Source organism: Lithobates pipiens, unplaced genomic scaffold (genome assembly GCF_037356315.1).
Source record: "Lithobates pipiens isolate NorthernLeopardFrog02 unplaced genomic scaffold, aLitPip1_a1.2 Scaffold_27, whole genome shotgun sequence".
Classification (NCBI taxonomy): domain Eukaryota; kingdom Metazoa; phylum Chordata; class Amphibia; order Anura; family Ranidae; genus Lithobates; species Lithobates pipiens.
This window is the reverse complement of record NW_027507788.1, coordinates 230,939,768-231,011,856: the sequence shown is the minus strand read 5'-3', so window position 1 is coordinate 231,011,856 and position 72,089 is coordinate 230,939,768. Positions and strand designations below refer to the sequence as shown.

The 72,089-nt window shown below is 50.9% G+C and overlaps 2 protein-coding genes across 2 annotated transcripts; both read right to left on the bottom strand.

Annotated features, from left to right (window-relative positions):
- Positions 1-8,053: 8,053 nt before the first annotated feature.
- On the bottom strand, positions 8,054-26,418 carry LOC143934621 (arylacetamide deacetylase-like 4). Its single transcript, XM_077458376.1, has 4 exons — positions 26,166-26,418; positions 18,489-18,711; positions 13,003-13,066; positions 8,054-11,669 (listed from the first exon to the last, which is right to left on the bottom strand). The coding sequence occupies exons 1-4, from the start codon at positions 26,328-26,330 to the stop codon at positions 10,886-10,888; spliced, it is 1,236 nt and encodes a 411-aa protein (XP_077314502.1). The 5' UTR covers positions 26,331-26,418; the 3' UTR covers positions 8,054-10,885.
- An 18,632-nt stretch (positions 26,419-45,050) lies between these two features.
- Positions 45,051-61,531, bottom strand: LOC143934619 (arylacetamide deacetylase-like 4). The gene is made up of 4 exons (XM_077458373.1): positions 61,250-61,531; positions 55,148-55,370; positions 47,972-48,035; positions 45,051-46,296 (listed from the first exon to the last, which is right to left on the bottom strand). Exons 1-4 carry the CDS (start codon positions 61,412-61,414, stop codon positions 45,513-45,515), a joined length of 1,236 nt encoding a protein of 411 aa, XP_077314499.1. The 5' UTR covers positions 61,415-61,531; the 3' UTR covers positions 45,051-45,512.
- Between the last annotated feature and the right edge of the window lie 10,558 nt (positions 61,532-72,089).

Genomic DNA, 72,089 nt, shown 5'->3' with positions numbered 1-72,089 from the left:
CAAGGTATGCAGAATACCATCTCTGAACACACAACACATCCAACCTTGGAGCAGATGGGCTACAGCAGGAGAAGACCACACCGGGTGCCACTCCTGTCAGCTGAGAACAGGAAACTGAGGCTACAATTGGCACAGAATCACCGAAACCGGACAATAGAAGATTGGAAAAACGTTGCCGGGTCTGATGAGTCTGGGTTCAGCTCCAACATTCAGATGGTGGGGACAGAATTTGGTGCATGGATCCATCCTGCCTTGTATCACCGGTTCAGGCTGGTGGTGGGGGTGTAATGGTGAGGGGGATGGGATATCACCGGTTCAGGCTGGTGGTGGGGGTGTAATGGTGTGGGGGTGGGGTATCACCGGTTCAGGCTGGTGGTGGGGGTGTAATGGTGCGGGGGATGGGATATCACCGGTTCAGGCTGGTGGTGGGGGTGTAATGGTGTGGGGGTGGGGTATCACCGGTTCAGGCTGGTGGTGGGGGTGTAATGGTGTGGGGGATGGGGTATCACCGGTTCAGGCTGGTGGTGGGGGGTGTAATGGTGTGGGGGATGGGATATCACCGGTTCAGGCTGGTGGTGGGGGTGTAATGGTGTGGGGGATGGGATATCACCGGTTCAGGCTGGTGGTGGGGGTGTAATGGTGTGGGGGATGGGATATCACCGGTTCAGGCTGGTGGTGGGGGTGTAATGGTGTGGGGGATGGGATATCACCGGTTCAGGCTGGTGGTGGGGGTGTAATGGTGTGGGGGATGGGATATCACCGGTTCAGGCTGGTGGTGGGGGTGTAATGGTGTGGGGGATGGGGTATCACCGGTTCAGGCTGGTGGTGGGGGGTGTAATGGTGTGAGGGGGTGGGGTATCACCGGTTCAGGCTGGTGGTGGGGGTGTAATGGTGTGGGGGATGGGGTATCACCGGTTCAGGCTGGTGGTGGGGGGTGTAATGGTGTGAGGGGGTGGGGTATCACCGGTTCAGGCTGGTGGTGGGGGGTGTAATGGTGTGAGGGGGTGGGGTATCACCGGTTCAGGCTGGTGGTGGGGGTGTAATGGTGTGGGGGATGGGGTATCACCGGTTCAGGCTGGTGGTGGGGGGTGTAATGGTGTGAGGGGGTGGGGTATCACCGGTTCAGGCTGGTGGTGGGGGTGTAATGGTGTGGGGGAAAGGATATCTCCGGTTCAGGCTGGTGGTGGGGGTGTAATGGTGTAGGGGAGGGGGTATCACCAGTTCAGGCTGGTGGTGGAGGTGTAATGGTGGAGGGGATGGGGTATCACCGGTTCAGGGTGGTGGTGGGGGGTGTAATGGTGTGGGGGATGGGGTATCACCGGTTCAGGCTGGTGGTGGGGGTGTAATGGTGTGGGGGGATGGGGTATCACCGGTGTAATGGTGTGGGGGTGTAATGGTGTGGGGGGATGGGGTATCACCGGTTCAGGCTGGTGGTGGGGGTGTAATGGTGTGAGGGGGTGGGGTATCACCGGTTCAGGCTGGTGGTGGGGGTGTAATGGTGTGAGGGGGTGGGGTATCACCGGTTCAGGCTGGTGGTGGGGGGTTTAATGGTGTGTGTGGTGGGGTATCAAGATCCCATCAACAGCATCTGCATCATATGGTAGAAGGTTATCTAGGGGCAAAAACAGACATGGAGAACTTTCCAGTAGACGATCCACTGGATTTCTGGGTCCATTGGCCAGAACTTGCCCTGCTGGTCTGCCCTGCCTCCAGTGTGCTTTCCGAATGGGCATTCAATGCTGCTGGAGGTTTTGTGACAGATTAAGGAGCGCGTCTGTCCACAGACTCCGTTGACCGGGTGACATTTGTCAAAATGAATCAGGATTAGCAGCAGCTATCAAGCCCCTGATGCTAATTAACCACTTGCTGGCCAGCCGCCACAGTTGAACCGTGGCAGGGCGGCTCTATTGCGTGAATCGCCATAACGGTACTGCGTTTTGTAATACATACAGCAGCGCCAGAGCCGATGCACGTGGCCGGTAGCCGTGATGTCTGCCAGCCACCCGTGATCGCTCCACAGAGAGGCAGAATGGGGATCTGCCACTGTAAACAGAAAGATCCCCATTCTGACAGGGGAGTAGAGAGAGATCATCTGTTCATAGTGATCGGGAACAGTGATCTCTCTCTACTCCCAGTCAGTCCCCTTCCCCCACAGTTAGAAACACCACCCAGGGAACACTTAACCCTTTTATTGCCCCTTAGTGTACATAGGTATATAGGCATAGTATACAGTAATCAGTACATTTTCATAGCACTGATCGTTGTATAAATGTCACTGGTCCCAAAAAAGTGTCAAAAGTGTTTGATCTGTCCGCCGCAATGTCGCAGTCATTACTGGTAAAAATAATAACTCCTACATCACCTCCCCCTGCAGGAACTGCTCCGGCACCAACTCCACCTCCCCCTGCAGAAACTGCTCTCCTACTCCACCTCCCCGTGCAGGAACTGCTCTCCTACTCCACCTCCCCCTGCAGAAACTGCTCTCCTACTCCACCTCCCCGTGCAGGAACTGCTCTCCTACTCCACCTCCCCCTGCAGGAACTGCTCTCCTACTCCACCTCCCCCTGCAGAAACTGCTCTCCTACTCCACCTCCCCCTGCAGGAACTGCTCTCCTACTCCACCTCCCCCTGCAGAAACTGCTCTCCTACTCCACCTCCCCCTGCAGGAACTGCTCTCCTACTCCACCTCCCCGTGCAGGAACTGCTCTCCTACTCCACCTCCCCCTACAGGAACTGCTCTCCTACTCCACCTCCCCGTGCAGGAACTGCTCTCCTACTCCACCTCCCCCTGCAGGAACTGCTCTCCTACTCCACCTCCCCCTGCAGGAACTGCTCTCCTACTCCACCTCCCCTGAGCTATGCTCAGATCTGCCTTATAACAAGTGGACATAACCTGGACACAAGACTGAAGACTCCATCCCACCCAGTGCTCTTTGCAGTCTTCAAGTTTCCAGCCCGATCTAGACTTACCAAATCCTGAGAAAACCTAAAGCATTGTTTTCTCTGCCTACAAAACTTCCCTGGAGCTTTTCAAACTATCTCTGTGAGAGTTCTGTGTCCATTTTAAACCCATTTTTCTCGGACATGGACTCTCACTACCACAATACACAGACACACTATGTGTGAGACAACACACAATAAATACATATATATATATACAACATTCCAGTGTGGCTGTACAGTGTGTCTAAATAGCACAGATCATAGTGGGGTTCTCAGTCACCCTGTGCCCCTAATGGACACAGGGTGATTTACACATAAGTCTCCAGAGCTCTCCAAGGTAAGCCGAGTTCCACAAACCCCCCACCCAAAGTGACTCCCATCACAGGACCTGATTGCCAAAAATCAAAAGTGCCCATTTTAAAGGCTTATATGCAAGTAATTGGGCATACAATGGTTATAGGGGTCCGGGTCCTGGCCTGGGGGACATGGATCAATAAAAATAAAGTTTGTAAAAAACGTTATTTTTAAATGAGCAGTGATTTTGTGATTTTTAAAGTGAAAGCATAAAATTAAAAAATTCCTTCCAATATAGTAGCGGGGGTGGGGGGGTTCCCCTTGGTCTACCTATAAAGTGGCAGATTTGTACCATGTCTAGAATCTGCTGCAGCAATAATTGCATTTATAAAGCCAAAAAAAGGCATTTTCCCTGCAAGCTGCCTTTATTTTGCCCAGCAACAGCTGGGGAGCCGCCAGTGTATATGATGAGGCCACAATGTAGTGCACTGGGAACAAGAATAGAGATTTTTGGGTACATTCTGGTCTTTAGGTGTTGGTGGCGCCTTCCCTCCGTAACCCTATAGAGTAATAAAATGCAATGATATGCACCTGTCAAACAGGAGCATAAAAATTACTCTTTGGGTGTCGGGGTGCCTTCCCAATGTAACCCTATAGAGGTGATCTTGAAGGCAAAAACAATTGCAATGGTATGCATCTGTCAAACAGGTGCAGAAAAATTGGTCTTTGGGTGATAACTGTGCCCATGAAACCTACACCAAAAACATTCTTCCAGATGAAATGAGTGAACACCCTCAAAGCTAGGCAGCCTCAAACTCAGGGGCTTTATAGCTGGTAATTCAGGACTGATTCATTTTTATAAAAGTGAAACGATCCACGGAGTCTGTGGACAGACGCGTTCTATGATCAGTAAGGAAACCTCCTGCAGCACTGAATGCCCGTTCTGAAAGCACGCTGGATGCAGGGCAGCCCAACAACTCAATAGCATACTGGGCAAGTTCTGGCCAATGGTCTATTCTCATGACCCAGTAAGTCAGTGGATCGTCAGCTGGAAAGCTCTCCATCTCTCTTTTGGCCCCCGAGGTAATCATCCACCATGTGATGCAGACGCTGCCGATGGGATGTGGAAGCTGACAACCCTGGACAGTGAGGACTATAAAAAATCCAAAATGCTTCACTTAGGTGGCCACCTTCTCTAACGCTCCTCTCCTGACCAACAGATGACTCAAAATTACGTTTTCCACAACACTTTAACCTACTGGAGTCAGGAAAAACGATCAATAAAATCCTCTTTAATGTGTCCTCAAGAGATTTTATCTTCTGCACTCCCTGTGGGGACGGGATGAGTTCTGAGACCTGCCCCTTATAACGGTGGTCAAGGAGGGTTGCCAACCAGTAATCATCCTTCTCCATTATGCCACGTATTCTTGGGTCCTTTCGCAGGCTTTGAAGCATGAGTTTGCCCAATGCGTCTCAAATTTTCCAAGGCTCGAGAAGCAGACTCCTCGGGGTCACTCAGGATGACAGCATCTGGAACTTCCTCCTCCCAGCCACGTACTGCTCTCAAGGGTCCTAGGGTTGGAAAGCCATCACTTACAGATTGACACACATCTTCTTTTTTGAAGCCTATGAAAGTGCCAGAAACCTCCTCCTCATCCTCCTCCCCTCTCTCCTCCTGTGTGTTCTGTGACATAGGAATGATGGTGTCTGGATAAAGGGGGCCTTGAGAGGAAAAGAAGTCCTCCTCTTCCTCCCGCTGCTCTGCCACCAGTGCCCTGTCCATAATGCCACGCAGTCTGCTCCAGCAGGAACACACCAGGGATTGTGTCACTGATGCATGTCACGGCTCGCCATCCTTGTGGCCTCCTCAAATGGTGACAATACAGTGCATGCATCCTTAATGATCAGCCATTGGCGTGGGGAAAAAATCTGAGGTGGCCTGAGCCTGTCAATGTGCCGTATTCGCACAAGTGCTCATTGACGGCCCTCTGCTGCATGTATAACCACTACAGCAAGGCCAAAGTCTAGTTCCACCTGGTGGGCATGTCACAAATCAGGCGGTTTACGGGCAGGTGGAATTCCCACTGAATTTCAGCCAACTGAGGACTGGCTGTGTATGACCGCCTGAAATGGCTACAGACTCTTCTGGCCAGCTCTAGCACATCTTGCAGCCCTGGGTACGTATTTAGCAAACGCTGCACCACCAAATTGAGGACATGTGCCAGGCATGGCACGTGTGTCAACTTCCCCTGTCTAAGGACGGACAGGAGCTTTGAGCCATTATCGCACACCACCATTCCTGGCTCCAGCTGGCATGGTGTGAACCACCTCTGGGCCTGTCCCTGCAGGGCTGCAAAACTCTCTGCTCCGGTGTGGTTCCTGTCCCCTAGACACACCAGCTGAAGAACTGCATGGCACCTTTTAGCCTGACTCTGGGAATAGCCCTTTGAACGTTTAGGGGGTACCTGACGTTCATAGGACAATTCTGCAGAGGGGGGCATGGAGGTGGCAGAGGAGGAGGGGTAGAGCTCACAGGTCTGGCATCATCACCACCAGCTGTATGGAGATGTGGGGGTACAAGTTTCAGCACCAAGCCCTGTCCTGCATCCTTTCGAGTTGCAAGCAGCGTTACCCAGTGTGCTGTGAGAGTAATATATCGTCCCTGCCCACGCTTGCTGGACCACGTGTCAGCAGTAAGGTGGATTTTACGGTTGACTGTCTTGCCCAATGATGTCAGAACATTCCCTTCCACATGATGGTAGAGAGATGGAACAGTCTTACGTGAAAAGTAGTAGCGATTGGGAACCTGCCATTGTGGTACAGCACATTGTGCAAATTCACAGAAGGGGCAGAATCCACCAGGCTGAAAGGCAGAAGTTGGAGAGCCAACAGCTTTGACAAGCTTGCACTTAGATGCTGGGCATGTGGGTGGCAGGGACTGTATGTTTTTTCTGCTGCAGCAGGTGGGGCAGAGAAATTTGCCAGCTACAGTCTACAGCTGGTGTGGTGCTGCTGGCAGATGTGCTGCTAGGACCTGGGACACCCTGTGCTATACCATCATCCCTGTCAGTGGAGACTGCTGAGAGGTAATGATTCGGTATAGCAGGGGCAGACTGAAGTGGGTAAGGAGGGGGAGGAGGGACAGATTTGTGCCCCTTTTGTGTGGCTTTTAGGTGCTCTTGCCAACGAGTTGAGTGTTTGGACGTTAAATGCCTTGTTAGGCATGTGGTACCCAAATGGTTGGTGTTTTTGCCACGTTTGATGTTTCTGAGACACAGTTTGCAGATAGCGACAGTGCGATCTGCTGCAGATGTGCTGAAAAAGGCCCAGAGAGCTGAGCTTTGGGGAGGGGGCCGGGGGATATCAGCTGCAGAATGTGATGGAATAGGGTGGCTGCTCTCTACAATTTCTTGATGTCGGCCTCCTCGGGTTGTGCCGCCTCAACTTCAGTTTCCTCCTCTGTTCTCTCTGGAACCCAAGTTGCATCACTGACCTCATCATCATCATCATCATTATCATCTCCATCTCCTCCATCTCCATCATCACGACTGTAGACAACTTGGCAATACGCTGCGGCCAGGGCCGTCTTTAATATTGATTGGGCCCTGGGCAAAAATTTTCTTAGGGCCCCCCTCTCCCCCATGCAGTTTCACTCTCCACCTGCTCTGAGACATACAATAAATAGCAGCTAGACTTAAAATCAGTTTACTGTATCAGATCAGGCAGCTATTGCGATTGATTGCCAGAGGTTACAGCATATCATTACTGCTTACTGACTGGTTGCTAGAGGTTACAGCACTCCTTAAGGCTCACTGATTAGTTGCTAGAGGTTACAGCACATGATTTCTGCTTGTTGTTCGGTTGCTAGAGATTACTGTACAGTAATACTGCTCACTGGTTGCTATAGGTTACAGCACATCATCTCCTCACTGCAGGGGGGGCATGATATACCTATGAATGCTGCCTTTATTTACATATCAATGCCATTGGCCTCAGCTATTTACATATGCATGTCACTGATATTTACAAATGAATGCCGAGTATTTACATGTAAACACAGGGTCTGCAGGTGAGTGATCTGTACACAACAATAGGGCAGAGCTGGGCAGCATTAGTAGCAGCACTTCACACTGAGATATCAGGACACAGCGCAGGACTAAAACCTCAATGGACAAGGGAATGTAAACTGGGATAGCTGGTAAGTATGAGGCAGCTGCTTTGGGCCCCACAACAATGACAGGGCCCATGGCAGCTGCCCCTTTTGCCCTGCCTTAAAGACAGCCCTGGCTGCGGCTTGGGGAACATGAATTTGTCTACCAGTGTTCCTCCCTCTCTCTAGGCTCATGTTCCTGTCATCCTCAACCTCAGAACCAACATCTGAATCCAGTAATGGCCGGGCATCATCAAGGAGCAAGTGGCTGATGCTGTGGTCAAATAACTCAGCTGATTCCTCCATGGCTGATGTTGGGGGTATGGCGGGAATAGATGTGGACAAAGAGGGAGGGCAACTGCAGGGGACTGCACACTTGTCTCTGCTTGGGTGACGGAGGATGAGGAGGATGAGGAAGGTTTAATAAACCAGTCCACCACCTCCTCTGCAGGCTGTGGCTGGATAGCACCGGCAAACTCACTAAACAGAGGAAATGAAGCCCTGCCTGAGGACTGATCACCACGTCCACCTTTCCCTGTGGACACATTTGTTGCTGCCCCCCTTACAGTGCCAAGGGACCGTCTGCCTCTCCTTGTTGTCCTCGCAGACATTATTGGGAGGGAGGGGGCGGTGCTTATAAGCAAATGTAAAGAAGAAGTTGAGATCTGTACTTAGATGCACTTTAATCAATCTAAAGAGGTGTTTGGTGCCCTTTAATTTGAGTACTCACACTACACAGACTCACTCCACGAATACACTATAATATACTGCAATATAATGCGCCAAACGTACAGTGACGCACACAGAACTATATGGCGATAAGCTGGCAGTAACACACAGAAATATATGGCATTAAACTGGCAGTAACGCACACAGAACTATATGGCGTTATACTGGCAGTAACACACACAGAACTATATAGCGATAAACTGGCAGTAACACACAGAAATATATGGCGTTAAACTGGCAGTAACGCACACAGAACTATATGGCGTTAAACGCAATAAAACAAAAAAAAAGAACTTTGTCTTTTTTGAGCAGTGCTAGCTTAAGAATAAATAGTGTTACTGCCCATAAAAGGGCGCATTTTGTTCTGTAATTTGTCCTGTTTAAAACAACACTAAAATTATGATTTTATACAAAGCACCGCAATGTGATATGTAAAAGGGGTAAAAACGATTAACCTGTTCCTGACCAGCCGCTGCAGTTGTACTGTGGCAGAATGGCACGGGCAGACGATGCGCCTTATGTTAAGTTGGGCGTTCGCCCCCCCCCCCCCCGCTGGCCGATCCAGAACCGATCTACTCTCTCTACTTTCCAAAATGGGGTCATTGGGGGGGGGTTTGTGCCATCTGGGCATTTCATGGCCTCCGAAACTGTGATAGGTAGTGAGGAAATCAAGAATATACACCCTTAGAAATCCCGAAGGCGGTGCTTGGATTTCAGGGCCCCGTATGCGGCTAGGCTCCCAAAAAGCCTGACATGAGGTATCTCAGAAGCAGAAGAATGGATTTTGGGGTGTAGTTCCACATATACCCATGGCGTGTGTGAGCAATTTATTTTTTATTAGTTTTAGTGTCATTTTTATTCTTATTTTTTTTTTCATTTTTCAATCACTTGGGACAAAAAAGTAAAATATTTAATGGGCTCAGCTGAAAGGACTCTGATCTGACCTGATATTGGGGTACCTTGACGCAGTAAGTAGGCTTAGCACCGTATGGCCACATAGTGTCACCAACCCCCCCCCCCCCCCCCCCCCGGATTTTGAATATGTTCAGGTGTTTTAAATAGACTTGCAAGATTTAAAGCGGAGGTCCACCCTAAAGTGAACCTTCCGCTCATCGGAACCCTCCCCCCCCGCCGGCGCCACAATTGGCACCTTTCAGGGGGGAGAGGGGTGCAGGTACTTGTACAGTACAGGTATCTGCAACCACTTCCGGCATAGCTTTCTGCGGAAAGGGGCGTAGATTCTGCAGAATCTACGTCCCTTTCTGAAAGTCCCCCGCTGCCTGCTGGGAAACACACGGATCCCAGAGACAGCGGGGTCCATCCTTATTGCACAGCGCGACTCGCGCATGCGCAGTAGGGAACCGGGAAATTAAGCCGAAAGGCTCCACTTCCTGATTCCCATACCCAAGATGGCGGCGGCAGCACCCGAGAGACGATCGAGAGATCGGCTTCGGGTGCCGACATCGCGGGCACGCTGGGCGGGTAAGTGTCATTATTTTAAAAGTCAGCAGTTGCAGTATTTATAGCTGCTGGCTTAAAAAAAAAAAAAAAACGGCGGACTCCCGCTTTAAATGTCATTCTTATAAGTGCGCTGTAATCTGGATGTACTCACCGCCAAGAGATCAACTTTATATGTAGATTTTCTCTATTATGAAATAATATACCCTGAAAAAGTATTCACACCCCCTGAAATTCCCCACATTTTGTTACACCCAAAACCATAAATGTATTTTATTGGGATTTTATGTGATGGACCAACACAAAGTGTCACATAATTGTGAAGTGGAAGGAAAATGATAAATGATACAAATATGTGAAAAGTGTGGGGGGGAGGGGCATTTGTATGGCGCCCCCCGGAGTCAATACTTTGTAGAACCCCCTTTCTCTACAAGTCTTTTTGGGGGTGTCTCTAAATTTATGGTTTTGGTTGTAACAAAATGTGGGAAGTTTCAAGGGGTGTGAATACTTTTTCAAGGCACTGTACAAGTTTCCAGAGACTGACAAATATTGCTTAATACTGAATTAATAATAATATGAATATTAATAACATATATCCAAATGAATATGAATAATATGAAAAAGGTTTATAGGAAATCCTACTACAAAGTCCATCTTGAAAGAGAAGGGGTTCCAGTATATTGGGGAGCCATCATTTCATTGAGAAGGAGACGTTGAGTTCCAGTTCCCCGAATCCCATGGTTGGGAGTTTGTTCTTGGAGGGGGTGGTAGACGGCAGAGGGGTGGGTGTTGGAGGGTGTTGGGCTGTTGAAGAATTACGAGGCCCGTGGTTTGTGTGTCCTCCTCGCTCCTGGGCAGAGGAGATGTCCAATCCTGAGAAACGTGTAGAAGTCCTTTGTGGCAATAAGTAAGGCAGAGATCCTGAAATGTTCTGATCTGAGTATTCTCCAACATCTCCAACAAAGAGAACCCCCGCTGTCGCTGTGGCCCAAGTTTTTAGTTTGATATCTTCAGGGTAAGAAGAGGGATGTATTGTAGAGCATTATGGGATATGTCCCAAGAGGAGGACACCAAGGAGTTGGTTTCTTATGTTTGGCATTGGAAAAACACTAACTCCATGAATGGTCGGTAGATGTGATTGGACGGTAGATGTGATTGGACGGTGGATGTGATTGGACGGTGGATGTGATTGGACGGTGGATGTGATTGGACGGTGGATGTGATTGGACGGATAGTAGAATGGAATGTCCTTTCTATTGGGTGACCCAACCATTATCACACAGATGTTCACACTCATGTTCAGGACACATCTCAGGCATCTTTTATGAAGCCAACAATGCTGTCCATGGCCTGTATCCCCGATTCACAGACCCACTGGTCATAGAAGCTCATGACCCCATGGAAGCCATCTTTGATATGGTGCCAGGTGACGGACACCCCGTTGTCCTCCAGACGCTTCTTGTAGAGGATCCCCTCATCACGGAGAACATCGAACTCACATGTTAGGATATAAGATTTCGGTAGCAGGTGAAGCACGGCGTCCTCAGCCATCAGAGGAGAACACGAAGGTTCAAAGACTTGTTTGAGCTTCTGATAGAGATTTTTGTCGAAGGCGGCCATGGTGTGCGGCGTGTACCCCGCGCACCTCATGTACCCCACAACCTCCTCTGGGATATGATCCACACTCAGCCACTTGGAGAACTTCTTCCTCACATCCGGAGGGACATGGCTGCCGTTCTGCACATCTCTTGAAGCAGACAGGTCCCCTCCTAATATATAGGTCAGTATGTAGAACAGGATGCGTTCTCGCAGTAGGAGGGGCACGCTGCGGTTTTGTTGGTACGAAGGTAAGTTGAAGTCAACCATCTGGAGTACGGGGTAGATCATCACCTGGGCCAGAGGTCGGGGAATATCCTTCCTGGTCACCAGAGCTTGTGATACGGCAGCCGTGAGAGTCCCCCCCGCACTGTCCCCACAAGTGATGATAGAAGAGGGATTGACCCCGAAATCCAGAGCTGTCCTCAGGAAGTGGATGGAAGCCTTCAGGCAATCTTGGAATGCGGCGGGGTACAGGTGTTCTGGGGCCAGGCGATACCTAAAGAAACATCACAGAGTTAAGAAGAATTTCATTTTGGCATTAAACCCTCAGACTGTGGAGGGGGCGGTCACAATAGAATTCAATCGCCCATTTTCCAGTCCGCAGCCCAAGGGGTCTCCCGGGGAGATGGGAGGTCGGATTGGTTCTGGTTCTACCCCCCTGGGACCTCCTCCAGCCAATTCCAAAGGACATCGGTATCACATGACCAAATAATCTCACCTGGCAAATTTTACCCCTAAAGAGGAGTGGCCTACCCTAAGACACGCCCAAAAGGGGAGGTTCCTCATGTGATCCCCCCATCACAGAGAGTGCCCCCCTCCCCCACATGTGGAATCTCCTGACTTCCAGTACTGACCCCTCAGATTAGGACATGACCAGTGGCGGCCAGTGGAAAAATATTTCAGGGTGTGGCAAACAGTATCCCCCCCCCAGGGTCGGTCAGTAACAATCACCCAATCACCGGCGTCCTCCCCTTCTCTGGGTCATCACTGTGTCGGCGTCGGATTTCATTTTCCTCCCTCCCCCTCGGCAGCCAATCAGTAGTCTTCTCAATCAGAAGACGTGTCACACCCACTTCTGATTGGCCGGATTGAAGATCAGTGTTTCAACAGTGAAAATTAATTCGCTGTCGTGACACACCTGGGCGGGCTCCGGACGCTCTCTCTGCAACCCGAGACCACCCTATATTGAGCCTATTAGAGCCTCCGGCTCCAATCAGGTCCTTCAAAAAAAACAACACCCCCCCGCCGCTGTAATCAGGGCAGCCAACCACCAGTAAATTTACTGACAGTTTATAAAAATCTGTGATTTTTTTTTTTACAACTGCCAGTAAATATCGGGCTGATCATTTCATGCTGTGTTGACTTTTTGAGTGTAAATCAAGTAAATGGCTTTGTTATCGATATTGTCAGCGTTTCCAGATCATGTTTATACTCTTCAAATATTTACTTCATTTTCAATACTATTTTCTCAGGTTGTCAGTAAAAAAATGTGCTCCGCCAGTAAATTGTCCATGTTTTGTCAGTATAAAATGGTTTATGGCTTGGCAGCCCTGGCTATAATTCCCGCACGGGGTGCCCTGAAAGGGGCCGGACTCGTGAATAGGGAGTGGCCACGGATAGAGCATGAATCTATTACATATGGGGGGGGGGCGGCGTGGAGAGAGAGGGGGCGGAGCCTCTAATGGACGGGCTTCCACTGGACACGACCCCAACCACTTGAAGACGATTTCCCACACAGCACTTCTTTGATGTTCCATATTTCCATATTCTCGTACAATGATGGAGTTCATGTGTTGCAATAGCAATAGAAGAAGATAAAGACTTCTCACCCGACTGACACCAGCACAACTCCGGCCCTCTTTGAGACGCGTCGGCAAAGTTTGTCATAGGAATCTACAGAAGAAAACAAAAAAGAAAGGACAATAATGAGCTGAGGAGGCGACGATCCTTCACCCCCTCACCCACTCCGCTTTTCCCCCTCTTCTTCCATTTTTGGACATTTTTTGGGGGGAGGGGTGGTTCCTAATCCCCTCCCCCCCTCCCCCCTCAGGTCCCAGAAGGCGGCAGGACTATTCCCAGGGATCACCACACATACGCAGTGGAGATCTGGCGAGAAGTCACAGCCGGCTTCCCGGGGATAGCATGGTGGTGGTGCCAGGGACCTGAGGGCTGGGGAAGAAGCGGCCCAGGTGAGGACAGCTCTGGATCTCAGGACAGGCAGACTGCAGATGCAGATACCCCTGGCCAGGAATCCTAACCCAACAATCATCTTCCCTGTACAGAATCTAACAGGAAAGTCCACTCGAGGTTCTCATATTTTACTGAAGCCCTGATGAAGGGGGAGGGGTCCTTTGAACCTCCGAAACACGTTGGCTGCCTTCTAACACAATATCAGTGAATTCCTTTGGACTCTCCTCTTTTGGTCTGGCGCTCCTTCCACACGTGGGTTTTTTTTTTAAAAAGTCAGCAGCTACAGAATATGTACAGGATTTGTAGAGGCTGGCTTTTCATTTTTTTGGGGGGGACTGAAGATCCTCTTTAAGGATTGGGAGGCCCCCCTGAGCCTTGGAGGAAGCCAAGAGTGGACCATTGGTGGCCCCTCGGAAATAAGCAGCACGCCCTGCACAGGACTGCCTCCTGTAAAACACATGAAACCCTCTAATGGTAGAAGCGATTCAGTTCGCATTGTGCGCTATACAAGTATTTCATACATTCATTCAAGTGACCTTATCAAAGATGTGGGTGCCCCGCCCCCGACCTGCCTATTGCCATTGTCCTGGACTGAGGGAACTCCGAACCCGGGGGCAATGGAGAGTAGATAGCGGCCCGTTCTCTGCTATAATTACACCCCAAAATCTTATCCATGTCAGATTTATAGTGACTTAGTGGCAGCAATGATACATTATAACTAGGGATGAGTCGAACACCCCCCGGTTCGGTTCGCACCAGAACTTTCGAACGGACCCCAAATTCGTACGAACGTTAGAACCCCATTGAAGTCTATGGGACTCGAACGTTCGAAATTAAAAGTGCTAATTTTAATGGCTAATATGCAAGATAGTGTCCTAAAAAGGGTTTGGGGACCCGGCTCCTGCCCCAGGTGACATGGGTCAATGGCTAAAATGTTTTTAAAAATGTCCGTTTTGGCGGGAGCACTGATTTTAATGACGATTAAAGTGAAAAAAAGTGAAATATTCCTTTAAATATGGTGCCTGGGGGGTGTCTGTAGTATGCCTGTGAAGTGCCACGTGTTTCCCGTGTTTAGAACAGTCCCTGCACAAAATGACATTAAACGGAAATAACACCATTTATAACTGCTTGCGGTTTTAATGTTATATCTGGTTCCTGCAATATGGTTGAAAATCATTCAGAAAAATGGCATGGGTAGCCCTCCCTGCCCATTACCAGCCCCTTTGGGTCTTGTACGCATATTAAGGGGAACCCCGTACCCATATTAAAAAAAGGAAATGCGTGTGGCCCCCAGGCCCTATATACTCAGAACAGCAGTATACAGGCGGTGCAAACAAGACAGGGACTGTGTAGGTTTGTTGTGTTAAGTAGAATCTGTTTGTAATTTTCAACTGGTACATTTTTAAAGTGTAGCTCCAGTCAAAAAATCTATTTTTAAGCTTTTTGGAAAACATAGGGAAGGGTTATCACCCCTGTATAATTTGTTTTGTCGTCCATCTTTTTTCATCTCACTTGCTGTTGTCTCCTTCCGTTTGCAAGTAGGAGATGTTTGTAAGTTGGATGGTTGAAAGTAGGGGCCTGCCCTATATGCTCTGCAGAAATGGCGGAACAAGGTGTTGGTTTTGCCACAACATTGTAAGCCCTGAAAGTGATTCTTGGAGGGCGCTGGAGCACCCTGCTGTGACCGATTATATCAAGAATTGTAATTACATGCCATTGTTGAACAGTGGTAGAAAAATTGGGCCTTAGGCACTGGTGCTGGTGCCACAACACTGCAACCTCTCCCATATAATCTAGTTGTAGTGCAGGAATGAGCCCTGCTGCAAAGCATTGCATCAAAAATTGTAATTAAATGCCCCTGTTAAAATGGTTGTAAACCCTTACAACACACTTTGACCTACAGGTAAGCCTAGATTAAGGCTTACCTGTAGGTCCAAGAAATATCTCCTACACGGTTTAGGAGATATTTGCCGAAAGACAGGCACCGCTGTCTACAGCGCATGTGCAGGCTTTGCAGGATCCTTCCGCAGGCTTTGCAGGATCAGGGAGGCCATGCAGCGTAGGTTAGCTGAGGCATTCGGTTCAGAGTCCTCTGGGTCACTAAGGACAACATGATCCGCAGCCACCTCCTCCCAGCCATGTACAAGTCCACGGGTTTCTTGGGACTGTAAATCATCCCTACAAGACTGCTGCTGCTGATGCTGAGTGCCAGCCTCCACCTCCATGCTGACACAATCATCCTCCTCCTCCTCCTCCTCCTCATCCTCTTCCTGTGTGATGGGTGGCACAGCAGGAACACTGTCTGGATAAAGGGGGCCTTGAGAGGCAAGGAAGTCCTCCTCTTCCTGCCTCTGTTCTGCCTCAAGTGCCCTGTCCATTATTCCACGCAGCGTATGCTCCAAGAGGTGGACAAGAGGTACAGTGTCACTGATGCATGCACTGTCACTGCTCACCATCCTTGTGGCCTCCTCAAACGGGGACAGGACAGTGCATGCATCCCTGATCATGCCCCACTGGCGTGGTAAGAAAAAAAAAAACTCCCCCGACCCTGTCCTGGTGCCGTAGTCGCACAGGTACTCATTGATGGCCCTCTGCTGCATGTGCAGCCGCTGCAGCATGGCCAATGTTGAGTTCCACCTGGTGGGCATGTCACATATAAGGCAGTTCTTGGGCAGGTTCAACTCCTTTTGGAGCTCAGCCAGCCGAGCACAGGCATTAAATGATCGGCGGAAATGCACACAGACTTTCCTGGCCTGCTTCAGGACATCCTGTAAGCCGGGGTACCTGCCCAAGAACTGCTGCACCACCAGGTTAAGGACGTGAGCTACACAGGGCACATGGGTCAGTTGTCCCTGTCGGAGGGCAGAGAGGAGGTTGGTGCCATTGTCACAAACCACCATTTCTCATGTAAGCTGGCATGGCATCAACCACCTCTCGGCCTGCCCCTGCAGAGCTGACAAAATATCTGCCCCAGTGTGGCTCCTGTCCCCGAAACAAACCAGCGCAAGCACGGCATGGGATCGTTTTGCCTGCGTACTTGCGTAGCCCCTGCAACGCCTACGGAGCACCGCTGGTTCTGAGGACAGAGCACTGGAAGAGGCCATGGAGGAAGAAGAAGAGGAGGGGGTGGAGGAGAGAGGTGTGTCACAACCAATAGTAGCATTTTGGAGGCGTGGTGGCGGAACAACCTCCAACACTACTGCACCTTGTCCTGCATCCTTCCCAGCAGCCAGAAGAGTGACCCAATGGGCCGTGAAAGATAGGTAACGTCCCTGTCCATGCCTGCTGGACCATGAGTCAGCGGTAATATGCACCTTACCGCTGACCACCCTGTCCAGCGAGGCAAGGACATTGCCTTCCACATGCCGGTAGAGAGCCGGAATCGCCTTCCGTGAGAAAAAGTGGCGTTTGGGAACCTGCCACTGAGGAACCGCACATTGTACAAACTCACGGAAGGGGGCAGAGTCTACCAACTGAAAAGGCAGCAGTTGAAGTGCTAGCAATTTAGCCAAACTAGCGTTCAACCGCTGGGCATGTGGATGGCTGGGAGTGAACTTCTTTATACGGTCCAGCAGCTGGGGCAGGGACATTTGCCTGCTATAATCGGACGTGGGTGTACTGCTAGCAGAGTGCCCGGAAGCACTTGGCTGTGACACACCTAATTCTACACCTTCATTCCTCTCAGAGCAGGTTTCAGAGAGGACTGAAGGTCTAGTGGGGTTGGAGATGCCAGCTGATGAGGAGCAAGGAGAGGTCCGCTTTGTTCTTTGGTGTGGGTCTTTGAGGTACGCTTGCCAACGAGCTGCATGGCAGGTCAACATATGTCTGGTCAAGCATGTGGTGCCCAAGCGGCTGATGTTTTGGCCACGCGAGATACGCTTGAGACATATGTTGCAAATAGCAGCGGTGCGATCTGATGCACTTGTCTCAAAAAAGGCCCACACCAAAGAACTTTTAGAATAACGCGCAGAGGCAGCGCTCTGCACAGGCGGAGCTCTGCGGTGCGATTCAGTCGGTGTGCTGCCCCTAAGCTAGCCCCCGGAGGGCATCCTGCCTCGTTGGACATGTGCCTCCTCCTCCTCCTCCTCCCTCCTACCAGGCACCCACGTGGAGTCAGTGCCCTCATCATCCCCTCTTCATCGCTGGAGCAAACCTGGCAGTATGCTGCAGCTTGTGGAACATGACTGCCAGATTGCTGTGCTTCTTGAGCATCCCCTCTCTCTGCATTCAGGCTACTGCCTTCCTCTAGCTGAGTGTCATCATCAGAGCCCACCAAACACTGGGCATCCTCCTGGAGCATGTACCCAACACTGTGCTCAAAGAGTTCAGGAGACTCCTCAGGAGGACGTGGTGGGTCTAGGGAAGGAGTCACTGATGATGACATTGAGAGGAGGGAAGACGATGCGTTGGCAGCTGCTTTGCTAGTACCCTGAGCCTGGGTGAGAGAGGGTGAGGAGGATGAAGAGGGCTTGGTCATCCACTCTACCAAGTCTTCGGCATGATGCGGCTCAACATGTCCAGCTGCTGAAAAGAAGGACAAGCATGTCCCATGGCCACGTGCTGATGACAATGCACCGCGTCCACGACCAGCACTGTTGTCTCTAGACACAGAGCCTGCTTGCCCTCTTTTATCGGCTCGCGCCTGTCTGCCTCTCCTTGCTGGCCTTCCAGACATGGTAATGGCCTGAAGGGGGATGGGAAAACCAGCAATTAGGGTAGTGTATATTGTGCTGAAGGCACACAACACCCACTAACTCCTGCAGACACCAACACACTACACAAGGCCGCCGCGCTGGCGGCCTTATATAGTGTGGGGCGTGTATTACACAGCCTGAGCTATAATTGGCCCCAGGCATCCTGCCTGTGACCAATCATGGCTCTCCTCGCTGCCGGCGCTGTGATTGGCCAAGCATGCGGGGTCACAGTGCATGCTTGGCCAATCATGAGCCAGCAATGCACTGGGATGGCGCAGTGCATTGTGGGCCGTAAGTGCCGCACGAATTTGGTGCGAAACGGCCCATAACGTTCGTTATTCGCCAAACGGGCGAACAGCCGATGTTCAAGTGGCTCATCCCTAATTGTAACCAACATGGAAATGGCAGTTGGTATCTGAGAGGAAACATACCAAGATTTCCGTACACGAAGCCTCCTCCATGGAAGAACAGGACTCCTTTCCGCTGCCCGGCGGACGGCTCTCTGGGCTGGTAGACTCTCACCGGCACACCTTCAAATTCCAAGTCCTTCATGAAGAGCTCGGGATCATCTTCTGACTTTTCATGAAAGAATCTTCCCAAAAGGTGGTAAATAGCGACCTCTGTGCTGATAGAGAACTTTTCCAGGGTGCGGCTCTAATCCACGGAGAGGAAAACACGATCAATAAAAATGATCAACAAGTTACAGGAACCAAAATATTGAAACAAATCTCTTGGTTTGGGGTTCGGATCTATTTCACTGAATATGCTTAAAATTGATTAAAAACAATATATCAATATATAGACATTATATGACAAAAAGTATGTGAACCGTGTGAAGGTCCCGGCAATCCGCCATCATACAAAGACATTGGAGACAGCGGTGTGGTCTTCCAACCTTGTGGTAATAGTTTGGTGAAGACATTATTCTGTTCCAGCATGACTATGCCCCCCCCCCCCCCGTGAACAAAGCCAGCTCCACAAAGACATGACTGTGCCCCCCCGTGTACAAAACCAGCTCCATAAAGACCTGACTGTGCCCCCCCCCCGTGTACAAAACCAGCTCCATAAAGACCTGACTGTGCCCCCCCCCCCCACCCCGTGTACAAAACCAGCTCCATAAAGACATGACTGTGCCCCCCCCCACCCCGTGTACAAAACCAGCTCCAAAAAAGGCATGACTGACCCCCCCCCCCCCCCGTGAACAAAGCCAGCTCCATAAAGACATGACTGTGCCCCCCCCCCCCCGTGAACAAAGCCAGCTCCATAAAGACATGACTGTGCCCCCCCCGTGTACAAAGCCAGCTCCATAAAGACATGACTGTGCCCCCCGTGTACAAAGCCAGCTCCATAAAGACATGACTGTGCCCCCCCCCCCCGTGTACAAAACCAGCTCCCTAAAGACATGACTGCCCCCCCCCCCCGTGTACAAAGCCAGCTCCATAAAGACATGACTGTGCCCCCCCGTGAACAAAGCCAGCTCCATAAAGACATGACTGTGCCCCCCCCCCCCGAACAAAGCCAGCTCCATAAAGACATGACTGTGCCCCCCCCCTGAACAAAGCCAGCTCCATAAAGACATGACTGTGCCCCCCCCCCCGTGTACAAAGCCATCTCCATAAAGACATGACTGCCCCCCCCCCGTGTACAAAGCCAGCTCCATAAAGACATGACTGTGCCCCCCCGTGAACAAAGCCAGCTCCATAAAGACATGACTGTGCCCCCCCCCCCCCCTGAACAAAGCCAGCTCCATAAAGACATGACTGTGCCCCCCCCCCCCCGTGTACAAAACCAGCTCCATAAAGACATGACTGTGCCCCCCCCCCCCCCCGTGAACAAAGCCAGCTCCATAAAGACATGACTGTGCCCCCCCCGTGTACAAAGCCAGCTCCATAAAGACATGACTGTGCCCCCCCCGTGTACAAAGCCAGCTCCATAAAGACATGACTGACCCCCCCCCATGTACAAAGCCAGCTCCATAAAGACATGACTGTGCCCCCCCCCCCATGTACAAAACCAGCTCCATAAAGACATGACTGACCCCCCCCCATGTACAAAGCCAGCTCCATAAAGACATGGTGTGGCCAGTTTGGTGTGGAGGAACTCCGGTGTCCTGCACAGAGCCCTGACCTCATCCCTACTGATCACCTTGGGAAGAAATGGAACACAGAGGGTGATCCAGGTCTTCTCATCCAACATCAGTATCTGACCTCACAAATGGTAAAAATTCTCAGAGACATCCTCCAAAATCATGTAGAAATACTTCTCAGAAGAGTAGAGGGGGTTATGGGGGGGGGGGGGGGGGGTTCTTCTATGCACAGAGAACCAAGCTGAAGCAAATTCTCATAATCTTTTACTATTTTAGCTTTACCATTTGCTGATCCCGTGTGTGGTCGGCCACCATCTTTCTGTAGTCCATAAAGACATGGTTTTACCCATTCAGTGTGGAGCAACTTGAGTGTCCTGCACAGAGCCCTGACCTCATCCCTACTGACCACATTTGCGATGAATTAGAACACAGAAGGTGATCCAGGTCTTCTCATCCAACATCAGTACCTGATCTCAGAAATGGGCACAAATCCTCACAGACACCCTCCAACATCTTGTGCCAACATTTCTGAGACCCCAGACCTCAACCCTACTGAACTCTTCTGGCATAAATTGGAACACCGATGGTGAGCTAGTCTGTCTGTCTGTCTGTCTGTCTGTCTCTTTGTTTTTAGTGCCTGACGTGGGGCATGACATGTGAACCAGATCTTCTCATCCAACATCAGTACCTGACCTCATGAATGGGCACAAATTTCCACAGACACCCTCAAACATCTTGTGGAAAGTCCTCCCCGAATAGTGGTGGATGCTATAACCACAAAGGGGGCAACACCATAATAAGGGACATGAGGTGGGGGCAACTCCATAATAAGGGACATGAGGTGGGGGCAACTCCATAATAAGAGACATGAGGTGGGGGCAACTCCATAATAAGAGACATGAGGTGGGGGCAACTCCATAATAAGGGACATGAGGTGGGGGCAACTCCATAATAAGGGACATGAGGTGGGGGCAACTCCATAATAAGGGACATGAGGTGGGGGCAACTCCATAATAAGGGACATGAGGTGGGGGCAACTCCATAATAAGGGACATGAGGTGGGGGCAACTCCATAATAAGGGACATGAGGTGGGAACAACTCCATAATAAGGGACATGAGGTGGGAACAACTCCATAATAAGGGACATGAGGTGGGGGCAACTCCATAATAAGAGACATGAGGTGGGGGCAACTCCATAATAAGGGACATGAGGTGGGGGCAACTCCATAATAAGGGACATGAGGTGGGAACAACTCCATAATAAGGGACATGAGGTGGGGGCAACTCCATAATAAGGGACATGAGGTGGGAACAACTCCATAATAAGGGACATGAGGTGGGGGCAACTCCATAATAAGAGACATGAGGTGGGGGCAACTCCATAATAAGGGACATGAGGTGGGGGCAACTCCATAATAAGGGACATGAGGTGGGAACAACTCCATAATAAGGGACATGAGGTGGGGGCAACTCCATAATAAGGGACATGAGGTGGGAACAACTCCATAATAAGGGACATGAGGTGGGGGCAACTCCATAATAAGAGACATGAGGTGGGAACAACTCCATAATAAGCGACATGAGGTGGGGGCAACTCCATAATAAGGGACATGAGGTGGGAACAACTCCATAATAAGGGACATGAGGTGGGGGCAACTCCATAATAAGAGACATGAGGTGGGAACAACTCCATAATAAGCGACATGAGGTGGGGGCAACTCCATAATAAGGGACATGAGGTGGGAACAACTCCATAATAAGGGACATGAGGTGGGGGCAACTCCATATTAACAGCCGTGGGAGGGAGCCACTCCATATTAATGCCCATGAGGTAGCCAACTGCATATTAATTACCACGGAGGGGCGAATTCATATGCCCATGGGGTAGGAGGGTAACTCTATATTAAGAGCCACAGGGAGACGGGAGAAGCGCCATACTAATGGCCATGGGGGGTCAACTCGGTCTTGGAATAATTTGCCATATTTTCGGATTCCCGGGGCACGAAGTCTAAGCTCCAGGCTGCTTCTTCACCGGGGCCCCTAATGGTGGAGATGGACTTGCGGCAAGCTGGAGATCATGGCGTCACCTCTACTCGTCCTCACGCTCGCTTCTCTCCTCTCATCCACCTCTCTAATGCAGCCCACCTGCCCTCCACAGCCACGACCCGCTGGTTAGGCAGGGACCTTGTGGCAAGAGACTCGGGTGAATGGGCCCCAGATTTGGGGCTATAGCCCCAATAGCCACCCCCTAGTGACGCCACTGAGTGGAGGACCTTAGTCTTCACACATATGGAGCAAGTCTGGTCATAATCTTCAACGTCCTTCAGAAAGGAGGCCACCAGTAGTGAGAAGACCCCCGTACATTGTACATCAGGATGTCCTGAGAGTTTGGAGGCATGTGCCCATCTGAGAAGTTTGTCACGCAGGGCGGGCATCATAAAGGTCTTTCCTGGCAGGTGGTGGCCAGGATACGATTACCAGGAATAATGGATCTGGTTCACCATGACGCTCCGTCAGCAACATGAGAAGATCTGGACGAGGCATCAGGGCAGCCATATTTGGAACCAGGTGGAAATGTCCAAATCAAACCTGGCAAAACCAGCCGGCCGCTCGCCAACGCTGATTGGTTGAAGTACGTCTTGCGGCCGTCACATCCCCAAGGGAAATATCCCACTGCATGTCATCGATTTATTGATGAGCCTGTTCATCTTTTATATCTTGTAAGTGTTTTTAATCTTTTTTGGGCAATTAAAAGTCAGTTTTTTTTCTGCCCGTAGAAGCGCCTTTGTTTTGTTTCTATCAGTTGGCTTCTCTCTCATGAGGTGCCGCCCCGGACATCCTCCTCCTACCCTAACCCCAGCCTGGGCCACATCATCTCTGCCCTACCCAGAGTGCCCTACAGCCCACCCCTCTTGGGGGCATTACACGAAGCCAAAGGCATCAGAAGATACTCAGGATGCCCGTCTCTGGTGCCCGTCTCTGGTGCCCGTCTCTGGTGCCCATCTCTGGTGTTTCTTCCACTCATTACTTTCTAGGATTGGAATCAAATTGTGAGCTCCACGTGGGTCTAACTTTGTGAAGAGCATCTTGAAGCCCCTGGAGGGTAGTGGTGATTGAGGCCTCTCGGAGAGCACCGTCCGGAGTGAGGAGGATCCGGGAAACGAGCCGAGGTCGGGGAGGGTGGTAGATGAGCGCAGACAGTAGGTATGCACACGGTAAGTCAGACACGGAATACTAAACAAGCCAGGAGCTCAGTAGGGTGACCATGTGTCCCGGATTCTGCAGGTCTGTCCCGAGCACCTTCACTCCGGGACAATACAGTGTCCTGGAATAATACTGACACTGGTCGCAGCATGAACCCCTCAGAGCTTAAGATGTGACAACCCCCCCCCCCCCCCACCAACTAGTGAAGAACTACAGGTCCCAGCATGAACCCCATGAAATCTATGGGGTCACACCCTTTGATCTCAGGAGTTCATGCTGGGACTGGTAGTCCTTTACTTTTGGTGGATGTGACCTCCCCAAAGTGAGGAACTACAGGTCCGAGTATGAACCCCTCAGAGATGAAGATGTGACACCCCCCAAATAGCGAAGAAGTACAGGGCCCAGCATAAACCTGTGAAATCTATGGGGTCACACCATTAGATCTCAGGGGTTCATGCTGGGGGTTGTAGTCCTTCAAATTGGGGGGGTCATATCTTTAGATATCAGGGGTTCATGCTGGGACTTGTAGTCCTTCACTTTTGGGATATGTGACCCCCCCCCCCCCAAAAGTGAAGGACTACAGGTCCCACCATGAACCCCACCCCCCCAACCAGTGAAGACCTACAGGTCCCACCATGAACCCCACCCCCCAACCAGTGAAGACCTACAGGTCCCACCATGAACCCCACCCCCCAACCAGTGAAGGACTACAGGTCCCACCATGAACCCCACCCCCCAACCAGTGAAGACCTACAGGTCCCAGGATGAACCCGTGAGAATGATGGGGTTACAAAAAAAGGTATCAAAAATCATATTTTATTTTTAGGAAGGGGGGAGGGGGTGTGTCCCTGAATGGCAGTTTGGAAACGTGGTCACCATAGAGCTCAGAGAACTAGGAAGTTTCTCAGACAACCTGAGCTGCACTGAGCATGCTCTGTACAGGGGGCGGGAGCAGGAAGTGATATAAACCCGGGGGAATAGCAGGCCACGCCCACAGGTGAGCACAGAAGAAGAAGGAGGTGAGGATTACAGCGGCGGCACGTTCAGCCACATGGTGTATATAGAAGGAGAAGATCACATGTGCCGGGTTGTGGACCGCACACAGAAATCATTACCAGCTCAGAAAATCTGAGTCTCACATTCCATATAAAAAATCTTTATAATAAGATAAGAGTTAAAGCGGAGTTCCACCCAAAAACGGAACTTCTGCTGTCCGGATTCCCCCACCCCCGCTATCACATTTGGCACCTTTCATACAGGTATTCGCTCCCACTCCCGGCAAAAGATCACCGCAGTATCCGCAGCAATCTGTGCCATGTCCGGCCCCTCCTCCGCCCCCCCCCCCCCCCCGTCTTCTGGGAGACACATAGGAGGTCTCAGAACGCGCATCGCGACTCGTGCCAGCGCAGTAGGGAACCAGCCTCCACCCGGAGCCGGGGGATGGGTCGGCTTGGGATGCGGACATGGCGGGCGCCCTGGACAGGTAAATCAGCAGTCACAGGATTTGTAGCTGCTGACTTTTCATTTTTTTAGGCAGAACTCAAATTGCGCCTGTAAAGAGAAGGGAAAGTACTTCTTATGAGTGGGCGGAGCTAATAACACTCGGAGAACAGGTTCTTCCATTTCACAGCCAATGATCTGAGCCCGCCCCCAATCAGATCACAGCTTGTCATTGGCTGATTGAAGCCGGCCACAAATGCTTTGATCTGACAGGTGACAGAACCGGCTCGTGACGTGTGAGCTCCTCTGCCAATAAAAACCCTCGCCTGGGGTCACCTGGGGTCACCCTGTACAGCAAAGATTTCTATCATCTGGATTTGGTTACAATTTATCTTTATAAACCGCAAATATCACCAACAGAGCTGACAATCTAATCACCAACGTGACTACATTCGTTCCTCCGCAGAGATCCCAGAGAACATACAAACTCCATGCAGACGTTGTACTTGGAGTGTGAACCCGACCCGGCAAGACTACAGTGCCAATTACCAAGCCCCGCCCCCTGTGATTACACCCCACTCATGAATAGTCGGAGGAATTGTCTCCGGTGACCGGCTCAGAAGAGTTCCCTCCTCCATGCAGAATTCTGCAATACTCTGCCAGAGATGAATAGAAAGTACGAAGATTGCAGATTTTCCACTGCTGATCACTCTGTATGGAATGTATGGAAGGAAAGGGATTTCTACTTTGTTACCCACAAAGCTTTTCAATAGGAAGCATTTCCTGTATGGAGCCGAATTCCATCGCATTCCGAGTCACATATACTAACCTGGAGCACAGGAGGGGCTTTTTGTCTTTATTTAAAGGTACAGTCCACCCAATAAAGATACTTTATAGATAGGTGGAGCCCGGTGGGTGGAGTCAGCCCCCAACTTCCCATATGTCCTAGGTGCCCCGACAGCGAGATCTCCCGGCTGGAATTCCTAACTCTGTTCCTGTCTATCTGGGAGCTTTGGGTGCCCCCACCCCCCCCCGTGTGTGTCTCTGCCCACCCAATTGCATACCCCCACCTGTATACTCCCCACCCACCCATCTGTATCCCACCCAACCTCTGTATACCCCCACCTAAGTGTGCTCCCACCCATCGATATACCCCCCCACCTATGTGTGTGTCTCCGCTTCACCTCCTACACACCACATAATTTAAATATGAAAATCCAACCAGGACAATGAGGGCGCCCCCAACAGGAGGACCCCGGAATCTCCCCCACAGAATCCATCGGAGATATAAGAGACTCTCCGGAGGTTTCATCCACCAAAACCCGAGATCTCTGTTCTGGGCGGAGTGCCGCTTCAGGACGACATTCAGGAACTCACCAGGACTGACATGAAACTCAGAATTCTCTGGAAACTTCGCAGTTCTGCTGAACAGGCCATTCCCGGAGGATATTCCGCTTTACAGGACTCGGTGTACACCGCACCAAAGAAGAGCAGAATACAAAGGAACAGAAAAACACCAAAAATAGAGAGAAGAGACAACATGGCGGCCACCTCTGTCCTCCCAACTCCTTCCACTGTCTGTCCACCGTCCTCCAACTCCCTCCCAAATCCTTCCACTGTCTGTCCACCGTCCTCCAACCTCGCCTCACCTCCCTTCAACTCCTCCCAACTCCAGATAACCACCACAGTCCTGGGCTCTGCACAATGAACTTTACACTTTGTCCTTTCCAGGATCACCCATCATCGCCCCCTACCAGGTATAGAGATGTACTGCAACTTATCTCACCACCTCCAAGCCTTCACAATCTGTCCATCCCTCCCATCAATAAAACCCATCAGTCTGTCCATCCATTCCCTCCCTCCCATCCATACACCTCTCCCTTTCATCCTCCATCTATCCATAAAACCATCTTTCCATCTATCAATCCATTCATCTAATCCATCCACCCCATTCATCCATCCAATCTTTCCATCCATTCATTCATCCATCCCATTCATTAATCCAATCTTTCCATCCATCCATCCATCCATCCATCCAATCCTTCCTTCTATCCATCCATCCATCTCTCCATTCCTTCATCTCATCCGTCTTCCATCCAAAAGTCCACCCATCTTCTCCTTTCTTCCATCCATCCTCCATTGTTCCATCGATCGATCTATCCATGTCCTCCTTCCTTCCATCCACAGAGGTTTGCACTTAGCTGGATCTCCATCGTCCTCCATCCACCTCCCCCCACTGTCCTCCCATCTCTGGATCCACCACCGTCCTGAGCTCTTCAGACATAGAACTTACACTTTGTCCTTTCCAGGACCACCTACCAGATATAGACACGGGCTGCAGTTTATCTCACCACCCCCAACTCTAATTGTCCATCCATTTCATTCACCTCATCTATCCATCTCATCCTCCCAACCCCCAATCCATCTCATCCATCCATCCACAGAGGTTTGTACTTAGGTGTATACTGCCACCTGACTCCTTCACCAGATACGTTATGACGTCACCACACGATCCAATCAGGCCAGCCCTTACACTACATGTTGATAGTTCTAAAGTGGAAGGAACCGCAGCCTATAGGTCTGGGAGCCACAGCGCCTCCAGCAGGTGAACCCTTTCCTGACCGTTCCCCCTTGAAGTAGATACGATATCCCCGTATGGACACCAGTTGGGGAGGGGTCAGGACGGCACAACAAGACATCTTGTAAGCTAAGGAGGACACTGGTATCATCCCGATACCACCCTGGTATAATCTGCTACATGCCCATCCTAGAATGGCGCACTGAGGCTCCTGATAAATGTCAGACCCCAGATGGGGATCTTTGTTTTTGTGAAATAAATTGTTTAAAACATCATTGTGCTATTGAGTTTTTCCTTTCACATTTCCCGGATAACGACGCTGAGGAACCCAGAAGACCGACACTTTAAAGAGCCCGGAGGTGGTTCACATGCGTGCTTTGACTTGGCTTCATCACAAAGTCGCACGCTCCAAGGTGAGCATTTACTACCTAAGGGGGGGGGGGGGGGCACCTGAGTGAAGACACCCCGTCTTGGATCACACTTTATAATTGTTCCTGAATTGCACAAACTTTTATCACGTTACTAGAGACGCCGTTGGATGCGATTTACATGCACATGAGCACTTTGTCTTATGATCTGAATCACATACCCCCTGCAGTGTTGTTTATTTTCAGTGCGGTCATTTACGACATATTTGGATACTATATATATATATATATATATATATATATATATTATTTGTTTATATTTATGGTTTTATATACAGTTATGCACTTTAAATTGGTTTTGTGTGTATATCATATCCATTTATTAGTTATATTAATTTGATTAATGTGACATAGTTTTAGTATACACTACAATCTATATCGTTTCAGCGTATTCAATGAATGGGTTCCCCTCTTCTATCAGGACTCTTCAACCAGCTATAGTTATACAAGTCCATAAAAGATAACCCTCTACTGAACAAGTCCAGAGAAAAAGTTCCTCGTAGGCCGAAGAAGTGCCGGGTTCCAAGGAAGATGCCCTGCTGCCAAGTGCCCCACCGCCTTGGGCAGTTGACTGACCAGGTGCCCCACTGCTGGGGTCAAGCAACTGGCTGGATGTCCTGTTCACCAGATTCTCGGAGAGGTACAACTTTTAATACACAAAGTCCCTCAAAATAGTAAATATCCCAATTCTGGGGTCCCACGGGGTAATTTGCAGACTTTGCCCCGGGGTCATGTGACAATACCAAAACTCTGACACCGAAGTATCTTGCTATAACCACATAGGCTGCGTGGTTTCCAGGACTTGCTCTGCACATCAACAACCACTTAGATCTCTCCGAGGCACTGGTCACCTGGCCCGGGTCCCCCAGTGCCCCCAGAGCTGTGGCAATTGCATCCGGATCATAGCAAGGCAAAGACGGTACTCTGCCACTCCCCAGGAGTTCACCACAAGCAAGGCCATGTAGGCAAATGCAGCTACCAGTTACAGAGGGTAGGTGTGGACCACCAGGCTTTGGTGCCATAGGGGCAACTGTTATGTCCCTTGGACATGTGGTCTCTCAGGGTGTTGCTACACTGTTTCCACAAAAATAAGACCTACAAAGACTTTAACACACAGGCTGGAGGCACTTCTTACCCAGGGAAGGGTTTATTACTCACTCAGAAAGCGATGTACATAATTACATGGAGGAGTCGTAATACAACAGGTCTCCCTCTTATGCCGCGTACACACGACCGGACTTTCCGGGAAGAAAAGGTCCGATGGTCTTCCTGTTGGACTTTCAACAGAGTTACGATGGACTTCCGAATGAACAGACTTGCCCACACACGAATGGACTAAAGTCTGTTTGAAAGTCCGTCCCTTTTGAACGTGATGACGTACAACGGGACTAGAAAAGGAAGCTCAATAGCCAGTAGCCAATAGCTTCCCTCGCGTCTTATTTGGTCTGTCGGACCAGCACACAGACGAACGATTTTCCCGATACGAATTGAGTCCGTCAGACAGATTTGAAACATGTTCTATTTCTAGATCCGTCTGATTTTTTAAAGTAAATCGATCGGAATATCCCACACACGATCGGACTATCCGACGGAATGATTCCGTCTGACCTATTCTGCCAGAAAGTCCAGTGGTGTGTACGCGGCCAGGGCAGGACTTACCATTGGGCTTGACTGGGCTCAAGCCCATGGGCCCCACCCAATAGGGGGCCCCGCCAAGATACATGGCCTGGGTACTCGGCACTGCTCACAGTCACGCCCAGTCCTGCCCTATGATGACATAACACAGGGACTGGGCGTAACTGTGAGCCGAGCCGAGTACACTCGACTACTCTCGGCTCCACCCGGGACTGCGAGAGGACCCGAGAGCCGCCAAGAGGACCTGAGAGCCACCTAGATACACAGGACTCTGTATCTTGGCGGCGCCATTTTTAAACTTCAAGACTGCAAATGACAAGACTACACTGACAAGGCTGCAGATGATGGACAAGGCTGCAGATGGACACTGATAAGGCTGCATTGATGGGCGTTTAAATGTAAGTTTGGGGTGTGTGTTATACGCCAGTGCGTGTTATACGCCGATAAATACGGTAATGTATAGAACGTAGGGCCCGAAAGTGACTCAAGCCCAGGGGTCCCCACCACCCTAAGTCCTGCCCTGTACGCGGCATAAAGTATCATGCGGCTTCTTCCAGTCCCACACATACTTGTGACTGACTTCCTGGTACAGCCCCTCCCCCAGCATACATCAGGAGAAAAGGGTTAAGGGTCACAGTGATTCTGCACAAATATTACACCTCCTCTTATTCTCAAAGAAAAATATATATATAATAAGAGAACAAATACTCAACACATAAGAAGAAGGCAAGCAGGATCAGTTCAGCCAGTAGCATCTCCAACTCAGTTCTGTGGCTTCAGCAGAACTTCAGGAGCCCTTTGTCTGTTTCCTGACCTCCGATGTGTCCCGCGAGATTTCAGTGCTTTGCCAAAAAGGAGTTTGATGTCTTTGGCGGGCAGACATTTATGAAGTGGCAAAGGACTGGAAGGGATAGAGTCGGTCAAGGGTTCTGGAGATGTCAGGGGGTGTCCAACCAATCAGTCTCTGCGACTCCAGGCACATCTCCTCAGGAATATGGTCACCAACCGTTTCAGGGGTTGGATGTAAACTTGTGGGGTCATGCCAGACACCATGCCATATGTCACCAGTAGAGCCCTGAGTAGACTCTGGTGGTTGGTTAGAAAGAATGCGATTCCTTGATTGTGAAAGGTGTCATTGAACATAAACGCCATTCTCCAGGCGATCGGGGTACATTCCTCTTCCAAGAGGTCCATCATTAATGCCAGGAAATCAATGAGGCAAAACTCTGTAATTCCGAAACCATACAAGATGACATTGTTACATAGTATTACATAGTTACATAGTAGGTGAGGTTGAAAAAAGACACAAGTCCATCAAGTCCAACCCGTGTGCGTGATTATATGTGATTATTATATTATCCCTTTCCCACCGAGCGTACGCAGATGTGCGTACTCGGCTTCCGGGGGGTATACCGGGATGATGCCCGCACCTGCAGTCATCATCCCCATACCGTTTTCTTCAGCAGGCGATTGGCTATCCAGCCATAACAACCGATGTGGCTAAAAGCCGAGCGGGATGGGACGTCCCCCCCTCCCGCCGCCGTTACTGGTGCTCCTGCTCAATCGGGAGCACCGATTCCACATCCGCTGCCTCCGGCTGCCGGGGAGGGACTGGAATGACGCCGTAATCGGCTTTGTTCCAGTCTCCTTATTGTAAACACGGAAGCGACGTCATGACGTCACTTCCCGTTTACTCGGCTGCCAATGTCACCGGTTTAAAAAAAATATCCGGTATTCAGAATCGCCGTTTTCGGCGATCTGAATACATTGAAGTGTAAAGGAGGGGTGGGGGTCTTTTAGACCCCTGATCCCTCCATAAAGAGTACCTGTCACCACCTATTACTGTCACAAGGGATGTTTACATTCCTTGTGACAGCAATAAAAGTTATCCATTTTTTTTTAAAAACAATTTAGTCATTTTAAAATAAATTAAAAAATTTTTTAAAAATAAAAATTTTTTAAAGCGCCCGCCGTCTCCGCGAGCTTGCGAAGCAAAGAAAACGCATGCGGAAGTCACGCCCGCGTATGTAAACGGTGTTCAAATCACACATGTGAGGTATCGCCACGGTCGTCAGAGCGAGAGCAATAATTCTAGCACTAGACCTCCTCTGTAACTCTAACCTGGTAACCGTAAAAAAATGTAAAACGTCGCCTATTGAGATTTTTAGGTACAGTAGTTTGTAGTCATTCCACGAGTGCGTGCGATTATAAAGTGTGACATGTTTGGTATCTATTTACTCGGCGTAACATTATCTTTCACATTATGCAAAAAAATTGGGCTAATTTTACTGTTTCTTTTTTTTAAATTCATGACAGTGTCCCTTTTCCCAAAAAGTTGCGTTTAAAACACCGCTGCGCAAATACCGTGTGACATAAAATATTGCAACAATCGCCATTTTATTCTCTAGAGTCTCTGCTAAAAATATATATATAATATTTGGGGGTTCCAAGTAATTTTCTAGCAAAAAATATGGATTTTAACTTGTAAACACCAAATGCCAAAAATAGACTTAGTCATGAAAGGGTTATTATGTGTTGGTGAATAAGGATGAGCCGAACACCGTCCCCCCCGTCACCCCCCTGTTCGGTTCGCACCAGAACCTGCGAACAGACCCAAACTTCGTGTGAACTTTAGAACCCTATTAAAGTCTATGGGACTCGAACGTTCTAAATATAAAGTGCTAATTTTAAAGGCTAATATGTAAGTTATTGTCCTAAAAAGTGTTTGGGGACCCGGGTCCTGCCCCAGGGGAGTGTTTGGGGACCCGGGTCCTGCCCCAGGGGAGTGTTTGGGGACCCGGGTCCTGCCCCAGGGGAGTGTTTGGGGACCCGGGTCCTGCCCCAGGGGAGTGTTTGGGGACCCGGGTCCTGCCCCAGGGGAGTGTTTGGGGACCCGGGTCCTGCCCTAGGGGACATGGATCAATGCAAAAAAAAGTTTTAAAAACAGCCATTTTTTCGGGAGCAGTGGTTTTAATAATGATTAAAGTGAAACAATAAAAGTGTAATATTCCTTTAAATTTCGTACCTGGGGGGTGTCTATAGTATGCCTGTGAAGGGGCGCATGTTTCCCGTGCTTAGAACTGTCCCTGCACAAAGTGTCTTTTTCTGCAGGAAAAAAAGTCATTTAAAATCACTCGCGGCTATAATGAATATAATGAGCCCAAAGAGTCCTCAAAAACCTCCTTAAAGCGGAGCTCCACCCTAAAGTGGACCTTCCGCTCATCGGAACCCTCCCCCCCTCCGGCGCCACAATTGGCACCTTTCAGGGGGGAGGGGGGTGCAGATACCTGTACAGTACAGGTATCTGCACCCACTTCCGGGATAGCTCTCTGCGGAAAGGGGCGTAGATTACGCCCCTTTCCGCAAGTGCCCGCCCCCTTCCGCAAGTGCCCCGCTGCCTGCTGGGAAACACACAGATCCCAGAGGCAGCGGGGACCGTCCTTATTGCGCAGGGTGACTTGCGCATGCGCAGTAGGGAACCGGGAAATGAAGCCGAAAGGCTCCATATCCTGATTCCCATAGCCAAGATGGCGGCGGCAGCACCCGAGAGACGATCTAGAGATCGGCTTCGGGTGCCGACATCGCGGGCGCGCTGGACAGGTAAGTACCACTATTTTAAAAGTCAGCAGCTGCAGTATTTGTAGCTGCTGGCTTTAAAAAAAAAAAAAAAAACGCGGAGTCCCGGCGGACTCCCGCTTTAAAGCGAGACTTCAGGGATTCCACCCAGTGGTCTACCTCAGAAAGCAATGTAGATTGGGCAATGGCAAGAGGGGGCATGCCCAGGGCTTTGATCCAGTCCCTATCATAGCGGGGGGACCTCCTTTACTTACAAAATATAGGCGTAGAGTTTCCGTGCGCTTGCCTAATGTCACAATGGGTTTCACATATCCTAAGGGCTGTAGCAGTTCCTTGCTGTAGGTTTGTAGTGTGAGATTTGTAGGTTGGAGCGGTAGGGACCTGATGCCTTTATATCAGTCCATGAAATGACGGACACAGCCGCCCCGTATCAACATCCATGGAGAGAGGACAGCCATTGAGTGCGACATCCACTTTTATCTCAGGAGTGTTCCCAGCTACCCCAAACATTCCACCATGCTGGACGCAGGTCTCCTCATCAGAGCTGGAGCCGTTCTTGTCAGTATCCACATGAAATGTCTGTACCTTTTGTGGTAGTGTTCGGGGCGTGTGAGCTGCGGCAAACACGCCCAATATGACCAGACTTTCCACAAAGAAAACAAATGACCTCCTTGAACTTGCAAGCAGGTGCCCTGTGAGAAGTGTTACCACAATGGTAGCAAGTTGGTGTCCTAGAGACGGAAGAATTAGGGTGGCGAGGTTTAGGGTGATTTGGCAGTGGGTGTCGGGTGATAGCCGTGTGGAATATTTCCTCTCCCTGGCTTGCAGGAGGTTCAGGTGGTGCCTTTAGTAGGGTGGCGTCCCGTGTAGCCAACTCCATGACCGTAGCAAGGTGCGTGGCTTTCATGCTCTGTGAGTAAACGTTTCTGTATGGCTGGGTCGCAGAATCCCATGACAAACATGTCGCGGAGAGCCGTCTGCAGGTCTCCAAACTGACAAGTGGCAGCTGGTTTACATAAAGCAATGATATAAGTCTTTATATCCTCCCCAGCACGCCGCCTCCTACTGTAGAATATATACCGCTCTGCGATTTCTAGCGGCTTTGGGTTGTAGGGCTCATGTAGACTCTGAATTATCTCAGGTAAGGGCTCAGAGGCCGGCTTGTGTGAGAAATGAAGTCTCTGAGAGCGCCATATGCAGCCCAACCCAATGCTGTGAGCAAAACGGCAACTTTCTTTTCTACAGCCACACTATTGGTTTCCATATACTGCTCCAGCCTCTCCACCCAGGAGCTCCATGATTCAGCAGCAGGATCAACCCTATGAAAGCCACGTGTGCTAAAATCCACAATCCTCCTTGCCACTGTTGTGTCCCTTGGACACGGGGTCTCTCAGGGTGTTGGTAGCAATGCTGCCAGCGTCTGCTCAGCAAGTTACACACAACTGGATGCACTTCTTATCCAGGGAAGGGTTTATTATTCCAGACTGCCAGAAGACACCCGCTGGTGGACATCAGTACTGTGGGCCAAAGGTCTGACAGCGCCACCAGCAGGTGAAACCTTTCCTGACAGGAATTTTGGGGTACAACGATCCAAGGATCAACTGAGGAAGCGCTGGTCAGACCTGAAACTGAGGGAGCGCGATCAATACAGAAGAATCAGGAAACTGCTTCTAAGAAGTAAGTATTTGTCGTGTGTTCTTGTTATTATTATTACTTGCATGCTGCTCCATGTGCTTTTCTTTACTGTTGTACAGTTTAAAATGGCAAGTTTCAGGTTTGTGGGCACAGTAATCGTTCGTAGTAAACATTGCTTGTTCGCCCACTAATACAATGTTTTTGGCAGGAGCAGGTTAACTACTAAAAAAAAGTTTAGTATATTGTTGTCTAGATGGGTTTGTAACTAGAATGAAATGCAAACTTGATTCAGTGTAAGGAGAGGACACTCAGCAGCTCTTTTATACCTGGGGTCACAGGTCATTCTCTTCCCTTTTATACCTGGGGTCACAGGTCACTCGTTTCCCTTTTATACCTGGGGTCACAGGTCACTCTCTTCCCTTTTATACCCGGTGTCACAGGTCATTCTCTTCCCTTTTATACCTGGGGTCACAGGTCACTCTCTTCCCTTTTATACCTGGGGTCACAGGTCATTCTCTTCCCTTTTTTACCTGGGGTCACAGGTCATTCTCTTCCCTTTTATACCTGGTGTCACAGGTCATTCTCTTCCCTTTTATACCTGGGGTCACAGGTCACTCTTTTCCCTTTTATACCTGGGGTCAAAGGTCATTCTCTTCCCTTTTATACCTGGGGTCACAGGTCACTCTCTTCCCTTTTATACCTGGGGTCACAGGTCACTCTCTTCCCTTTTATACCTGGGGTCAAAGGTCATTCTCTTCCCTTTTATACCTGGGTTCACAGGTCACTCTCTTCCCTTTTTTACCTGGGTTCACAGGTCACTCTCTTCCCTTTTATACCTGGGGTCACAGGTCACTCTCTTCCCTTTTATACCTGGGGTCAAAGGTCATTCTCTTCCCTTTTATACCTGGGGTCACAGGTCATTCTCTTCCCTTTTATACCTGGGGTCACAGGTCATTCTCTTCCCTTTTATACCTGGGGTCACAGGTCACTCTCTTCCCTTTTATACCTGGGGTCACAGGTCATTCTCTTCTCTTTTATACCTGGGGTCACAGGTCACTCTCTTCCCTTTCATACCTGGGTTCACAGGTCACTCTCTTCCCTTTTTTACCTGGGTTCACAGGTCACTCTCTTCCCTTTTACACCTGGGGTCACAGGTCATTCTCTTCTTCTGATCTGCTTCAAGAATGTGGTTCTAAATGCATTGTATGCATGGGGGGGCAGGTGTCATAGCACCTTGGACACTCAGGCCTGATCCTGGGTGGCTGCACCATGCCCAGGTGTCGGAAGTTGTTGCAAAGGGTAGTCGCCGAAGCTGCAGCAGTTGCTTACTGTTACATTCAGCAGCAGCAGCACCCGGCTCTCTAGACTCTCTTATTGTACCATCCATTGGCCTCTCTGCTGCCCACTGCACTGGTTGTTAGACTCACCTGCTGTCTGGCATCTAGCAACCAGTGACATCACATACAGTGCCTTGCGAAATTATTCGGCCCCCTTGAACTTTTCAACCTTTTGCCACATTTCAGGCTTCAAACATAAAATTTAAATTTTTGTGAAGAATCACCAACAAGTGGGACACAATTGTGAAGTGGAACGAAATCTATTGGATATTTTAAACTTTTTTAGCAAATAAAAAACTGAAAAGTGAAAAGTGCAAAATTATTCGGCCCCTTTACTTTCAGTGCAGCAAACTCACTCCAGACGTTCAGCGAGGATCTCTGAATGATCCAATGTTGTCCTAAATGACTGATGGTGATAAATAGAATCCACCTGTGTGTAATCAAGTCTCTGTATAAATGCACCTGCTCTGTGATAGTCTCAGGGTTCTGTTGAAAGCGCAGAGAGCATCATGAAGACCAAGGAACACACCAGGCAGGTCCGTAATACTGTTGTGGAGAAGTTTAAAGCCGGATTTGGATACAAAAAGATTTCCCAAGCTTTAACCACTTGAGGACCGCCGTATTGCCAATGTACGTCAGCACAATGGCACAGGCAGGCACAATCACGTACATCTACGTGATTGCCTTCCAGCGGGTGGGGGGTCCGATCGGACCCCCTCCCGCTGGTTACGGCGGTCCGATTCGGTCCAGGAGCGCTCCGTGATGAGGGGATGGCCGTTGGTTTTCGGCCACCCCCTCTGGATCGCTCCTGGCCAATGAGAAGCTTCCTCCCCTGTGTATTGTTTACACAGGAAGGAGGAAGTGATGTCATTCTCCTCGGGGCGGTCTTTTTGACCGGACTACGAGGAGAAGAGTAAAAGTAAGTGTGCACCAACACTACACTGACATGTAGGTACACACAGGCACACAAACCCCCCCCCCGATCCCCCCCCCCGCCCCCCCTCCCCCCCCAGTCACAGTGTCACTGATTGCATTGATCATTTCTTTACTGATCAATGCATTCAGTGTCAGTTGTGACAGTAAAAACTGTCAGGACAGTTAGTGTTAGGTCCAGGGTAGCCCCCTATCACCCCCCAATAAAGATTTAACCCCCTGATTGCCCCTAGAGTTAACCCTTTCACCCCCTTTTGCCAGTGTCACTAAGCGATCATTTTTCTGATCGCTGCATGTGTCGCTAGGTAGCTAGTTATTTTTTTAGGTTCACCGCCAGGTTTTTATATCGCTAGGTACCCCGATATACTACCCAATAATGGTTTTAACCCCCTGATTTCCGCTAGTTAACCCTTTCACCCCCTTTTGCCAGTGTCACTAAGCGATCGTTTTTCTGATCGCTGCATTAGTGTCGCTACAGTCGCTAGGTAGCTAGTTATTTTTTTAGGTTCACCGCCAGGTTTTTATAGCGCTAGGTACCCCGATATACTACCCAATAATGGTTTTAACCCCCTGATTGCTGCTAGTTAACCCTTTCACCCCCTTTCACCAGCGATCACAGTATAAGTGTCACTGGTGATGCTGGTTAGCCAGTTAGTTATTTAGGTTCCCCGTCAGGTTTTTATATAGCGCCAGGGACCCCCATATACTACCTAATAAAAATTTGAACCCCCTGATTGCTCCTAGTTAACCCTTTCACCACTGATCACCGTATAAGTGTTACGGGTGACTCTGGTTAGTTTGTTTTTTATAGCATCAGGGCACCCACCATTTATTACCCAATAAAGGTTTAACCCCCTGATCACCCGGCGGGTGATATCAATTAGGTTTTAGGGTCAGGGTCTGCGTCGCCCCAGGCAGCGCTAGGTTAGTGCCAGTACCGCTAACACCCACACACAAAGCATAAACCTCCCGTAGTGGTATAGAATCTGAACAGATCAATATCTGATCTGATCAGATCTATACTAGCGTCCCCAGCAGTTTAGGGTTCCAAAAAAACGCATTGTTAGCGGGATCAGCCCAAATACCTGCTGGCACCTGCGTTTTGCCCCTCTGCCCAGCCCACCCAAGTGCAGTATCGATCGATCACTGTCACTTACAAAACACTAAACACATAACTGCAGCGATCGCAGAGTCAGGCCTGATCCCTGCCATCGCTAACAGGTTTTTTGGTAGCATTTTATATTCAAATCCGGAAGGCAGTGCTTGGTTTTCGGGGTCCCGTACGTGGCTAGGCTCCCAAAAAGTCCCCCACATGTGGTATCCCCGTACTCGGGAGAAGCAGCAGAATTTATTTTGGGGTGTAATTTGACTTCTGCCCATAGCATGTGTGAGCAATATATCATTTAGTGACAACTTTGTGCAAAAAAAAAAAAGTTTGTAATATTCCCGCAACTTTTGGCAAAATATAAAATATTCCATGGACTCAAAATGCCTCTCAGTAAATAGCTTGGGGTGTCTACTTTCCAAAATGGGGTCATTTGGGGGGGTTTTGTGCTATTTTGGCATTTTATGGACTTCGAAACTGTGATAGGTAGTGAGGAGTGAAATCAAAAATTTGCACCCTTAGAAATCCTGAAGGTGGTGATTGGTTTTCGGGGTGCCGTGCGCGACTAGACTCCCAAAAAGTCCCACACATGTGGTATCCCCATACTCGGGAGAAGCAGCAGAATGTATTTTGGGGTGTCATTTCACATATGCCCATAGCATGTGTGAGCAATATATCATTTAGTGACAACTTGGTGCAAAAAAAAAAAAGTTTGTAATATTCCCGCAACTTGTGGCAAAATATAAAATATTCCATGGACTCAACATGCCTCTCAGTAAATAGCTTGGGGTGTCTACTTTCCAAAATGGGGTCATTTTGGGGGGTTTTGTGCTATTTTGGCATTTTATGGCCTTCGAAACTGTGATAGGTAGTGAGGAGTTAAATCAAAAATTTGCACCCTTAGAAATCTTGAAGGTGGTGATTGGTTTTCGGGGGGGCCGTGCGCGACTAGACTCCCAAAAAGTCCCACACATGTGGTATCCCCATACTCGGGAGAAGTAGCGTAATATATTTTGGGGTGCAATTCCACATATAACCATGGCATGTGTGAGCAATATATCATTTAGTGACAACTTTTTGTAAAAAAATTTTTTTTTTTTTTTTTTTGTCATTATTCAATCCCTTAGGACAAAAAAAATAAATATTCAATGGGCTCAACATACCCATCAGCAATTTCCTTGGGGTGTCTACTTTCCAAAATGGGGTCATTTGGGGGGGATTTGTACTGCCCTGCCATTTTAGCACCTCAAGAAATGAGATCGGCAGTCATAAATTAAAAGCTGTGTAAATTCCAGAAAATGTACTCTAGTTTGTAGACGCTATAACTTTTGCGCAAACCAAAAAATATACGCTTATTGACATTTTTTTTACTAAAGACATGTGGCTGAATAAATTTTGCCCTCAATGTATGACTAAAATTTAGTTTATTCGATTTTTCTTATAACAAAAAGAAGAAAATATCTTTTTTTTTCAAAATTTTCGCTCTTTTTCCATTTATATCGCAAAAAAAAAAAATCGCAGAGGCAATCAAATACCATCAAAAGAAAGCTCTATTTGTGGGAAGAAAAGGACGCAAATTTCGTTTGGGTGCAATATTGCATGACTGCGCAATTACCAGTTAAAGCAGCGCAGTGCGAAATTGCAAAAAGACCTCTGGTCCTTAAGGTATTTATTGGTCCGGAGCTGAAGTGGTTAAACATCCCAAGGAGCACTGTGCAAGCCATCATTTTGAAATGGAAGGAGTATCAGACCGCTGCAAATCTACCAAGACCTGGCCGTCCCTCTAAACTTTCAGCTTAGACAAGGAGAAGACTGATCAGAGATGCAGCCAAGAGGCCCATGATCACTCTGGATGAACTGCAGAGAACTACAGCTGAGGTGGGAGAGCCTGTCCATAGGACAACAATCAGTCGTACATTGCACAAATCTGGCCTTTATGGAAGAGTGGCAAGAAGAAAGCCATTTCTCAAAGATATCCATAAAAAGTCTTGTCTAAAGTTTGCCACAAGCCACCTGGGAGACACACCAAACATGTGGAAGAAGGTGCTCTGGTCACATGAAACCAAAATCACACTTTTTGCTCACAATGCAAAACGATATGTTTGGCGTAAAAGCAACACAGCTCATCACCCTCAACACACCATCCCCACTGTCACACATGGTGGTGGCAGCATCATGGTTTGGGCCTGCTTTTCTTCAGCAGGGACAGGGAAGATGGTTACAATTGAGGGGAAGATGGATGCAGCCAAATACAGGACCATTCTGGATGAAAACCTGTTGGAGTCTGCAAAAGACCTGAAACTGGGACGGAGATTTATCTTCCAACAAGACAATGATCCCAAACATACAGCAAAATCTACAAAGGAATGGTTCACAAATAAACGTATCCAGGTGTTAGAATGGCCAAGTCAAAGTCCAGACCTGAATCCAATCGAGAATCTGTGGAAAGAGCTGAAAACTGCTGTTCACAAACGCTCTCCATCCAACCTCACTGAGCTCCAGCTGTTTTGCAAGGAAGAATGGGCAAGAATTTCAGTCTCTGGATGTGCAAAACTGATAGAGACACCCCAAGCGACTTGCAGCTGTAATCGCAGCAAAAGGCGGCTCTACAAAGTATTAACACAAGGGGGCCCAATCATTTTGCACGCCCCACTTTTCATTTTTTTATTAGTTAAAAAAGTTTCAAAAATCCAATAGATTTCATTCCACTTCACAATTGTGTCCCACTTGTTGGTGATTCTTCACAAAAAATAAACATTTTATATCTTTATGTTTGAAGCCTGAAATGTGGCAAAAGGTTGAAAAGTTCAAGGGGGTGAATACTTTCGCAAGGCACTGTAATGAGGCCAAGGCAAGGTCCCAGCATTCAGAGCGGAGGAGGACCTTCTTCCTCCTTCACGCCGGGTCAAGTTTGGCTCCATCCACCTCCTCCATCTTCTCCAAGCAGAATGGCTCAGAGCCTGAGGGAAGGAAGCACGCCTGAAGAGCTGAGTGTGAGCGCTCCTCCTGCCTGAGGGGTCCATGTTCTGGAGCTCATCTAACAGCAATACTTGTACAATTGCAGTTGTGGTGCTAAATGAATTATTTCATGATAAGTATGTGGGAGATATCATTGCTAACCTTCTAAAAATGCTCTTTGCCTGGCTGCAATGCTGACCCGTAGGTCTGAATGCTTTCTAAGCCAGAGCCTGTATGCACATCAGAAAAGGTGGAGGAAAGTTAACATTTCTTATCTGCGTACCTCCGCCGGGTTAATGAATACAAATATTGGAACAGAGCCAGGGTGCTGGCATTTTCAGAAAGAAGAGTCAATGGTGGAAACATAAAAACAGATTAGAACTTTCTAATCGGCAGCTTCATCCTTCTAGGAAGCTTTTCCATCAGATTTCTCAAACCTTTACATGCACTTTATGTGATAATGATTAAGCCCCTCCCCTTCATGACATTGTCAAAAAGGGGTGGAGAATGGGTGACCTTAACACGATGCCGCCCCCCCGTGTAAAAAGTTCTGCGGACGCCAATGATTCTATACATTAAGATAAAAACCCTTCTGTGTCCAGCAGCCCCCCTCAGCCCCCATAATACTTACCCGAGCCCCCTCTCAATCCAGCGATGTTGCAGGAGAGCCTGGGCTGTCGGAAACTCTCCCTCCTTATTGGCTGAGGGAGCAGCAGGCAAGATTGGCTGTCAAAGTCAGTGAGCCAATAAGGAGAGAGGGGGGTGGGGCCGAGACGCGGCTCCAATGTGGAATGGACATACAGAGCAGAGGTTCGGCTCAATTTTATTACCAGAAGACCTCAATAGGAATTCCTGGTCTTAGAGCGCCATCTGGTGGTTAGGTGCAGTCAGCATTTAAGCGAAAATTTGGTTAAAGTGATTCCAAAAGCTCATGCATTCTATGGCTTGAAGGTAAAAAAAAAAAACTCCTCTGTGCAGCAGCCCCCCAATACTTACCTGAACCTCATCTCGATCCAGCGATGTGCACGAGAGCCTCAACTCTCTGGGGGCTCTCCCTCCACATTGGCTGAGACAGCAGTGGAGGCCATTGGTTTAGGCCGGTCCTTAGATGGGGGAATTTTTAAAATAAAAAGGGAAAGTTCAGAGAGTAAAGGGGGATCATCAGCTTCACTTACTCCTCCAAGAAAAAACACCCTTCACCGAGGATCATCTTCTTCAAACTCAATTCTCATCAGACAGCCCATCACTCTATCTCTATCAGACGATCGGTTTCCTGGAAGCCCACTGAACATTCACTATGGGTCTTCATTTCTAAAGCCTTGCAATTCCCCAGACGTGGTTCCATAGCCCATCACAATTATCCTTGTGGGAAGATATCATTGAATTGAATGTGATCCACTCTTCCATTGGTCACCTCCTTGGCTTCATCCCTCCGATGGCCGTACCATACACAACCCGCTTACACCTCACTCTCCCTCTGGGACCATCTTAAATTCAAACATCTCCTCCAATCCCACCGTACCGGAATCCCACCGTACCGGAATCCCACCGTACCGGAATCCCACCGTCTCCTTCTTTCTACCCGGCCTGGACTTCACCATCCTCCTTCCAGATATGGTCCTCCAGAAACCTCACCCGAGCTTAGAAATTTATAACCCCCAATGGTAGATAACCTTTTCCTGCCCTCAGAGAGTCTAACCATCTTCCACATTCCGAAATCCCCCGATACCAGTGGCGTTGCTAAGGGGGGTGTGGCCCGCACCCGGGTGCCACCCACTACAGGGGTGACACCCTCCCGAGGGTGACAGAAGCCCTGGCTCCCCTTTTTTTTCAGCCTGAAAACCCTCTTTCAGCGCCGTGGCTTTGCCTGGCCTGTGTTCTCCTCCCCCCCCCCCCCCCTCCGTCTCTCACTATGGCACTGCTGCCCAAGCCTCTCACGCTCCATTCTCCATGTGGACGGCACACTGTCTTCTCCTCTCCAGCTGCTGCCCCGGTGTTCCATGTACCTGAGCCGCCCAAGCTGGTGCGGTAATTGGGGGGGGAGGTGGCGAGTGTCGGCTTGCGATGGGGGGATTACTAATAGAGGGGGTGCTATGTCCTGGGGGTCTGTACTAATAGAGGGGGTGCAATGTCCTGGGGGTCTGTACTAATAGAGGGGGTGCTATGTCCTGAGGGGTCTGTACTTATGGAGGGGGGTGCTCTGTCCTGGGGGTCTGTACTAATGGAGGGGGTGCTATGTCCTGGGGGGTCTGTACTTATGGAGGGGGGTGTTCTGTCCTGGGGGGTCTGTACTAATGGAGGGGGTGCTATGTCCTGGGGGGTCTGTACTTATGGAGGGGGGTGCTCTGTCCTCGGGGGTCTGTACTAATGGAGGGGGGTGCTATGTCCTGGGGGGTCTGTACTAATAGAGGGGGTGCTATGTCCTGGGGGGTCTGTACTAATAGAGGGGGTGCTATGTCCTGGGGGTCTGTACTAATAGAGGGGGTGCTATGTCCTGGGGGTCTGTACTAATAGAGGGGGTGCTATGTCCTGGGGGTCTGTACTAATAGAGGGGGTGCTATGTCCTGGGGGTCTGTACTAATAGAGGGGGTGCTATGTCCTGGGAGGGTCTGTACTAATAGAGGGGGTGCTATGTCCTGGGGGGTCTGTACTAATAGAGGGGGTGCTATGTCCTGCGGGTCTGTACTAGTAGAGCGGGGTGCTATGTCCTGGGGGGTCTGTACTAATAGAGGGGGTGCTATGTCCTGGGGGGTCTGTACTAATAGAGGGGGTGCTATGTCCTGGGGGGGTCTATACTTGGAAAGGGGTCTGTACTGATCGAGGGGGGTCTATACTTATTAGCCGGGGGGTCTATACTGAGGGAGGACTATAATTGGTGAAGGGGGGGTCTGTACTGATGGAGGGGGGTCTGTACTAAGGGGCGACTATAGTTGGTGGAGGGGGGGGTGACACCATGTTTTACCCCACTGGGCGACACCAACCTTAGTGACACCACTGCCTGATACCTTCAGCTTAAAACACTTCTATGCCCTCAATCCCCAAGGACTCCTCTCCCCTTCCATGTCCAGTTTTGAACAAGTCTATAACAACGATCCACTCAGGAGAAGTCCAATTTCAGCCCTCTACATTCAATTGCTCCCCCCCCTCCCCCACACCTCTAAATAGAAGACGTGGAAATCCCATTGGAGGGTGCCGACTGGACTCACATGTGGTCAGCTACAAAGTCCTCCTCACAAAATATTGTGGCATCTGAAATGAACTACAAAGTCCAGCCCCGTTGGTAGTCGGTCCCAGCCAGGATCACCCGCTATGTTCCTCACCACCTTTCCTGTGTGCTTCATTATTTTCTATAATCGATTTTTGACATTATATTTTATTCCCCGGTATCATCTCCACCTCAGGAGTAAAGTGACCGTAAAGGCTCATTTTTTGTTTTGTTTTTAAATAACAAACATGTTGTACTTACCTCCTCTGTGCAGTTGGTTTTGCACAGAGTGGCCCCGATCCTCCTCTTCTCGGGTCCCTCTTTGCTCCTCCTAGCCCCTCCCTTCTTTGAGTGCCCCCTCAGCCAGCAGCTTGCTACAGGGGTCACCCAAGCTGAGTCAGAGCTCCGTGTATCCATTCAGACATGGAGCCCTGACCTGGCCCCGCCCCCTCTCTCCCCTGATTGGCTGACTGGCTTTGATTGACAGCTGTGGGAGCCAATAACGCTGCTGCTCTCTCAGGCAATCAGGAGGAGTGTATTGGATGGCTGAGGGGATTGTGGACGTTGCAGGAGAGAGAAGGGGCTCAGGTGGGTAATTTGGGGGTGCTGGGGGGGAGGGGGGGCTACACACAGAAGGTATTTTATCTTAATGCATAGAATGCACCTTCTGCCTCCACAACTCCTTTAGTAACCTGAGTAAGTGAAGCAGCATTGACTCTTCCCTTCCATTCTGCTGCAGAAGAACCCGAGGGGAAGGTCTGATTGGGTGGAAAGTCAATGATATAATTCATCCTCGTTCCTGGGCCTAAATACTAATTATTGTCATCGCTGCATTCATCTAATGATGTCATATGAGAAATCAGACTGATTAGTGACTTGATTGGTAAATACTTTATTAAAAAAAAAAAATTATGCTAATTAGCCGGATGAAAGCTGGAGGCACTGCTTGTATAGCAATTAATTAGTTGATATCACTGACTTAATTAATCATTCAAACTTTCTGACAGACTGGACGGCAAATGTGACTGGACGGCAGATGCGATTGGACGGCAGATGCGATTGGACGGCAGATGCGCCTGGACGGTAGATGCGCCTGAACGGCAGATGCGATTGGACGGCAGATGCGATTGGACGGCCGATGCGCCTGGACGGCAGATGCGCCTGGATGGTAGATGCGATTGGACGGCCGATGCGCCTGGATGGTAGATGTGATTGGACGGTAGGTGTGACTGGACGGTAGGTGTGACTGGATGGATAGTAGAATGGAATGTCCTTTCTGTTGGGTGACCCAACCATTATCACACAGATGTTCACACTCATGTTCAGGACACATCTCAGGCATCTTTTATGAAGCCAACAATACTGTCCATGGCCTGTATCCCCGATTCACAGACCCACTGGTCATACAAGCTCATGACCCCATGGAAGCCATCTTTGATATGGTGCCAGGTGACGGACACCCCGTTGTCCTCCAGACGTTTCTTGTAGAGGATCCCCTCATCACGGAGAACATCGAACTCACATGTTAGGATATAAGATTTCGGTAGCAGGTGAAGCACGGCGTCCTCAGCCATCAGAGGAGAACACGAAGGTTCAAAGACTTGTTTGAGCTTCTGATAGAGATTTTTGTCGAAGGCGGCCATGGTGTGCGGCGTGTACCCCGCGCACCTCATGTACCCCACAACCTCCTCTGGGATATGATCCACACTCAGCCACTTGGAGAACTTCTTCCTCACATCCGGAGGGACATGGCTGCCGTTCTGCACATCTCTTGAAGCAGACAGGTCCCCTCCTAATATATAGGTCAGTATGTAGAACAGGATGCGTTCTCGCAGTAGGGGGGGCACACCGCGGTTTTGTTGGTACGAAGGTAAGTTGAAGTCAACCATCTGGAGTACGGGGTAGATCATCACCTGGGCCAGAGGTCGGGGAATATCCTTCCTGGTCACCAGAGCTTGTGATACGGCAGCTGTGAGAGTCCCACCCGCACTGTCCCCACAAGTGATGATAGAAGAGGGATTGACCCCGAAATCCAGAGCTGTCCTCAGGAAGTGGATGGAAGCCTTCAGGCAATCTTGGAATGCGGCGGGGTACAGGTGTTCTGGGGCCAGGCGATACCTAAAGAAACATCAGAGAGTTAAGAAGGACTTCAATGTGGCATTAAACCCCCAGACTGTGGACCCTTCCAGTGGACCTTCCATCAGATATACTGTTCATGTGAATTGTTTGTGTGTCCCCCTTTACCTCTCATAGAGATCACAGGATTCCCCCCAACAATGCCTTCATCTCTATAAATGAAGAAGAAGAGCACCAATTTGATTTAAAGGCCATCCTTGGCATCCATTTTCCTGGCTACAGACCTCAACCCAAGGTGTTTCCCGGTGAGCCTGTAGGCTGGGTTGTATTGCTGTGTGTAAAGTGATCCTTGATAAAGTTCTATTTTACTGGGCTGTACATTTTTCTATTTCCTGGGGTTGTACATGGCCCCCTCCCCCCCCCCCCTTTGTTGAGGGCCCATTTATACAAGGTGAGGGCTCAAGGCCTGGCTCTCTTCCACATAGCATTACAAGGGGAAGGACTGCTGCATTATGTAGTCCTGCTGGAGAGCGTGGCCTCCCTATTGGGGACCCCCTTTCGGGATTCAACTGTAAAAAGGATTCCACCTGAAATGGACTTGTGCCGAATGGACTTGTGCCGAATGGACTTGTGTGGAATGGACTTGTGCCGAATGGACTTGTGCCGAATGGACTTGTGCCGAATGGACTTGTGCCGAATGGACTTGTGCCGAATGGACTTGTGCCGAATGGACTTGTGCCGAATGGACTTGTGCCGAATGGACTTGTGCCGAATGGACTTGTGCCGAATGGACTTTGCTTTGTGGTGAAGGTTTGCTATGGGCAGCTGGAGTTGGGTGGTGCAGGAATATGAATGGAAGAAGTGTGAGAGACGGTGTCACATTCACTTGTTCTGTTCAATGCTTGGTCTGAAGTCGCTGCAATGGGGTGTATGGTGGTGGTGCATGGTGGTGCATGGTGGGGCATGGCACATGACAAAGCACAAGGCCCAATCACAGACACGTGGGGTGAGGAGGAGGACATGTGGGTGCTAAAGGCAACAAACACCAGGTATTGAGATGGCAGGACAGCAGAAGCACAGTACCCGCAGGGCTGATGGGTTCTCTATAGCGAGGGGGTCGTTTTTCAATTCCCTCCCTAGTGGTCGGTGCCCCAGCAGCCAGGACTGAACCTACATGGCGGAGACCTCGGGGACCTAGCCACGGGTAGCCCCAGCTCAATTCTAAGTCACAGTGTTGCCTGAATGTGACTCTTCCTCTTCCATTGGTGAGGGCATATCCCAAATGGAGAGGAGACCCTTCATGCCAGGTGAGTAGGCTCCGCCCACAAGTTGGGAGGGTCTTATCTCTTCGGCATGTTCTGGTTCTGCCCCTGTGACCACCTCCAGCCGATTCCAGTTGCAGAGAACCTTGGTATAAGATGACCAGATTATTTCACCTGGGAGATTTTAATTAAAAGAGGGGTGGCCTACCCTAAGACAAGCCCAGAATGGGGGGGTTCTCATGTGATCCCTCCATCACAGAGAGCGCCCCCTTCACACTCATATCGAATCTCCTGACGTCCAGTGCTGAACCCCGGATTAGGATATGACCCCAACCACATGAAGACAATTTCCCACACAGCACTTCTTGATGTTCCATATTTCCATATTCTTGTACAATTGTGGGATTCCTTTGTTGAAAAGCACTAGAAGAGATAAGAGAATAAAGACTTCTCACCCGACTGACACCAGCACAACTCCGGCCCTCTTTGAGATTTTTCGGCAAAGTTTGTCATAGACATCTACAGAAGAAACGGACAATAATGAGCTGAGGAGGCGGAGATTTTTCAGCCACCGAAAATCCAATGAATACAATTCACAGCATAGAAAAGAAGTTGTACCAGGATCTCTGATTGTATGGTCACACAAAATGGAAAACTGTTACCACCAACACCACTGACTGCCACCTAACCCAACCGACTGCCACCAATTCTACCGACTCCACCAACCCCTCCGACTGCCACCCACCCCAACGAATGCCACTAATTCTATCGACTCCACCAACCCATCCGACTGCCACCCACCCAATGCCACCAATTCTACTGACTCCACCAACCCCTCCGACTGCCACCAATTCCACTGACTCCACCAACCCCTCCGACTACCACCCACCCCAACGAATGCCACTAATTCTATCGACTCCACCAACCCATCCGACTGCCACCCACCCCACTGACTGCCACCATTTCTACTGACTCCACCAACCCCTCCGACTGCCACCTACCCCAACGAATGCCACTAATTCTATCGACTCCACCAACCCATCTGACTGCCACCCACCCCACTGACTGCCACCATTTCTACTCACTCCACCAACCCCTCCGACTGCCACCCACCCCAACGAATGCCACTAATTCTACCGACTCCACCAACCCCTCCGACTGCCACCCACCCCAACGAATGCCACTAATTCTATCGACTCCACCAACCCATCCGACTGCCACCCACCCAATGCCACCAATTCTACTGACTCCGCCAACCCCTCCGACTGCCACCAATTCCACTGACTCCACCAACCCCTCCGACTGCCAACATTTCTACTGACTCCACCAACCCCTCCGACTGCCACCCACCCCAACGAATGCCACTAATTCTATCGACTCCACCAACCCATCCGACTGCCACCCACCCCACTGACTGCCACCATTTCTACTGACTCCACCAACCCCTCCGACTGCCACCTACCCCAACGAATGCCACCATTTCTACTGACTCCACCAACCCCTCCGACTGCCACCCACCCCAACGAATGCCACTAATTCTACCGACTCCACCAACCTCTCCGACTGCCACCCACCCCAACGAATGCCACTAATTCTACCGACTCCACCAACCCCTCCAACTGCCACCCACCCCAACGAATGCCACTAATTCTACCGACTCCACCAACTCCTCCAACTGCCACCCACCCCAACAAATGCCACTAATTCTATCGACTCCACCAACCCATCCGACTGCCACCCACCCCACCGAATGCCATCAATTCTACTGACTCCACCAACCCCTCCAACTGCCACCCACCCAACTGACTGCCACCAATTCCACTGACTCCACCAACCCCTCCGACTGCCACCCACCCCACCGACTGCCACCATTTCTACTGTCTCCACCAACCCCTCCGACTGCCACCCACTCCAACGAATGCCACTAATTCTACCGACTCCACCAACCCCTCCGACTGCCATCCACCCCAACAAATGCCACTAATTCTATCGACTCCACCAACCCCTCTGACTGCCACCCACCCCAACAAATGCCACTAATTCTATCGACTCCACCAACCCATCCGACTGCCACCCACCCCACCGAACGCCACCAATTCTACTGACTCCACTAACCCCTCCGACTGCCACCAATTCCACTGACTCCACCAACCCCTCCGATTGCCACCCACCCAACTGACTGCCACCAATTCCATTGACTCCACCAACCCCACCAACTGCCACCAATTCCACTGACTCCACCAACCCCTCCGACTGCCACCCACCCCACTGACTGCCACCAATTCCACTGACTCCACCAACCCCTCCGACTGCCACCAATTCCACTGACTCCACCAACCCCTCCGACTGCCACCCACACAACTGACTGCCACCAATTCCACTGACTCCACCAACCCCTCCGACTGCCACCCACCCCACCGACTGCCACCATTTCTACTGACTCCACCAATCCCTCCGACTGCCACCCACCCCAACGAATGCCACTAATTCTACCGACTCCACCAACCCCTCCAACTGCCACCCACCCCAACGAATGCCACTAATTCTACCGACTCCGCCAACCCATCCGACTGCCACCCACCCCACTGACTGCCACCATTTCTACTGACTCCACCAACCCCTCCGACTGCCACCCACCCCAACGAATGCCACTAATTCTACCGACTCCACCAACCTCTCCGACTGCCACCCACCCCAACAAATGCCACTAATTCTATCGACTCCACCAACCCATCCGACTGCCACCCACCCCACCGAACGCCACCAATTCTACTGACTCCACCAACCCCTCCGACTGCCACCAATTCCACTGACTCCACCAACCCCTCCGATTGCCACCCACCCAACTGACTGCCACCAATTCCATTGACTCCACCAACCCCACCAACTGCCACCAATTCCACTGACTCCACCAACCCCTCCGACTGCCACCAATTCCACTGACTCCACCAACCCCTCCGACTGCCACCCACACAACTGACTGCCACCAATTCCACTGACTCCACCCACCCCACCGACTGCCACCATTTCTACTGACTCCACCAACCCCTCCGACTGCCACCCACCCCAACGAATGCCACTAATTCTACTGACTCCACCAACTCCTCCAACTGCCACCCACCCCAACAAATGCCACTAATTCTATCGACTCCACCAACCCATCCGACTGCCACCCACCCCACCGAATGCCATCAATTCTACTGACTCCACCAACCCCTCCGACTGCCACCAATTCCACTGACTCCACCAACCCCTCCGACTGCCACCCACCCCACTGACTGCCACCAATTACACTGACTCCACCAACCCCTCCGACTGCCACCAATTCCACTGACTCCACCAACCCCTCCGACTGCCACCCACACAACTGACTGCCACCAATTCCACTGATTCCACCAACCCCTCCGACTGCCACCCACCCCACCGACTGCCACCATTTCTACTGACTCCACCAATCCCTCCGACTGCCACCCACCCCAACGAATGCCACTAATTCTACCGACTCCACCAACCCCTCCAACTGCCACCCACCCCAACGAATGCCACTAATTCTACCGACTCCGCCAACCCATCCGACTGCCACCCACCCCACTGACTGCCACCATTTCTACTGACTCCACCAACCCCTCCGACTGCCACCCACCCCAACGAATGCCACTAATTCTACCGACTCCACCAACCTCTCCGACTGCCACCCACCCCAACAAATGCCACTAATTCTATCGACTCCACCAACCCCTCCGACTGCCACCCACCCCAACGAATGCCACTAATTCTACCGACTCCACCAACCTCGCCGACTGCCACCCACCCCAACAAATGCCACTAATTCTATCGACTCCACCAACCCATCCGACTGCCACCCACCCCACCGAATGCCATCAATTCTACTGACTCCACCAACCCCTCCAACTGCCACCCACCCAACTGACTGCCACCAATTCTACTGACTCCACCAACCCCTCCGACTGCCACCCACCCCACCGACTGCCACCATTTCTACTGTCTCCACCAACCCCTCCGACTGGCACCCACCCCAACGAATGCCACTAATTCTACCGACTCCACCAACCCATCCGACTGCCACCCACCCCACCGAACGCCACCAATTCTACTGACTCCACCAACCCCTCCGACTGCCACCAATTCCACTGACTCCACCAACCCCTCCGATTGCCACCCACCCAACTGACTGCCACCAATTCCATTGACTCCACCAACCCCACCAACGGCCACCAATTCCACTGACTCCACCAACCCCTCCGACTGCCACCCACCCCACTGACTGCCACCAATTCCACTGACTCCACCAACCCCTCCGACTGCCACCAATTCCACTGACTCCACCAACCCCTCCGACTGCCACCCACACAACTGACTGCCACCAATTCCACTGACTCCACCAACCCCTCCGACTGCCACCCACCCCACCGACTGCCACCATTTCTACTGACTCCACCAACCCCTCCGACTGCCACCCACCCCAACGAATGCCACTAATTCTACTGACTCCACCAACCCCTCCAACTGCCACCCACCCCAACGAATGCCACTAATTCTACCGACTCCACCAACTCCTCCAACTGCCACCCACCCCAACAAATGCCACTAATTCTATCGACTCCACCAACCCATCCGACTGCCACCCACCCCACCGAATGCCATCAATTCTACTGACTCCACCAACCCCTCCGACTGCCACCAATTCCACTGACTCCACCAACCCCTCCGACTGCCACCCACCCCACTGACTGCCACCAATTCCACTGACTCCACCAACCCCTCCGACTGCCACCAATTCCACTGACTCCACCAACCCCTCCGACTGCCACCCACCCAACTGACTGCCACCAATTCCACTGACTCCACCAACCCCTCCGACTGCCACCCACCCCACCGACTGCCACCATTTCTACTGACTCCACCAACCCCTCCGACTGCCACCCACCCCAACGAATGCCACTAATTCTACCAACTCCACCAACCCCTCCAACTGCCACCCACCCCAACAAATGCCACTAATTCTACCGACTCCACCAACTCCTCCAACTGCCACCCACCCCAACAAATGCCACTAATTCTATCGACTCCACCAACCCATCCGACTGCCAACCACCCCACCGAACGCCACCAATTCTACTGACTCCACCAACCCCTCCGACTGCCACCAATTCCACTGACTCCACCAACCCCTCCGATTGCCACCCACCCAACTGACTGCCACCAATTCCACTGACTCCACCAACCCCTCCGACTGCCACCCACCCCACCGACTGCCACCATTTCTACTGACTCCACCAACCCCTCCGACTGCCACCCACCCCAACGAATGCCACTAATTCTACCGACTCCACCAACCCCTCCGACTGCCACCCACCCCAACAAATGCCACTAATTCTATCGACTCCACCAACCCATCTGACTGCCACCCACCCCACCGACTGCCACCAGTTCTACTGACTCCACCAACCCCTCCGACTGCCACCCACCCCAACGAATGCCACTAATTCTACCAACTCCACCAACCCCTCCAACTGCCACCCACCCCAACGAATGCCACTAATTCTACCGACTCCACCAACTCCTCCAACTGCCACCCACCCCAACAAATGCCACTAATTCTATCGACTCCACCAACCCATCCGACTGCCACCCACCCCACCGAATGCCATCAATTCTACTGACTCCACCAACCCCTCCAACTGCCACCCACCCAACTGACTGCCACCAATTCCACTGACTCCACCAACCCCTCCGACTGCCACCCACCCCACCGACTGCCACCATTTCTACTGTCTCCACCAACCCCTCCGACTGCCACCCACCCCAACGAATGCCACTAATTCTACCGACTCCACCAACCCCTCCGACGGCCATCCACCCCAACAAATGCCACTAATTCTATCGACTCCACCAACCCCTCTGACTGCCACCCACCCCAACAAATGCCACTAATTCTATCGACTCCACCAACCCATCCGACTGCCAACCACCCCACCGAACGCCACCAATTCTACTGACTCCACCAACCCCTCCGACTGCCACCAATTCCACTGACTCCACCAACCCCTCCGATTGCCACCCACCCAACTGACTGCCACCAATTCCACTGACTCCACCAACCCATCTGACTGCCACCCACCCCACCGACTGCCACCAGTTCTACTGACTCCACCAACCCCTCCGACTGCCACCCACCCCACCGAATGCCACCAATTCTACTGACTCCACCAACCCCTCCGACTGCCATCCACCCCAACAAATGCTACTAATTCTATCGACTCCACCAACCCCTCTGACTGCCACCCACCCCAACATATGCCAATAATTCTATCGACTCCACCAACCCATCCGACTGCCACCCACCCCACCAAACGCCACCAATTTTACTGACTCCGCCAACCCCACCAACTGCCACCAATTCCACTGACTCCACCAACCCCTCCGACTGCCACCCACCCAACTGACTGCCACCAATTCCACTGACTCCACCAACCCCTCCGACTGCCACCCACCCAACTGACTGCCACCAATTGCACTGACTCCACCAACCCCTCCGACTGCCACCCACCCCGACTGCCACCATTTCTACTGACTCCACCAACCCCTCCGACTGCCACCCACCCCAACGAATGCCACTAATTCTACTGCCTCCACCAACCCCTCCGACTGCCACCCACCCCAACGAATGCCACTAATTCTACCGACTCCACCAACCCCTCCGACTGCCACCCACCCCAACAAATGCCACTAATTCTATCGACTCCACCAACCCATCCAACTGCCACCCACCCCACCGAACGCCACCAATTCTACTGACTCCGCCAACCCCTCCGACTGCTACCAATTCCACTGACTCCACCAACCCCTCCGATTGCCACCCACCCAACTGACTGCCACCAATTCCATTGACTCCACCAACCCCACCAACTGCCACCAATTCCACTGACTCCACCAACCCCTCCGACTGCCACCCACCCCACCGACTGCCACCAATTCCACTGACTCCACCAACCCATCCGACTGCCACCCACCCAACTGACTGCCACCAATTCCACTGACTCCACCAATCCCTCCGACTGTCACCCACCGCAACGAATGCCACCAATTCTACTGACTCCACCAACCCATCCGACTGCCACCCACCCCAACGAATGCCACTAATTCTACTGACTCCACTAACCCATCTGATTGCCACCAACTCCACCAACCCCTACGACTGCCACCCACCGACTGCCACCAATTCTACTGACTCTACCAACCCATCCGACTGCCACCCACCCCACCTAGAGTTGCCACCTCATCCCTTTAAACCCAAACACATATGAAATACACAGGTTCTGATGCTAATTTAATGTAGATGAGGCACCGAGTGAGTTTAATTACCACATTAATCAGCCACAGAACCTGTGTAATTAATATGTGTTTGGTTTTAAAGGATTGAGGTGGTAACCCTAACCCCACTGACCGCCACCAACTGTCACGTTTCGGCCTACTGGACTGGAGGAACTCCAACTTGTGGGCAGTGGACTGTAGATATCGGTCCTTTCTCTGCTATAAGCGGCAGGCTGGCAGCAATTATACATTGTAACCGACATGAAAAGGCAGTTGGTATCTGAGAGGAAACATACCAAGATTTCCTTGCACAAAGCCTCCTCCGTGGAAGAACAGGACTCCTTTACGCTGCCCGGCGGACGGCTCTCTGGGCTGGTAGACTCTCACCGGCACACCTTCAAATTTCAAGTCCTTTGTGAAGAGCTCGGGATCATCTTCTGACTTTTCATTAAACAATCTTTCCAAAAGGTGAACAATAGAGATCTCTGTGCTGATAGAGAACTTTTCCAGGGTGCGGCCCTAATCCACGGAGAGGAAAACACGACCACTAATTATTACAAGTTAGAGGAACCAAATGATTGTAACACATCAGGGAACATACGGTATCCTGGTTTGGATTTACTTCACTGGATATATTTTAAAATGATTAACCCCTTGGCGCCAGCAACTCCTGGCCCTTTAAGGGGTTTAGGGAGGCGGGGCGGGGTTTGTGATCATGTGACAGCCGTGATTGCCTGTCACAGAGGTCACATGGTTGGAAAGCTCCGGATCACAATCAGCAATTGGGAGATTTCCGTTAGCCGTAACTTTGCTGGAGGTGCGCCCTCAGTGTCGGTTTACAAATATGCGGCCACTTGGTACCAAGAGGTTAAAAACATCATCTATATATTACCAAAAGTATGTGAATCCCCCCCAAATGATGGAGTTCAGGGGTCTCCAGTGAAGGTCCCGGTAATCGGAGACAATTGTGCTCTTTCAACCTTGTGGTTAAAATTCGGGGAAGACCCTTTCCTCTTCCACCATGACTGTGCCCCCCCCCCCCCATGTACAAAGCCAGCTCCATAAAGACATGACTGTGCCCCCCCCGTGTACAAAGCCAGCTCCATAAAGACATGACTGTGCCCCTCCAACCCCCCGTATACAAAGCCATCTCCATAAAGACATGACTGTGCCCCCCCCAGGGGCGGATCCAGGGGGGGGGCAACGGGTCAATTGCCCCCTCCGAGAATACCGGCATATGACAGCAAAGCCGGTTCCGCGGGTCCAATCGCGGCCGGTTCCGCGGGTACCCGCGGGCCGGTTCCGCGGGTCCAATCGCGGCCGGTTCCGCGGGTACCAGCGGGCCGGTTCCGCGGGTCCAATCGCGGCCGGTTCCGCGGGTACCAGCGGGTCGGTTCCGCGGGTCCAATCGCGGCCGGTTCCGCGGGTACCAGCGGGCCGGTTCCGCGGGTCCAATCGCGGCCGGTTCTGCGGGTACCCTCGCTGAGTGGATGGGTGAGGGGGGGGGGGGGGCAGCTGGGCAGCTTAGGAGGGCTGCTGGCCAATTAGGAAGCCAGCAGGCAGGGGAGCAGGGAGATGACATCATCTCTCACTGCCCTGCATCCCTCCAGTCCTGCCCTCACTGTGTAAGAAGCTGTGTGCAGCAGAGAGATTGCATCATCTCTCTGCTGCCTATCTTCACTCTGGGACCCAACAAAAGGACCACCTTAGCAGAAAAGTGACACAGTAGGTGACAATCCGCAATGTGTGGCAGGCTTCGTGGCAAGTGGCAATCCGCAATGTGTGGCAGACTATGTGGCAAGTGGCAATCCGCAATGTGTGGCAGACTACGTGGCAAGTGGCAATCCGCAATGTGTGGCAGACTACGTGGCAAGTGGCAATTCGCAATGTGTGGCAGGTGACGTGGCAAGTGACAATCCGCAATGTGTGGCAGGTGACGTGGCAAGCGACAATCCGCAATGTGTGGCAGGTGACGTGGCAAGTGGCAATCCGCAATGTGTGGCAGGTGACGTGGCAATCCGCAATGTGTGGCAGGTGACGTGGCAAGCGACAATCCGCAATGTGTGGCAGGTGACGTGGCAAGTGACAATCCGCAATGTGTGGCAGGCTACGTGGCAAGTGGCAATCCGCAATGTGTGGCAGGTGACGTGGCAAGTGACAATCCGCAATGTGTGGCAGGCTACGTGGCAAGTGGCAATCCGCAATGTGTGGCAGGCAACGTGGCAAGTGACAATCCGCAATGTGTGGCAGGTGACGTGGCAAGTGACAATCCGCAATGTGTGGCAGGTGACGTGGCAAGTGACAATCCGCAATGTGTGGCAGGCTACGTGGCAAGTGGCAATCCGCAATGTGTGGCAGGTGACGTGGCAAATGACAATCTGCAATGTGTGGCAGGCTACGTGGCAAGTGGCAATCCGCAATGTGTGGCAGGCAACGTGGCAAGTGACAATCCGCAATGTGTGGCAGGTGACGTGGCAAGTGACAATCCGCAATGTGTGGCAGGTGACGTGGCAAGTGACAATCCCCAATGTGTGGCAGGTGACGTGGCAAGTGGCAATCCACAATGTGTATCAGGCAACGTGGCAAGTGACAATCCGCAATGTGTGGCAGGTGACGTGGCAAGTGGCAATCCGCAATGTGTGGCAGGCTACGTGGCAATCCGCATCTGGTGGCAGGTGACGTGGCAAGTGACAATCCGCAATGTGTGGCAGGTGACGTGGCAAGTGGCAATCCGCAATGTGTGGCAGGCTACGTGGCAATCCGCATCTGGTGGCAGGTGACGTGGCAAGTGACAATCCACAATGTGTGGCAGGCTACGTTGCAAGTGGCAATCCGCAATGTGTGGCAGGCTACGTGGCAAGTGACAATCCGCAATGTGTGGCAGGTGACGTGGCAAGTGGCAATCCGCAATGTGTGGCAGGCTACGTGGCAATCCGCATCTGGTGGCAGGTGACGTGGCAAGTGACAATCCACAATGTGTGGCAGGCTACGTTGCAAGTGGCAATCCGCAATGTGTGGCAGGCTACGTGGCAAGTGACAATCCGCAATGTGTGGCAGGTGACGTGGCAAGTGACAATCCACATTTGGTGGCAGGCGACATGGCAAGTGACATCCTCAGGGCTCCCACTGATTCTGCATTATGGTGAGATGAACCATTTAATTTTATATTACAATGTATTAATAGAAATAATGCGCTTCAATCATCCTGACACCATAACAACCATGGTGCCGTAATGATTGAAGCGCAAATACCAGCCATTTCCCATATAAATTGCCACCAAAAAAACATATTTTATAGCAGTGCCCCTCCCGAGACTAGACTCTGGATCCGCCCCTGGCCCCCCCCGTGTACAAAGCCATCTCCATAAAGACATGACTGTGCCCCCCCCCCATGTACAAAGCCAGCTCCATAAAGACATGACTGTGCCCCCCCCATGTACAAAGCCAGCTCCATAAAGACATGACTGTGCCCCTCCCCCCCCCCCCCGTGTACAAAGCCAGCTCCATAAAGACATGACTGTGCCCCCCCGTGTACAAAGCCATCTCCATAAAGACATGACTGTGCCCCCCCCCCCATGTACAAAGCCAGCTCCATAAAGACATGACTGTGCCCCCCCCATGTACAAAGCCAGCTCCATAAAGACATGACTGTGCCCCCCCCCGTGTACAAAGCCATCTCCATAAAGACATGACTGTGCCCCCCCCATGTACAAAGCCATCTCCATAAAGACATGACTGTGCCCCCCCCATGTACAAAGCCAGCTCCATAAAGACATGACTGTGCCCCCCCCCCGTGTACAAAGCCAGCTCCATAAAGACATGACTGTGCCCCCCGTGTACAAAGCCAGCTCCATAAAGACATGACTGTGCCCCCCCGTGTACAAAGCCAGCTCCATAAATACATGACTGTGCCCCCCCGTGTACAAAGCCAGCTCCATAATAAAGACATGACTGTGCCCCCCCCCCCCGTGTACAAAGCCAGCTCCATAAATACATGACTGTGCCCCCCCCCCCCCCGTGTACAAAGCCAGCTACGGAAAGACGTGACTGTGCCCCCCCGTGTACAAAGCCAGTTCCATAAAGACATTACTGTGCCTCCTTATTGATGGCCATGGGGGGGGAGGCAACGCCATCTTAATGGCCATGGGGGGAGGCAACGCCATCTTAATGGCCATGGGGGGGAGGCAACGCCATCTTAATGGCCATGGGGGGGAGGCAACACCATCTTAATGGCCATGGGGGGAGGCAACGCCATCTTAATGGCCTTGGGGGGGAGGCAACGCTATCTTAATGGCCATGGGGGGGAGGCAACGCCATCTTAATGGCCATGGGGGGGAGGCAACTCCATATTGATGGCCATGGGGGGGAGGCAACTCCATATTGATGGCCATGGGGGGGGGAGGCAACTCCATATTGATGGCCATGGGGGGGGAGGCAACTCCATATTGATGGCCATGGGGGGGAGGCAACTCCATATTGATGGCCATGGGGGGAGGCAACTCTATATTATGGCCATTGGGGGAGGCAACTCCATATTAATGGCCATGGGGGGGAGGCAACTCCATATTGATGGCCATGGGGGGGAGGCAACTCCATATTGATGGCCATGGGGGGAGGCAACTCCATATTGATGGCCATGGGGGGGAGGCAACTCCATATTGATGGCCATGGGGGGAGGCAACTCCATATTGATGGCCATGGGGGGAGGCAACTACATATTGATGGCCATGGGGGGAGACAAATTCATATTGAGGGCCTTGGGGGGAGGCAACTCCATATTGATGGCCTTGGGGGGAGGCAACTCCATATTGATGGCCTTGGGGGGAGGCAACTCCATATTGATGGCCTTGGGGGGAGGCAACTCCATATTGATGGCCATGGGGGGGGGAGGCAACTCCATATTATGGCCATGGGGGAGGCAACTCCATATTGATGGCCATGGGGAGAAGGCAACTCCATATTGATGGCCATGGGGGGAGGCAACTCCATATTATGGCCATGGGGGGAGGCAACTCCATATTGATGGCCATGGGGGGAGGCAACTCCATATTGATGGCCATGGGGGAGGCAACTCCATATTGATGGCCCTGGGGGGAGGCAACTCCATATTGATGGCCCTGGGGGGAGGCAACTCCATATTGATGGCCATGGGGGAGGCAACTCCATATTGATGGCCATGGGGGGAGGCAACTCCATATTGATGGTCATGGGGAGAAGGCAACTCCATATTGATGGCCATGGGGGGAGGCAACTCCATATTGATGGTCATGGTGGGAAGGCAACTCCATATTATGGCCATGGGGGGAGGCAACTCTATAAAAGGTTCTTCAATTTATCTGTCAATGATCTCAGCCCGCCCCCCAATCAGATCACAGCTTGTCATTGGCTGATTGAAGCCGGCCACAAATGCTTTGATCTGACAGGTGACAGAACCGGCTTGTGACGTGTGAGCTCCTCTGCCAATAAAAACCCTCGCCTGGGGTCACCTGGGGTCACCCTGTACAGCAAAGATTTCTATCATCTGGATTTGGTTACAATTTATCTTTATAAACCGCAAATATCACCAACAGAGCTGACAATCTAATCACCAACGTGACTACATTCGTTCCTCCGCAGAGATCCCAGAGAACATACAAACTCCATGCAGACATTGTACTTGGAGTGTGAACCCGACCCTGCAAGACTACAGTGCCAATTACCAAGCCCCGCCCCCTGTGATTACACCCCACCCATGAATAGTCGGAGGAATTGTCTCCGGTGACCGGCTCAGAAGAGTTCCCTCCTCCATGCAGAATTCTGCAATACTCTGCCAGAGATGAATAGAAAGTACGAAGATTGCAGATTTTACACTGCTGATCACTCTGTATGGAATGTATGGAAGGAAAGGGATTTCTACTTTGTTACCCACAAAGCTTTTCAATAGGAAGCATTTCCTGTATGGAGCCGAATTCCATCGCATTCCGAGTCACATATACTAACCTGGAGCACAGGAGGGGCTTTTTGTCTTTATTTAAAGGTACAGTCCACCCAATAAAGATACTTTATAGATAGGTGGAGCCCGGTGGGTGGAGTCAGCCCCCGACTTCCCATATGTCCTAGGTGCCCCGACAGTGAGATCTCCCGGCTGGAATTCCCAACTCCCAAAGACGTCCCAACTCCGTTCACCCGTGTGTGTCCCCACCCACCTGTGTGTCCCGGCTCCGCCTCCTACATTCCCCATGATATAAATATAAAAATCCAACTTGGACAATGAGGGCGGCCCCCAACAGGAGGACCCCGGAATCTCCCCCACAGAATCCATCGGAGATATAAGAGACTCTCCGGAGGTTTCATCCACCAAAACCCGAGATCTCTGTTCTGGGCGGAGTGCCGCTTCAGGACGACATTCAGGAACTCACCAGGACTGACATGAAACTCAGAATTCTCTGGAGACTTCGCAGTTCTGCTGAACAGGCCATTCCCGGAGGATATTCCGCTTTACAGGACTCGGTGTACACCGCGCCAAAGAAGAGCAGAATACAAAGGAACAGAAAAACACCAACAATAGAGAGAAGAGACAACATGGCGGCCACCTCTGTCCTCCCAACTCCTTCCACCTCTGTCCACCGTCCTCCAACCTCCTCCCAACTCCTTCCACTGTCTGTCCACCGTCCTCCAACCTCGCCTCACCTCCCTTCAACTCCTCCCAACTCCAGATAACCACCACAGTCCTGGGCTCTGCACAATGAACTTTACACTTTGTCCTTTCCAGGATCACCCATCATCGCCCCCTACCAGGTATAGAGATGTACTGCAACTTATCTCACCACCTCCAAGCCTTCACAATCTGCCCATCCCTCCAATCCATCCATATTATCCTTCCCACCTTCTTTCCTTCTATCCATCCATCTCATCCAACCACCGATCCATCTTATCCATCCACAGAGGTATGCACTTGGGTATATACTGCCCCCTGGTTTCAATCTTTAGGTTCACCAAGTACGTCATAATCTGACCACACAAACCTTCTACAATCAACTTTACATTTACCAAAACTCTGTAATATGAGCATCCAATCTAAACTCAGCAGATTGTATTTAATCTGGGCAGCCCACACATTATATTTAGGGAGATCTAAAATAGATTGTAATGTGTGTGGTGAGGAGAACATGTGGAGACGGGCAAGTAGAAGAGTGCAAATTGTGGATCAGAAACACGAGGGAGGAAACATCAGACCAGACAACAGGACCGCGGATCAGAGACGAAACAAGAAACATCAGGGCCCCAGTGCAGGAAACCCAAGACTGGGGACTCCCCATTGATCCTGGGTCCCCTTCACAGAGTTCCCCTTTACATCAGAGTCCACAGAGTAGGGTAAAGGGGTTCACTGATCTAAGAAGTGAGTGAGGACACTGGAGCCACCACACGCTGACCTCCTTTAAGTCGGGGTCCTCCTCTCACCCTGCACCCCCTCCTTGCAGTCGCTTTCAAATTCTCCTCACCAGCAGCCCGAGTCCAGTCCGGCCCAACTGAGAGAGCCGAGATTAGCCGATTACTAATCAGCCAGCTCCAGAACTGGGCATGAGCAGTTTTGGAACCAGCAGATTAGCAACCGGCTCAGCTCGGCTTGGGGGTGGAGGGGTGGTCCATTGGTCAGGTGCGCGGTGATGTTATGTGCTTGGCACCTTTCCCATACATTCTAAAGAGACTGTAGTGGCAGAACACCAGAGCACCAGAGACAATTCAGGACTGTGGAGTGCATGAAGGCAATGGAGGAGAGGGAAGGTCAGGGTAGGCAAAGAAGAGGGTGCAGGAGATGATCACCAGCAGCGTGACATACAGCAATGACACCTAGAGGAAGTCAGCATAGCACAGGGATGGTAGGAGCCCCTCATAATGAGCATAGCACAGGGATGGTGGGAGCCCCTCATAATGAGCATAGCACAGGGATGGTGGGAGCCCCTCATAATGAGCATAGCACAGGGATGGTGGGAGCACCTCATAATATGCACAGCAGAGGTACAGCCCCAGGAGGAAGTCAGCACAGGGATGGTGGGAGCCCCTCATAATGAGCATAGCACAGGGATGGTGGGAGCCCCTCATAATATGCACAGCAGAGGTACAGCCCCAGGAGGAAGTCAGCACAGGGATGGTGGGAGCCCCTCATAATAAGCAGCCCCAGGAGGAAGTCAGCATAGCACAGGGATGGTGGGAGCCCCTCATAATGAGCATAGCACAGGGATGGTGGGAGCTCCTCATAATGAGCATAGCACAGGGATGGTGGGAGCCCCTCATAATATGCACAGCAGAGGTACAGCCCCAGGAGGAAGTCAGCACAGCACAGGGATGGTGGGAGCCCCTCATAATAAGCAGCCCCAGTAGAAATATGACACCGCTCAACCTCTTCAAAGAGGAGGGTACGGGCATATAGTACGGTGTGCTTTTTTTGGACAAGGAAGTGAGCCAAATGAAGAAAGAAGGTCTCTGTGCTCGATTAAAAAAATTGCTTATAGACATATACATGGTCTACTGGTCACATGTGTTGAATTCCTCCGAGATCCATGCCTCATTCATTTTTAGAAATGTGAGGTAGTTAACACTGTCGTGAGCTAGGCGAGTACGCTTATCGGTCACGATCCCCCCTGCTGCGCTGAACGTCCTTTTCGGACAGGACACTGGATGAGGGGCAAGCCAACAGTTCGATTGCAAATTGGGCAAGCTCTGGCCAGAGGTCAAGCCTGCCCACCCAGTAGTCCAGGGGTTCATCACTCCTCAGAGCGTCCACATCGGCCGTTAACCCGATGTAGTCGGACACCTGACGGTCTAGGCGTTCCCTGATGCTGGATCCGGATGACACCTGTCGATGGGTCGGCTGAAAGAATGACCTCATATCCGAAGTCACCAACACATCTTCAAACCGGCCTCTTCTTCCAGGCGCTGTTGGATTGGTACCCGCAACTCCTTCTCTGGGAGTGGGAATTGCTCCTCTGCCAGCGCATGCAAAAGCAGAATGCAGCATTTCTCAAAGCAAGGCCTGGAAGTGCTGCATTCTGACAGCCCTCTGCGACGGCGGTAACATTTCCGCCATTTTGTGTTTGTACCGGGGGTCTAAGTACGTTGCCACCTAGTACTGGTCCTTGACCCTTATGCTTTTTATACGGGGGTCCCTATTAAAACACTAGAGCATGAAGGCCCCCATTTGCACTAAAGTGGAAGCGGTGTGGTGGCCTGGCTCCTGCTCATCCTCCAGGATAATGTCGTCCTCTTCATTCTCCTCTCCCCATCCACGCACAACAACAGGGGTCCCAGAAAGGTTTAAAGCATGCTCTTCTTGCTCCTCCTCATCCGCCCCGGCACCATCCTCCTCTGACTCCTCTTCAGACTCCTGTTGTTGACTTGTCTCAGATAGAGTAGCCCCCCCTGGGAATTCATCCAGCATTGCGACTTCCTCATCTTCCCGCTCCTGCTTCTCCACAGCTTGATCAATGACACGCCGCAATGCACGCTCCATAAAGAAGGCATAAGGTACCATGTCACTGATGGCGCCATGGCTGCGACTGACCAGTTTGGTGATCTCCTCAAATGGCCGCAGAAGTCTGCATGCGTCGCGCATGAGCAGCCACTGGCGCGGTGAAAAAACCCCCAGCTCCCCAGAACCTGTTCTGCCGCAGAGTTCATACAGGTAGACGTTAACTGCACGTTTCTGCTGGAGCAGCCTATCAAGCATATAGAAGGTTGAGTTCCATCGCGTCGGGCAATCGCAAATAAGACGTCTGACCAGCAGATTGTGTCGCCGCTGAATGTCAGCAAGGCAAGCCATGGCCGTGTAAGATCTTCTGAAATGGGCCGAGATTTTCCTTGCCTGCCGCAAGATGTCCTGGACACCAGGGTATTTGACAAGGAATCGCTGCACGACCAAGTTTAAGACGTGTGCCATGCATGGCACGTGCGTGATTTTGCCCTGTTTCAATGCGCTAAGCAGATTGGCACCGTTGTCACACACCACTTTACCAACTGTCAAATTGAGCGGTGTTAGCCACTGATCTGCCTGTGAACGCAAAGCTGAAAGGAGTGCCGGGCCAGTGTGGCTCTTCGCTTCCAGGCACAACAGACGCAGCACGGCATGGCAACGTCTCACCTGGCATGTGGAATAGGTTCTGGGGAGCTTGGGCGGCGCAGCGGAAGAGGAGGAGTCAGCTGAGGAGGAGAGGGAGGAGGATGGAGTAGGAGAAGAAGTCAGGCCTGCATGCAATCCGTGGCGGTAAAACCAAATCTACACGGGTGCCACGGGTTACATGCTTGACGGCCGTCAGAAGGTTCACCCAGTGGGCAGTAAAAGTGATATACCTTCCCTGCCCGTGTTTGCTAGACCACGTGTCTGTGGTCAGATGTATCTTGGCACCGACACTGTGTGCCAGAGATACATTCACTTGCCGCTGAACATGGCCATATAGCTCTGGGATGCCCTTCTCTGAGAAATACTTCCTTCCTGGGACCTTCCATTGTGGTGTTCCAATGGCCACAAATTTGCGAAAGGCCTCCGAGTCCACCAGTTTATATGGCAGTAGTTGGCGGGCTACGAGTTCTGACAAGCCAGCCGTCAACCGCTCGAACATTTGGCCCACGGAAGCCTGCCTTTTTGCTGAAAAACGTGAGCTTGGCGTGATGGAAGGTGGAGTGGAGGACAATTGTGAGGAGAGAGGAGAAGGAGAAGTAGAAGAAGAGGCTGGACGGTGAGAGCCTGCAGTGTGGCTTTGTGTGTTCCGTTGCTCCCACTCGGCTCGGTGATGGCTGCTCATGTGCCTTCTTAAGGCGGTCGCCCCTAGGTGAGTGTTGGACTTACCGCGACTAATGCGTTGACTGCAAAGATTGCAACGCTATTGTCAGCAGCGGACACGTAAAAAAAAGCCCACACTGCGGAGCCATGTGCCGGTGTCCTGGGAACGCCAGATGTGACCGTACATGGTCGATGACTCGCTCCTGATACATTAGCAGTCTGCTTTGTCCCTCCTGTGCAATGTAAGTTATTCCTGCTTCTCCTCCCTATCTGCTGGTCCATATCTCCCTCTGAACTCCCCTCCTCTTCCTCTCTTGTGGGCACCCACGTGACATCACTAGATACGTCATCATTGACGTCACCTTCCCCACCGCTATAAGTAGGGATCTCGGACTAGGCAGCAACACCGGGGACCAACCTCCTCCTTGGGCTGATCTGGGTACTGTCGTCAGACTGCTGAGTAGCGGTTGTTGCTACCTCCTCTTCCTGATCCAATACCAAGAGTGGCTGCGCATCAGAAATGTCCTCTTGATATGGATCGGAAAATAATTCCTGTGACTCAAGCGGAAGGTATGTGGTGGTGGTGGTGCTGTTGGTGGTAGTGTCTTTGGGGGTGCACATAGCAGAGAGTGAAGAAGAGGGTGCAGATCGAGAGGATGAGGAGGGTGCAGAAGAGTAAGACCCCTTTCACACCAGGGCGTTTTGCAGGCGCTATAGCGTTAGAAATAGCGCCTGCAAAACGCCCTAAAGAAGCTGCACCATTGTGTGTAGTGTGAAAGCCCCAAGGGCTTTCACACTACAGCGGTGCGCTGGCAGGACGTCAGAAAAAAGTCCTGCCAGCAGCTTCTTTGGAGCGGTGAAGGAGCGGTGTGTTTACCGCTCCTCCACCGCTGCTGCCCATTGAAATCAATGGGGCAGCGCTGTAATGCCGCCGGCAAAACGCCGCTATTGCAGCGTATTGCCGGCGGTTTTAACCCTTTCGCGGCCGCTAGCGGGGGGTAAAAGCGCCCCGCTAGCGGCCGAAATGCGCCGCAAATCCGGCGGTAAAACGCCGCTAAAAATAGCGGCGTTTTACCGCCGACGCAAGTTGCGGTGTGGTGTGAAAGGGGTCTAAGGCTGAGCGAGCCATTCAACCAAGTCTGGTGCGTCCTTTAAAGTAATTGAACGCACCTTCTGCAACTTCCCACTTTGGCTCAAGCCTGTTGCTCCTGCCCTACCCCTACCACCCCTGCGGAAGGGCCTGCCTCTTCCTCTGCCTGTCATTTTTTAAATGACCCTGTGACAAAACTCTCAGTCCCTATACCGATGAAGGACTGCTGCAGTATAGGGCAGTGGTCAGCAGTGGTGCACCTCAACCCTATCTATTGTGGACCGATACCAGTCCTTATGGAATAGCAGACTGTACCTCACTCAACCCTATGTACTGTAGCACCCTAGACCAGGTTACCAGTCCTTATAAGGACCTTGGTGGAACAAGTGAGTTGTGAATGATTAGCAGACTGCAGCAGAAGGGCAGCAGTCAAGTATAATATTCTTTCTATATTTGGAAGAAAGAATATTATACGTGTACAAGCCTATTACCATACCACTGATACCAGTCCTGAAAAGAACCTTTGTGGAACTAATAGTAACAGCTACTGTTTAAACTGACCCTCACTGCCTGACACACTGCTTCCTGCCTGTCCCTATATAAACTGGCAAAACAGAGGAGACTGGAACAATAACTGGAATAGCACTTTTGTGGACCTGATAATAACAGCTAATGATGATGATGATGATGATGATGATGATGATGATGATGACTAAACTGACTGTCCCTACAGCACACACCATCCTGTCCCTTTCTCTAAACTGACAAAAGACACTCGGGCTGCTGCAACAATCAGTAGCACAGCAAACCTATATACACCTAACACCTATACCAGTCCTGAAAAGAACTTTTGTGTACCAAATAGCTAGCGATTTGGGTCACTGCAATCTCTCCCTGCTCCACACAGCAACCTCTCCCTATAGTGACAGAAGAAAGAATGTAAAATGGCCGCCGGATCGGGTCTATTTATAAGTTAGGGGGAATGTCCAAGTGTCCATGTGCTGTAATGTCTCAATTGGCTGTCCTGTACCCCATGATGGATGTGTCATCATAGGTCAAAGTTCTTTTACACAGTAAAAACACAGAAGTCCACCGGGCGAACAGCGGCAATAGTCTGCCGATCGGCCGGACCGCGAACAGCCGAAATTCGCAGCGAAACGACCGCCGGGCGAACCGTTCTGCCATCACTACCAGGGACCACACCAGACAACAGGACCGCAGATCCCAGCCCAGCAATGTACTAGATGAACCGGGGACCAGATCAGACAAAAGGACCGCAGATCACAGCACAGCAATGTACTAGATGAACCGGGGACCAGATCAGACAACAAGACCGCAGATCACAGCCCAGCAATGTACTAGATAAACCGGGGACCAGGCAGCAGGATGGCAGATCCCAGCACAGCAATGTACTAGATGAACAGAGGACCAGACCAGCTAATAGGCCCTCACTGGTGCAGATAGGAACAGTTTGAAGATGAAGGAAAGCTGGAAAATAGGTCAGGGGTCGGGGCAGGCAGCAGACAAGTGAATTCAAACAGGAATCAGGACTGCAGACCTCACTGGAGGGGACTTAAATGTTTATTCGCACATATAAAAGATACAAATTAAGGCTGTGTTGTGGTGAAAGGAACACCCTGATAGGAGCAGAGAAGCAAAGGAATGACCTCATTGGTTTGCTGCTTCTCTGTCCAATCATAGGGTGGGCAGACCTGTAAGTGAAAGTGCAGCTGCAGCAGTGGCAGGTCCAGGTCCCCTCACATGCCACCCAGGACCGTATCTCTGATGCGGTGAATGAGAGCATTCCTGCTTCGCATGGGATTGCATGGCTCACTGGTTATTGCAATGGGCAATACGTGTGTAGCGCTACCCCCGAGGAGCCGCCCTGACCTTGCAAGAGCGCTACCCCCAAGGAGCCGCCCTGACCTTGAAAGCCCCTGGACTTTTCTGACACTCAAGGTTCAGACATGGATTAGGCAGATAGTGTTCACTAAACTAGCTACCAATCAGTTGCGGTCCGTCAATTAGGGGTGCACGGGCGCCGCCCCTCACATCCATGCGTCCGACCCTTAATCTACATGCAGGGCACCGGACACATGGATTCCAATGGGGTTTTTTTTCTTTGAAGCTCATGATTAGAGCTTGAGGCTCTATTTGGCTTGAAAAAAAGGGTGGGCCTGGGGCACAAAGCAGTGCGACCTGAGCCCACCCAGTTGTGTGACAATAGCGATTTAATATTTGCTATTGTAAGACTGATTCTCCTCCCAGCCAATCAGGAAGCAGATCATGACATCTTTCACCCAATTGGCAGAAAGGAGATCTGATCGGATTGGCCAGCAGGAGGAGGAGGGAGGAGATGCAGGGGAACCAAGCAAACAAGCAGCCCCCAGCCCTGAGAGAAGCCACCCCTGCCCGCAAGATGGGGTAAGTCCCGACTCACTGGCCGATCGGGGGGGCCAAAATACTGGGATGCGACGGGTGGATTTTTTTCCCCCCTCCCAAAAAAAAATAAAAATAAAAAAAAACACACACCAGCTGCCACTGGTTACCAATAATATGCACAACAGTGTAGCACCCTCTAGTGTGTGCTAGGAGATAGTGTAGTGTGTGTTTAGAGTAGATCAAATATAGTTTGGCTTTGAACTAAGCCTGGGCTATAGAATCTGGGTCAAGGTTTCTAAAGTTCAGGGCTGGGAGACTCTTCTTGGCAGCCCCCTGGTCTAGAAGGTTGGAGAATCTTCTGGAATGTGTGGGTGGTGGTTAGTAGGAGCTGCCTTGAATATTTAAGTATATGTCATCTAAGAGTGATTCAGCTGGAGCCAGCAAGGGTGTGCAGGAGGAAAGTAGAGGAGACTGTATATACAGAGCACCCGAAAAGTATTCACAGAGCTTCACTTTTCCCACATTTTGTTATGTTACAGCCTTATTCCAATATGGATTAAATTCATTATTTCCCTCAAAATTCTACAAACATCCCATAATGACAACGTGAGAGAAGATTGAAAACTTTGTATGTACATGGGAGGAGTCTGTGATATGTATGCATATGGGAGGAGCCTGTGATATTCATGTACATGGGAGGAGCCTGTGTGATACTTATGTACATGGGAGGAGTCTGTGTGATACTTATGTACATGGGAGGAGCCTGTGTGATACTTATGTACATGGGAGGAGTCTGTGTGATACTTATGTACATGGGAGGAGCCTGTGTGATACTTATGTACATGGGAGGAGTCTGTGTGATACTTATGTACATGGGAGGAGTCTGTGTGATACTTATGTACATGGGAGGAGTCTGTGTGATATTTATGTACATGGGAGGAGCCTGTGTGATATTTATGTACATGGGATTTTATTTCCTTTTTTATTTTTAATAAATTTGCAAAGATTTCAAACACACTCCTCTCACGTTGTCATTATGGGGGATGTTTGTAGAATTTTGTGGAAAATAATGAATTGAATCCATTTTGGAATAAGGGCCGGTTCACACAGCGGGCGATGCGAGGCGACACGGCTCGCCTCGCCTCGCTCCCGCAAGTCGCCCCCATTCAGTACTATGGAACCGTTCTGAGAGGAGCGACTCGAGTCGCTCCGACTCAGAAAAAAGGTTCCTGTACTACTTCTGGGCGACTTGCATTGACTTCTATACAGAAGTCCTCTGCAAGTCGCCGCTGAGCTCCCTGCAGGTCGCGGCGAGGTAAGTCGGAGACGCCTCGCCGCGCCTCGCTGTGTGAACCGGCCCTAAGGCTGTAACAAAACAAAATGTGGGAAAAGTGAAGTGCTGTGAGTACTTTCCGGATGCTCTGTAGGAAGTTGTCAAGTGGGCATCCCATAACCTCCCATCCCCATCCAAGTTATTGACTCTCTAATAAACCACAAAAAAAAAAAAAAACAAAGCCACGGACTGTTGGGGTGCGCTACGATCGTGAGCAAACATTTCAATAATTAATATTTTGTTAGAGTATTGGGGACTTCATGCGCGTTCGCACAATAGCACAGTTGCTAACCTGCATACGCCCGTTTCTTCTTCTTGCACCACTGCGCATGGCAATATACCAGAAGAGACTATTGCCAGTTCTCCTACATCCATTTTCCTGACAGGCAGGGACAGCAAATAGGCAGGGACAGCTAATAGGTAGGGACAGCGAATAGGTAGGGACAGCGAATAGGTAGGTAGGGACAGCGAATAGGTAGGTAGGGACAGCGAATAGGTAGGTAGGGACAGCGAATAGGTAGGCAGGGACAGTGAATAGGTAGGTAGGGACAGCTAATAGGTAGGGACAGCTAATAGGTAGGTAGGTAGGGACAGCGAATAGGTAGGTAGGGACAGCGAATAGGTAGGCAGGGACAGTGAATAGGTAGGTAGGGACAGCGAATAGGCAGGGACAGCGAATAGGCAGGGACAGCGAATAGGCAGGGACAGCGAATAGGTAGGTAGGGACAGCGAATAGGTAGGCAGGGACAGCGAATAGGTAGGCAGGGACAGCGAATAGGTAGGCAGGGACAGCGAATAGGTAGGTAGGGACAGCTAATAGGCAGGGACAGCGAATAGGCAGGGACAGGGAATAGGTAGGTAGGGACAGGGAATAGGTAGGTAGGGACAGCTAATAGGTAGGGACAGCTAATAGGTAGGGACAGCTAATAGGTAGGTAGGAAGGGACAGCGAATAGGCAGGGACAGCGAATAGGTAGGTAGGGACAGCTAATAGGTAGGGACAGCTAATAGGTGGGTAGGGACAGCGAATAGGCAGGGACAGCGAATAGGCAGGGACAGCGAATAGGTAGGTAGGGACAGCGAATAGGTAGGCAGGGACAGCGAATAGGTAGGCAGGGACAGCGAATAGGTAGGCAGGGACAGTGAATAGGTAGGCAGGGACAACGAATAGGTAGGTAGGGACAGCTAATAGGCAGGGACAGCGAATAGGCAGGGACAGCGAATAGGCAGGGACAGCGAATAGGTAGGTAGGGACAGGGAATAGGTAGGTAGGGACAGGGAATAGGTAGGTAGGGACAGCTAATAGGTAGGGGCAGCGAATAGGTAGGTAGGGACAGCGAATTGGCAGGGACAGCGAATAGGTAGGTAGGGACAGCCAATAGGTAGGGACAGTGAATAGGTAAGTAGGGACAGCGAATAGGTAGGGACAGTGCTGCTTGCTGGCTGTAGGAAAGAAGCCTGACGAGAGTAATCAAACTCCCCACAACCACAGGTGCAGTACTGGGAAAACCGGTAGGCGTTCTGTAGCAGTGGAATACCCCTTTGGAAAGTGTCAAATATTTCTGACTGTTAAAGAAAGAGTCAGTTCGAAGTTGAGGCGGAGTTCTTCTGCTAGCCAGTTGGGGCCCTTTATACTGGAGTTATAAGAGCAGATGATTCAGGTCTGCAGACGGGTGAA

What these genes read in the sequence shown, in the direction of transcription:
- LOC143934621 (XM_077458376.1), bottom strand. Translation starts at nt 26,330, where the DNA reads ATGTTGTCTCTTCTCTCTATTTTTGGTGTTTTTCTGTTCCTTTGTATT. An exon ending in TGAGTTTCATGTCAGTCCTG is followed by an intron (nt 18,712 to 26,165) that starts GTGAGTTCCTGA and finishes TCCGTGGATTAG; the next exon opens with AGCCGCACCCTGGAAAAGTT. An exon ending in CTTCGTGTACGGAAATCTTG is followed by an intron (nt 13,067 to 18,488) that starts GTATGTTTCCTC and finishes TTTCTTCTGTAG; the next exon opens with ATTCCTATGACAAACTTTGC.
- LOC143934619 (XM_077458373.1), bottom strand. Translation starts at nt 61,414, where the DNA reads ATGTTGTCTCTTCTCTCTATTGTTGGTGTTTTTCTGTTCCTTTGTATT. An exon ending in TGAGTTTCATGTCAGTCCTG is followed by an intron (nt 55,371 to 61,249) that starts GTGAGTTCCTGA and finishes TCCGTGGATTAG; the next exon opens with GGCCGCACCCTGGAAAAGTT. An exon ending in GTTGTGCTGGTGTCAGTCGG is followed by an intron (nt 46,297 to 47,971) that starts GTGAGAAGTCTT and finishes ATGTTTCTTTAG; the next exon opens with GTATCGCCTGGCCCCAGAAC.